Source organism: Sciurus carolinensis, chromosome 9 (genome assembly GCF_902686445.1).
Source record: "Sciurus carolinensis chromosome 9, mSciCar1.2, whole genome shotgun sequence".
Classification (NCBI taxonomy): domain Eukaryota; kingdom Metazoa; phylum Chordata; class Mammalia; order Rodentia; family Sciuridae; genus Sciurus; species Sciurus carolinensis.
Window position 1 is genome coordinate 15,122,212 of NC_062221.1, and position 72,089 is coordinate 15,194,300.

General features: G+C 43.3%; 1 protein-coding gene and 1 long non-coding RNA gene across 7 annotated transcripts; both read right to left on the reverse strand.

Annotated features, from left to right (window-relative positions):
• Positions 1–8,596: 8,596 nt before the first annotated feature.
• On the reverse strand, positions 8,597–46,132 carry Atp1b3 (ATPase Na+/K+ transporting subunit beta 3). 6 transcript variants are annotated; one of them, XM_047563415.1, is made up of 8 exons: positions 45,795–46,132; positions 28,196–28,283; positions 26,701–26,829; positions 24,042–24,149; positions 18,214–18,398; positions 15,573–15,623; positions 11,381–11,467; positions 8,597–9,271 (listed from the first exon to the last, which is right to left on the reverse strand). In XM_047563415.1, exons 1-8 carry the CDS (start codon positions 45,891–45,893, stop codon positions 9,101–9,103), a joined length of 918 nt encoding a protein of 305 aa, XP_047419371.1. In that variant the 5' UTR covers positions 45,894–46,132; the 3' UTR covers positions 8,597–9,100. The 6 variants fall into 6 exon arrangements, with proteins under 6 accessions (XP_047419371.1, XP_047419374.1, XP_047419378.1 ...); XM_047563418.1 differs by lacking the exons at positions 28,196–28,283; positions 45,795–46,132 and adding exons at positions 32,444–32,501; positions 36,087–36,185; XM_047563422.1 differs by lacking the exons at positions 28,196–28,283; positions 45,795–46,132 and adding exons at positions 32,444–32,501; positions 34,128–34,214.
• Positions 46,133–54,241: 8,109 nt separating this feature from the next.
• On the reverse strand, positions 54,242–57,889 carry LOC124992538 (uncharacterized). Its single transcript, XR_007110146.1, has 3 exons — positions 57,835–57,889; positions 55,902–56,109; positions 54,242–55,558 (listed from the first exon to the last, which is right to left on the reverse strand). It is a non-coding gene; the product is annotated as an uncharacterized LOC124992538 (long non-coding RNA).
• Between the last annotated feature and the right edge of the window lie 14,200 nt (positions 57,890–72,089).

Sequence of the window (72,089 nt, forward strand, 5' to 3'; positions counted from 1 at the left end):
TTTTACCAGGGATTGACCGGGGGTGCTTAATCACCGAGCCACATCCACAACCCTTTTTTATGTTTTATTTAGAGACAAGGACTTGCTAAGTTACTTAGGGCCTCGCTAAGCTGGTGAGGCTGGCTTAGAGCTCTCCATCCTCCTGCCTCAGCCTCCTGAGCCACTGGGATTACAGGCGTGCACCACTGCACACGACTCTAAGAGTCACAAATGCAAGGGCATCCATCGCCTCCCTGTTGGGCCTGCGCCAGGAGATGTCTGTGCATTGACCGTGCAGGCTGAAGAAGGCTGGCCAGAGAAACAGGCCTGCCAGCGCAGGGGAGTCTCCGCTCACTTCCTGCACACCCCAATCCTTTCTGAACAGCTCCACCAAGCCCCAAGGGCAAAAGCAGAGTGCAGGGTTGGGCCTTGGCCAGAGGCAGGTGCCTGCCGGGCGTGGCACTCCCAGTCATCACCACAAGCAGACCCCGAGGGGATGGGGGGAGACCGGGAGAAACACTGTGGGCAGAGTAAACAGGGAAAGGACAGGTGGCCACACCCAGGCAGGGCCAACCCGGGCCACTGAGGCTGCAGCTTCAGCCAGCTCTGCTCCCTGGGGGCCGGGAGGGTGGGGGCTCCCCAGCGGCTGCAGCAGTTGGTCAAGAAAGCAGTCTCCTGCCTGTTTTGTTTTAGGTTTTTGTTTTCAAGACTCAACAAACACCAACTGCTGCTGAGGGTGCTGGATCGGGCTAGACCAGGCTGTGCACCACGGGACTGGGATGCACTCAAGAATCTGCTCATCTGAGGACCTTAGATGAGCGGCCCTTTGAGAAATTTTGGTTGACGTCCAACTACATTACTTTCTATTTTGCAAATCCCATAAAATACTTCCCATGTATACTACAATTCCAGCTTTTCTCCAGGACTGTCATGGTCCTTAACAGTAGAAAGCACTCTGCCAGGACAGTCTGAGTTTTCTTGGCTTTTTCCTTCACGATGAGCATGGAAGCAGGGGTCCTGGGTGCCAGGCAGTGCTGCCGCTGAGTGACAGCCCGCCCTGTTCTCCAGACGGGGAATTTACTGCCGTCCCACCCCCAGACACATCGCAGGCGTCCTAGGGTTTCTGAAGGGCTCTGGACCTCGGTGGCCGGGACACTCACTTGGAAGGCACAGCAGCAAGAGTCTCAGGCTCAACTCCCAGTACCAGGGAAGCAGGTGAGAATAATGTCTCAGCTACTAGAGTCTCTGGGCCTCTGATCAGGAACCTGTGCACCGGACCTGGCTCTCCGTTCTCATGAATGAATAAGTGAACGACACACTCCTTGGTACAAAGCGTGTGGCCTTGGACGGGGGTGTGCTCAGTGGTAGTGCTTGCCTAGCCCTGGCTTCAATCCCGGTACAAAAACACATGGCGGACCTTTTGTTCAGTCTCAGATGACCAAATCATGCCCTCGCCTTCGGTGTGGTGACCTGGGCAGCGTTGAAAATCTGGGCTTCTACGAGCCTCTGTCCTCGCTCCTGCCGGGTGAGTGCAGAGAGAGGGAGCTGGTTGGTGGTAGCAAGATAAGCTGACCCAAGCAGGAGCGGACTCGTGGGAAGAGGGGCGACAGGAGCCTGGCCAGCTCCCGCCCGTGGGGTGCCGGCATGGTTCGGCTTGTTTTCTCCAAGCCGAGAAACAGCAGAGCCCCGGCTCGGGCTCAGCCCCAGCCACGCGGCACTGGCCAGGCTCACCAGCAGCCCCCGGACCTCGGTCCTCGGGCGTGGCAGCCGTGAACACAGCGCTTGCCCAGGGAGGCCGATGGGCAGGGAGGAAATGGCCCCAGAAACCTAGAAGAGACGGTCAAAACCAGACGACTGGACTGGGTCAAGAGTCCTTAACAGCCTAGTCACCTGTGACACCGCCCCCGAGGCCTGAGCAGCAGAGAAGGTCAGCGACTACCCCAAGGGCACAGCCCCAGTCTCTGGCCAAGGGGATCCCCAGCCCGGTTCTAGCCAGCAGCCACCCGCCCCTGGTAGCAGGCTAGGGCAGGCAGAGACCGCGACAGCCCGTCTAGGCACTGCAGTCTCGCTGGAGAAGCTCTTAAGAGCAAATGCCTTTGTGGGCTGGCCAGGCGTGGGGCTGCACACCTGTACCCCAGTGACTCAGGAGGCTGAGACAGGAGGATCCCAAGTTCAAGGCCAGCCTCGGCAACTTAGTGAGACCCATGTCTCCAAAAAAAGGCAGGGGGTGTGTGTCAATGGTTAGGCGCCTGTTTTGTGACTCAGTGTCTTTGGGAGTTGCTGTGAAGTTAACTGCCCCAAAGGATCAGGCTGCTCCTACACACCCACTTCTCAACAGCAAGTGGGAAACAGGAACCGAGGGGACCGAGTGTCTGCTGCTGGCTCTGTTGGACGGCTGGAAGGTCCCCGAGCTGTGGCGCCTGGCTGGACTCGGGATGGTCGTGTGGGTGGAGTCGGGTGCTCAGCCCTGTGTGCATGGCAGGTTCTAGAGCAAGCTAGTCAGCCATCGCCCATCACAGCGGCCAGCACACGCTACCAGTGCCTTAACAGGCCCTCCTGGTGACAGAGGAGTCCCAGGTCACCAGAGTCCAGGTGCCTGCCCTCAAGGAGCTGACAATCCACAGCTGAGATGGACAGCATCACGAACAGCATGTGATCAGGTCTAAACCCGACAGACACGTGACCTGTGAACCCGGGAGCTCCCAACGGCACTTCCGGGTGGCGGGCATGGGCAGGGTGCAGAGGGCCTTGCTGGCAGGCGGCGGCCGGTCAGAGACAGCAGGCCACCTCGAGAGGACCGCTTGCTTCAGAGGCCAGGGGCTCACTTACCTAGGAAGGAGGTGCAGGGCAGGTCTGGGGGTGGGTGCCGTGCTCTGCCCCAAGGACGAGGCCATCCAGGGAAGAGACCCGCCTCCGGAGGGCCCGAGGGCTGGGGCAGCTGGCTGGCGGAAGGTCCTGGGCTCCATCCTCAGTGCAGCAACAACACAGGACCAACAAAACCAAGGCATCCAAGAAAAACCGGCACCCTTTGAAGAGGACTGGGCGACTGTCAGCCAGGCAGACGGACGGTCAGGGAGCCACCGCTGCGCCGCCTCTACTGCACCGGGCCTCCCTGCCTCTGGCCAGCCTGGGGTTGTTCCTGGAGTGACCTCACACACCGCCCTGCGGACGGATCCAGACCACGTCAGGGCACGTGAGGCTTCCTAGGAGCTCTGGAGCTCAGCCCTGGGGACAGGCGTGTGACCACAGCTCCGTGGGTCTCAGCAAGAGGCGCTGCAGGCTGCCGAGGGCTGCCCCACCCACCAGTGCCACCGGGGACCAGGAAGGCGCGGGTGAGAAGCTTGCTATGGGACTGACTCAGAACTTGGTTTCCCAAGGTTGTCAACTTCCCTAGAGGGGAGGACAGAAAAGAGTCACTGCCCAGAGGGCTACACGGCAGTGGTCACAGCCCAGGTGCCCATCTTAAGCGTCTTGCTTTGACCAATGTACCCCAACTCTCAGCACAGCACCTGCCACATGGGGTGCAAAAAAATTGAACTGAGGGTTGAAGCCAGGGACACAGTACTGAGCTATGTCCCCAGCCCTTTTTGAGTCTCCAGAAGTTACTGAGGGTCCCACAAAAACACTGAGGTTGGCCTGACTTATGATCCTCCTGCCTCAGCCTCCAAAATTGCTGGGATTACAGGCCTGGGCCCCGGCATACTTTATTTTTTTATATATTTTAAGAGACATAACAGCAAGTTGGCAGTCTCCCTGGAGATGAGGCGAGTTCCCTCTCTCTCAAGCCTCTGGCCTCCGGAAGCTTACCCCATTCCCTCAAGAACAAGGGTGCACTGACAGACCTACTGAAGGTCGGGCCTGAAGCACGCTGTCCTCAGGTGGCTGAACCCACAGCTGCAGGCCCCGCCGCCCAGGACTACAGAAGAAAGCAAGCGAGGTGGAAATGGCCTGGGCACACCCAGCTCTGCCTGCCACGCAGGGCAGCCTGGTTCAGCAGCAGGCCAGAAACCGGCACCTGCAAAGCCAAGGGGCCGAAGACCAGGGGCCACCAACACCACGCCGCTGCTTGGTCTTCTTGGGGGTCGCGCCCTTCGTGGGCCTCGCTCTGATCCTCCTTCACCCTGGCTCTGCACTGCCAGCGCCTTGGGTTCCCTGTGGTCCCCGGAGCAGCCGCAGGGAAGCAGGCACTGAGGAGCCAGCACCCCCTCTAACCCGGACAAGCAGCCACGACTGAGCAGCACAGGCTGGTACTGAGTCTGTTGAGACGATTCACTGCAGCGACAAGGACCACACGGGTGGCTCAACAGTCCTCCCATCTCCTATTCCTGTAGGTCAGCAGTCTGGACACGATGTGGCTCAGCCGGGACTTCTGGTCAGGCTTCAGGGCCAAGCTGGGCTTCCAAACCCGCTGGTGGCAGGCAGCGTGCATGTCCTTCTCCAGATTTCCACATGTCCCGTCACAGAGCAGCTCCGTGGGCACACCTTCCCGCGCTGAGCCTCGCTTCCGCTTCGGCTTCCATGGTTACCCAGGAACCCCCCAAACCAAAATCATCGACTGTAAGGTTGATTAGCCACCTTAATTCCATCTGCAAAGTCCCTTTGCCATGTGACGTAACCTTGGGCCTGACACCAGCAGGTGCGGGCCATGCAGCCCTGAACTTCCTTTTGACCGCAGCCGCAGGCCACGCCAGGACGCGCCTCTTCAGAAGGGCGCTCTGCGTACTCCAGCTGGACGCTGGTTCTTCTTTCTTCCTCTCTTGGTTCCGTTTCTCCCCCTCCGGCTACTGCCACCTTCCACCATGCCACACGGCGTCTCTCAGGACATCCCGACTCCCTGCACCGGACAGGAAACCACAACCCTTTGCACATCCATCCCAGCTGCTCTCAGCCACCCCGGGGAGAAGCCCAGAACCAGCGCATCTTAAGAATGCGCCGCACGCTGGCTCTCCAGCTGGCCCTCCTCTGCCCCTCCGGAGCCCCCAGGGCTGTGCCTGCAGGCGGGAAGCACAGCCACAGTCCCACTCCAGCGTCTCGCCCTCCTGGGACACTCGGCACCATCTTGCTGAGGCAGGAGCCCCACAGCAGGACTGCACGCTCTGCGGTCCCAGCCATTTCTATTTGAGTTGACAGATGGGCCACGTCTCCAAGCCTAGGACAGCGTGTCACCAGCCGGTGGGTGACCAGTCAGTGCAATTTGTTCACGAAGGCCCTTCAGAGTCATGCTAAGGGCCCACAGGTAATCTCAGAAGACTGGCACACAGTCCTTCATCAGTTCCAGTGCTGGGATCTTCAGGCGGAAAGTACCAGACCTTACCAGTCTTAGGGCCCCAGTGACTTCTGGTTGTTTTCAGATGCAAATCCATCCTCAATGGAGGACCAATCCTACCTGTTCTGATAATGGTCAAAAACTGTGCTACAGTTTACTGAAAGCAGATCCAAAAACCATTTGTAGAATGTTCTGAAAGCTGAAACACAAGACCATAGTTGGTATAAAAAGGCTTAGTTGAAGGACAACAATCACTGGAACGTGAGGAAATTTTTTGTTCAAAAATCAGCCACTGCTGGGTGCAGTGGTGCATGTCTGTGATCTCAGCAACTCAGCAAAATCAAAAGGGCTGGGGATGTGGCCCAGGGTTCACCCTCTGGGTTCAACACCTGGCATCAAAAATTAATTAATTCAGGGAAACTCGGGGACCAACTTTAAGTTTCAAAGACAACTTTTCCTTAGTGTGGGAATTAACAGACCTGGAAAACAGGCCCCCTTAGCACACTCTGTTCAGTTTTAATTAAACTCCAACTTGACTTTATTGAAGCAAGAGATGACAAATGAAAAGAAAAATTCTATATGGACTGTTTTAAATTCACAGACATGGCCCCCTCTCATGCAGGGCTGTCCACAGAAGAGATTTCACCCTGTACCCTATTTTCTACTACCTCCATCGCTTGGGGTGACAGAAAATTGCTCAAACAGCACTGCTGCAAACACTCCTGACTAATCAGTAACCTCAAAAGAGAGCATTGAAAACTGGCCTCTATTAAACATCTACTCTATCTTCATTTTATGCAGATTCTTACAAGGCTGAAGCCTCATTTTGCAGATAATTCCAGCTGAGAAGTTAAGTAATATGCTGAAGATTTCTAAGCAGTCAAATGTAAATGGAGATGGAAAGCCAGTTCTACCTCGTCCATCCAAAACAAGGACCGACTAATTCCACCTGAACGTGATGTCTGCCAGCAGACGGTAGAAGCCGAGTCCTCTTCCTCTCAGGCTGCAACTTCAGTGATGACAAGCCTACTACACTTAGAGCTTGCAGAGGGCAAACTGGTCCTTCTTAGCTCACCACTGTGTGTGTGTGGGGGGGGAATTAATAAAGTACAGCAAAGCTTAAACATGCAAGTGCCAGTCTACAGAAAATGCCACTATGAGACACGGAAGCCCGTATGTTCAGAGGGACAGACTGAGCAATCCAGCAATGTCTACAAGTGACCAAAATGAGACATTCGGCCTTCGATGTAAGAGTCCAACGTGAAACAGCTTAGAGATCTAAGAAAACCAGTCCACCATTTTCCTTCAGCTAGGAATACAACGTGCTGGTTTTAAATACCTCACACCGGCCAAAGTAACCGACGGCGGGATCTGTCTGCTCGCTCCACTGCCGCGGGCGGGAGCTGGTTTTCCGTAGCCCCGCAGTCGGCTCTTGTTCAGGCTGTGGTCTAAGGGGCAGCACGGAGGATGCTGAGTGCACAGATCAGAATCCACACGCCAGGGAGGCATCTGGGCAGTGCGCGCACATCCTGAGGTTCTGACAAAACCTGAAACGCAGCAGAAACGCTGCCAAAGTGCTTTTTTTTATACTGGGGATTGAGCCCGGGCTGTTTAACCACTGAGCCACGTCCCGAGCCCTTTTTACTTTATGACATGGTCTTACTAAGTAGCTTAGGGCCTTGCTAAGTTGCTGAGGCTGGCTTTGAACTTGTGATCCTCCTGCCTCAGCCTCCTGGTGGCTGGGATCACAGGCATGAGCCACCTCACTGGGCTCTAGTCCAACCCTGAACCCATCCCACAGACCCAGCTCCAGCTTCCCTCCCCATCCACAGAACACTTCGGTCTCCCGGGTCCTTATAATGAATAAAACGAATTTTTAGAGTAGGGGAGGAAATTAGGAATAATCTAGTCCTATCCCAACTTCCGTGGCCCCTCCCACGTCCCTGCTGTTACTGTCCTCAGAGCGTACCCTGAGTCTGTCTGTTCCGCCTCCTTTAAAGCCTCTTAGGGACCACGTCTTCCCATCTCCGTATGCTCCAGAAGTCTGGCGTGTCATCCCCTGGTACATGGGCCTATGAACAGATCGAACCCCAACTTCATCGAATGAAGGGAACAGAGTCACTAAGGGCACCTGAGGTCACGCAGCAGCCAGGGCACAAGTCGAGTCCAGACTGCTGAACCAGGGAGGCACCGAGATGATTCTGTAACTTCTCACTTCTCTTTGAAACCTGCCGCCCATTTTGGATGACATCTCCCTCCTTCTTTCATGTTAGGGATCTAGTCTGCTTTTGTCTAAGGCTTATTAAAACAAATCCTATCTACATCATATTTCAAAAAAATCCAAAGTACAAACTGAACCCAACAGTAGCATGAAGTGCACAGGAGTCAAGTGGACAGCGCTGAGGATCTGCTCGCACTGGGCCACTGGAAGGCAGGCAACCTCGCCGCGGCCCCTCCTGTGGCCTCGAAGGCCTGAGAACAGCACCCAGGACAATCAGAACCTAGGAAGGACTCCAACCTCTACAAGAATCATTTTCTTCAATTGCAATGAATTCTGAAGTAAGTGAAAGCCACTGCCACCGTGACCTGACTGAGCGACCAGCACAGTGACCAGCAGTGCTGCCGCAGGCCACCGAGGCCCATCTGGCCAGGTCCGGCCACCCTGGGCCCCCTGGATTATTCCACAATGGCACTCGTGAGCCAGCTGGGCTGTGTCCAGATGGTCCCAACCGCAGCCACACAGAAAACCTCAAGGAATACATTCTGGTTTTGTTGTTTTGTTTTAAGCAGGAGCAAAGTAAAAATAAGAAGACGGCTTCTTTAAAAACCCACAGATCATGTGGGAAGCACACCTTTCTCAAACAGAGGAAAAAGTAGCTCGACTTATGATAGTGACACCAAGAAGGCACCTAACGCCAGCAGAGGAAACACCCGACACTAACCAAAAACGTGCCGTGAAATTCTGCCTTGGTTTCAAGCTTCGTCTGAGTTCCAGGTTTTTATATCTCACAATTTGTATCTTTTATTAGTGTCCATAGTCTGCTAAATAAAAGCAATAATAAGATATTTTACAAACTATTGTACAATTTAAGTCTTATGGATTTAATTTCATAAAAAATTAGCTTCATGTTCGTCCTGGCTAACCTGAAGGTGCCGTGTCTTCTATGGTCTGAAATACATTCATCCATAGAGACTCAGTTCCAGCACGAAAAATAATCCCATCCGTATTTCTTTTCTTTTCTTTTTTTTTTTTTTAAAACATGGTTTACAACAAACATTTGTGCTCTTAATCATTTTTGATCCACAGACCAGCTCAGAATGTAAAAAATAATTTTTCAAAAAAATCCAAGATATAACACTTTTAGATCCACTTTTATTTTCTTTTTTTTCCTCCTCACATACAGAATTTCTCCACACACATTGCTTGTAGCTATAAAGTCACTTGATGTTGGCCAGGTACCATTTTATCCCTAAAAACTTTGTTGGCATCAAAATATGACAGTTAACCAGTGTTAAATCCATAAAATATTTACATAGCACAGCACATTAAGCTTTAGACACTTGGCAATTAAACCACATAAAAAGAGGGCAAGACCCCATCCTACGTGTTCGGAATCGGTGTTCACTGGTCCCTATCAGGCGACTGTACACTGGTTCAAGGGCAGCAGAGGCAACAGGCAGTTACTTCAGAGGACACTGAACACTATGATCTGGAATCACGTTACGACGTTACCCAGTGTCATGTACCACACACCTTCTCCAAGGCGGTCTCGTAATTCTAGAATGGCAGGTCCAGCTGATGCAAAATGAAGACAGACAACACAACATTTATTCTGTGGAGACATCCTACGCATACTATGCACGTGCTGTAATTTTGAACACAACTCGTCCCAAAAACTTGTCACGATCATTCTCGTTTTTTAGGTTGGGTGATCCATCAATTTTGCACTCAACTGTTACTTCATTCCTGGTATTATTAGATCCAAAGATGACCTGGACAGCAACTAATGGCTGCAGATATCCCACCTGGCAAATAAAGGAAAACACGTGAATTCAAATTCTACAGCAGCTTCATCTAACCTTTTTAGGAATTGGTTCCTCTGCAAATTTAAAAAAATCTATTAACTAGACCTGTCATCATATGTTCTTTGCCTTATTTACTTTTTTAATTGATGAAGTGTTTAAGATCATGAATTTTCCTGAGTACTGTTTTGAATGTATCCCATAGGTAATTATTTGTCCAGATATTCCCTAATATTCATTTGCATATACCTTTTCATTCAAGAGTTGTTTAACAGAGGCTTCTACTGCCTCCACGGGTGGGTCTTTTTATTTTAGTAATTTCCAGTTTTATTTTGGGTTCAGAAAGTGTTAATACATTTCTATAATATGAAACTTAAAAAATGTATTTTTATGACAACTTTTCGGACTGCTCCATGTGTGTGCTGTACACTGGTCCAAAAAGCAGCAGAGGCCACACGAGGATCTAAAAGCACGCTATGTCGCTGCCCCAGGAGGTAAAATCCACTTGGGAAGAGATGTATTCCCTACGGCCTCATATACTATGTTTGGTAAGCAGCCATGAGCTCTGCTTACTGATTTTACTGAGGTCTATACCCTATCTGTAGTGCAACTTGGTGCAAACATACTCCTAATTATTTTAGCTTCATTGTGGCTTTTAAAGACAATTCTTCCCGAAGAGGAACCAGAGCTGATCCCAGGGCTGGGGCAGGAGAAGCACACGATGAATCTGGAGCACCTCGTGAAGCCAGAACATGAAGAAGTGCTCAGCAGATCATGGGAGCACGTCAGAAGGACACAGCTGACCGCAAGATCTGCCGCCAAACCTGGGATGATCTTAGCCACAGAACAGTGATCATATAGGTTATAACCCCGAATCAAATAGGAACCCACGAGTCTATAGTGATAGAAATAAATAAATGGAGAAGGAAAGGCTCTTGCTTACAGCAGAATGACAACTATCAAATGGAAAAGGATGAAACTAAAAAAAACTGGCATAATTTTAGGAATAATCCTGCTAATAACCAACTTAGACAAGAATCAACAAATACTAAGGTTCTGGCCAAAACAGTAATTTACAGACTCTCAAAGTATATCCCCCCACATGATACTCATTGATGAAAATGTAGAAGAATAATTTTACAGTGTAGACTCCAACTAAAGAAGTAAACACATCAACATCACCATCCATGGGATCAACGACACCATGTCCCTTCTGATGTCACCTGCTGAGGACACATTTCTTCCCAGGCACCACTGATTAAAGTGCCCGGGAGGGAGGGAGGGAGGGAGGGAGGAGGCAGGAAAAACGACGGGTGAACTCAAACTGAAGAACATGAAGTCGCCCCAAAAGGCCTGCACTGCCGTGAGGGCGCGAGATGTGGAGCAGGGTCGGAGGAGCCCCCGTGTCAGTCGACAGGCTGCTCAGGAGGCACTTAGTGCGACTTAGTCCCAAAGGGCTCAGATGGGGCAAATGTACACACATAAAAAAGGGCGACGCACAGACAAGTGAGGAAAAATATTAAAATGTGATAAAGGGCTCACAGAAAACTCTGTGCCATGTACTATGTTAAGCACTTCAAGGAAGGAATGATTTCAAAATACAAAGTTAAAAGGGGCTGGGGGGTTGGCTCAGTGGCAGAGCACTTATCTAACAGGCATGAGGGCCCTGGGTTCAATTCCCGCACTTGAAAAAGCAAATTAAATAAACAAAAATAGTATATACACAGCATGGTCCAGATTTTATAAATGATTCTATGTATATGCATATATATTTCTAGAAAAATATGGAAGAAATTGTACAATACTGTTATATCTGGATACTGAGCTTTTTTATTTCTTTAGTACTCTCCTACAATAAGTATATGCTGAAATATACTGAATAAGCATATAATGAAAGAGAAAATCATATTTTGAAAATAATTGCCCTTTAACTTGTCTGCTTGGTTTTGTGCTCTTACCTGTAGAATGGGGGTTCCACTTGTCCTTCCTGTTTGTTTTTTAAAACCCAAAGAGCTGAGGCAAAAATTTCACAGAACATGTGTCTACTACCCACAGGGAATACTTCAATTTCCAAAAACAGTAAGTACAACAAAAGAACATCTAAATACTTACGTGCAGTTTTTTCCCATAATATGGAAAGTACTTTAAGTCTATAACTCCAAGATTAGGATACGTTTCTACAGTTGCTATGTTTTTATCCTAGAGTCAAAAGCAAAAAAGAAACCCATTTAGGTCACAAAAAGAATTTTAAAATGTGTTTACAGTTAAAGCAGAATCAATTGGGAACACTACAGAGAAACTACAATGCTACTCCAACTATATTAATTACAAGTCTATTTTTGAGAAGATACTTGCTTGTCTTGATTACAAATATTATGTAACTAAAACCCTTTGACACAGACTATCCTGGTTCTTCAAAAATGACCTGAATAACCTGTACTCTTTCATCAGGGTCCCTTCTAACTTACAGCTAGTTCTACCCATGCACCAACTGTGAAATCGTAGCTACGCTCTAACTGTTCAAATGCCAGCAGGAACACATGGCCAGGTTTGGTACTTGTAAGTTTTCCTGAGATGAATAAAATTATTGTGCTTTCAAATGGAAAGCAGTGGTCACTGCAAGCTGCCAGTCTAGAAAGCACTCAGGACTGAAGTTATGGTTAGTAGCCATGATGACCACAACCAGGTGAAACCACGATGCGACTGAGAGAAATTTATCCACATTTCCCATGAATAAATTTTTGAGCACATGACAATCATTACGTATTTTGAGCCTACTAGTATTCCAGGCATTTAAAATCTTCATAAATCTTACTAAACATTTGGATTTTAATTTGAGTAAACCAACTGTGTTTGGCGTGGTCTTGGGATTGAACCCAGGGCCTCGTGAGTGCTAAGCATGCACTCCACCACTCACTCCAGTCTCCACTTTCTTCTTCATTTTTTTTCCTTTGGTGGTACTGGGGACTGAACCCAGAGGTGCTCCACCCCTGAGCCATGTCCCCACCCCCTTGTTTTTTTTTTTTTTGAGACAGTGTCTCGATAAGTTGTCCAGTTGGCCTCACACTTGTGATCCTCCTGCCTCAGCCTCCCGAATAGCTGAGATTACAGGCATGCACCACCACACCAGGTTCATGATTTCTACTTTTGAAAGCATACATGAAATACTATAGCAAAACTAAGAACCAAACCATGAGTTCTACTCTGCTTACATCATCTCATGATCACGGAGGACACGTGTCAGGGGAACGGGAGTAAGAAATACACAGACAGGAGGCATGAGCAAGAGAGCATAAGCAAGAGTAATGGCCTCGCCGTCCAGGAAGGACAAGTTCTAACAGGCCACATCAAGAATTCGTGGAAAGAACAGGAGAGAGCAAGATGACGGAAAGCAAACTGTGGAGGCCATTTTTAAATCAGTATACACTGCACACTGGTACTCCTTAAATTAAAAAACAAACAAACAAACAAACAACAACAAAAAAAACATCTGGGGCTGGGCGTAGCTCAGTGGGGTGGCGCTTGTGGTTGCCAGCCTAAGGGAAGCCCTGGGCTCAGCACACAGCACCCACACACAAAGTAACATTTTACACTGAAGGGGTAAAGTCACAACTATATTGGTGAGTAGCTTTTCTGCACTGTGTTTTTGTTGAATATGAGCTTCCTTCACAGAAAGAGATACTCCCCACAATGAAGAGAGGTCCTTTCAATTGTATTTTACCTCGGTTTCCTGACAGAGGTCACACTTAACTCAAATTCACCTCATTTAGACCCAACCACCCTGAAGTGGGCAGGGTCAATTACAGAAGGGAGCGAAGGCTCAGAACTGCAGCCACGTGCTTAAAACCATCCAGGGGCTACAGACCACTAACTGTCCCCTGGGTTTGGGTCTAAGCCATCATCTTGGCACACTTTTTGTCACCCTATTACGCTTGTATGTTATTCCTTTTGTGAAAGTAAACATGTTAGAAATCATGAAATACTGAAATAGATTATCCAAATCAGCCAGTTTAGGGTGAAGCAAACATGGCAGAGCTTTCTTTCTTTCTTTCTTTCTTTTTTTTTTTGTGTGGGGGGGTAGGGGATTGAACCGGGGCACTTAACCACTGAGTCACATTCTCACCCCTTTTTGTATTTTATTTAGAGGTAGGGTCTTGCTAAGTTGATAAGGCTTTGAACTCGGGATCCTCCTGCCTCAACCTCCTGAGCGGCTGGGATTAGAGGTGTGTGCATGTCATAGTTTTGTCTGTATATGAATGGCATTTACTATCTTGGAAACCATGAGCAACTAACCCTAGGAATGTATTAATGGTCAGCAAATTCCAATGAAAACAAAACAGAGTTAAAAAATCAGTGTATTTTGTTTCTTTCATAAATCATCTGTCCTTGAAGCACAGAAGTGCTTGAAGTACATACATTTTTCTTAACTGAACTTGAAATATTGAAAAAATTGAGGCCATAATACAAACATTACATCCTTTGCAGGAATTATCCTTTAAATTAATGTAAATTAAAAGTTTGACTCTAGTATGTTCTGTCATAGATGTTTCTGGGTTTCTGTACAAACACTTGTACAAAAGCAACTAAAGGACACAACACAAAATAAAAGACACAGACACTGCATAAAAGATATGTTAATGACTGAAGAACACTCGATATAGACAATTCTAACAGAAAACAGTAGTTATGATATCCCTACCCGACCACACCTCTAAAATTCCTGGGCTCTACCTGGCTCCTACTGAACTAGCCTAGGAATCAAAGTTTTATAAGAATTTCTTCCAATCTTGTTTTTTTAAGAACAACAGTTAGAGTTAGATTTTTTTTAATAACATGATTCCCATCTATTCTAGAAGCAAAGGGTACATAATAGGAAGGAGAAAATTGCCTTTAAAGCCTTAAGGGCAGGTTTACATGGACTTATTTATGACAGCCAGAGACTTACAAAATGAAAACCCTGGGGAAGAGTGTAAGGCTTCTGCCCTGCGGCCTGTGCGTGTTTGCTTCTTAGGTGGCACTGGCTCCGCGGACCCGCCATTCCTCGCTCATCTACAGAGCCAGTTCATGTGTGAGGACAAACGCTCCGTGTATACCCGTGTACCCACACTGCACGAAACCAGCACTGCCACCTGGATCAAGCCCAGTCCCCAAACCTCAGAAACTTTCTCCTGCAAAGATGTATAAGCAAATCCTGAGAATCAGAAAGTCACATAATGCTTTTTCTCCGTGTATCTTATAAGCCTTACTGTTCTTTTGTCTTAAGAACTGACAGTACATGCTCGTGAGATTTTTACACAAATTTACCACAGAAAGCTCAGTTTCGATGTGGCATGTGGTTTTAAGTGAAATCCTGGCATTTTAAATGGTTTCTGGTGCTGGGGACTGAACCAGGGTCTTCAGTATGAGATTCTGGCTTTGGAAGTAACCGGGAGAAGGAGGTCAAGTGACTTGCTGACAGTCACACATGCAGACTCCTACCCAGATCAGAGGACGCAAACTTCCTAGCTTACTGTCCACTCTCAACACTGACTAAGTACTCACAAAATTTCAAAGGATACTCTAAAGCAGGGTTCCCAAGTGTGAGCTCCAGACTGCTGAGTCAGAAACTGTGGGGATGGAACCCAACAGACCCAAGTGATTCTGACCGACAGATGAGCAAGCAGTTTCTTCCCAAATAAGAAAACCACTGGGGATTGAAAGGATTACATTTCTCCCCCCACAATTTTAGAAGCGATTTTAATGGTACATTTTAGGTAAAACACTTCTGACAAACAATTGGGGTTGAATGCTAAAATATTAGCACAATAACAAAATTAAGTTTACCAATTCACAGTTTCTCCTCAGAACTCTTACCCATCTTTTACATATTTGTCTTAGTTGGATTCGCAGCATGGAGAGAAAACAAAAGAAGTTATGAAATGAAAACTGCACGGCACCCTGGAAAATAATGTAGGGACGGGGAGACATCGCCAAGGTTGGCACACCAACTTACACACCAAAACAGAACAACGTGACACAGAAGGACCATCTAAGATGAAAACGCGTGACCCTCCAAACTGGGGAAACACGGTGTGCCCGAGGGCAGGGAGATCAATCACATAGAACCCCTCACCCAGCCGTCACCCAGGAGAGACAAGGGATACGGCCCAAGGGTGGGGACTTTAAGAATGCATTAGAAAGGACTTCTATAATGTGGTGAGGAAGAAAAAAGATGGCTAAACTCACTAGAGTGAGTTTACTTAAAACACTAAGGTATTTTAAGAAACATCGAAGCTTTAAAAGTTGAGACTTAAAAAATACTAACCTTTGGAACACATTCTATCCTTGGATCTCCTTCAGGCTTTAATCCAATTATCTAAGGTTAAGAAACATTGGTTAACGTAAATACCACACAAGTGCAATGGAACCACCTCCTCTATGGCTGGGGACAGGGGTTCAGGGATGAGGGACCAAAAAGTTGAGATTAATTCTACTCTGTATTAAACTCAATTACATCTACCTTTTACTTTAATTCGATCTTAGGGCATTAAAATGAACTTGCCAATATAATAAGTGCCTTGCCAATTAGCCATCTTACTGCTGTACTGAAGCGACTCAGAAAATGTTCTATCAAAGAACTAACCAAAACACAGTTGTGCACTTCGCTAACCTTAAAACAAGAAAACAAACAAACCCCCCAGAAAACCTCAAATATAATTATTTAGCTGAACAAATCATTTAATGTAAAGATTAAGATCTGCATCCGGGTAAGGTGGTGTAACCTGTAATCCCAGTGGCTCAGGAGGCCCAGGCAGGAGGACTGCCAGTTCAAATCCAGCCTCAGCAACTTAGCAAGACTCTGTCTCAAAATGAATAAAAAGGCTGAGGATACAAACCAGTAGTGAAGCACTCCAGGGTTAAATCTCCAGTATCAAAAACAAAAGAAACGAACTCCAGAGGCAGAACAAACTGTCAACCTGTGTGCTGGACCCAGAGCCTTGCACGCACGGGCCAGGGTTCCACCTCTGAGCTACTCTCCAGCTCCCCTTCTTTTTAAATCTTGAGACAGGTTTCTCTAAATTGCCCAGGCTGGCCTTGAACTTTCAATCCTCCTGCCTCAGCCTCCTGAGTAGCTGGGATTACAGGCGTGAACGAATATCCTTTACGAGAGTAAATTATGTCACCAAATGTCACATTTGTATCTGGTTCCACAAACACACACAGGGGAGAATCTACCTAAGACGCTCCTAGCACAATTTTGTACTGTACACCAAAGTACTTCACGTCTGCCATGTCATGACCATATGAATGGTAACAGGTATTTATCCATCGATTTTTAAGAGGACTTTTTGGCATTCTGAATATATATGCAGAATATATATATTACATGTCAATGCTTCTAACATGCAAATATTCCTCTTAAAAAACAAATATCATTGGAACCTACATAAAATAATACCAAAAGCTATAACCAACCTTGCCCAGGCAATGACTGTGGGACTATACAAGTAAAATTGCTACATTAGGTATGCACATGCTAATACAGATCCCTGTCTGCTGCCTTCCTGTCAAGTTCTGCAGAGCCACAACCCCATAAGTGTGTGGTCCCAGACCCATTATTCAGAGAGACCATCCTAAGGAAATAAAGCCAGAAGGTTGGTCCTGTCAGACAGAGGCTCCTCCTGCTGACTTTACATTGGGAAGAGATTTTCAGCGGGCTGGGATTATAAAAGGCATCTATGTGAAAACAAATTTAATTCCTCTGACAAACACATCATCTAGTTTCACCTTACTTTTGGCTAATTTTATTCACCTTAATTCTTGTTGAAACATCTCACTCATCATTTACTAGCTATCTGCCATGTTGTCAGGCAATTTTTCAGAAGATCTCCAGAATGCTATAGACAAAATGGAAACTGTCATCCATGGTCTCTCAAAGGCACAGGTGGCAAGGCTGCAGAAGGAGCAGTCTGGGCACTTCAAGGTCTTGCTGGTTCTCCACAGGAGGAAGCTCCTTATTTAGTAGTGCCAACTTCAGAAGCCTCAAATTTTACTTTCACTAGGAATGGTAGCAATTTGCTTACCAATGGTGACTTCAGTGATACATGAACTTAGGATCTTGCGAGGTCTACATCTGTTTAAGAAACTGCCCTTTCCTGAGTAAAGGACCAGGAATATTCCACTTTTTAAGGGAGACTTTGAAAGGTTTCAAAAGGACAACTCTATCAGAGTATCTCTGCAGCATGCCAATTAAAGAGCAGTAGGGGTCACCTCACTATAGAGGGACAGCAGCTTCCTTTACACAATGACCCTAATCCATTACTGCTCTCACATAATGAACATTATTAGTTCCTTAGTTTGCTAAGGACTGTGTGATTCAGGCACCCCTTCTGTTAAGAATAGAAGGCTGATACCACTGCAATATCCCAGGGAGTCATCTGCATCTGATTTTATTCCTATTTCCACCATTTCATCACATTTGCATATAATACCAAATTATGCTTTACTATTAAATATTTATAAAAACTAAATATAATCCATGAATGACCTATGAACCAATCTTTTTTTGCTGGTGTGTTTTTCTTTTTTTATTCGGTACTGGGGATTGAACCCAGGGGTGCTTAACCTCTGATCCACATCCCCAGCCCTTTTTATTTTTTGAGAGTGTCTTGATAAAGTACCTAGGGCCTCGCTAAGTTGCTGAAGCTGGCTTTGAACTTGGAATCTTCCTGCCTCAGCCTCTGGAGCTGCTGGGATTACAGGTGTGCGCCACTGTGGCCAGCCCTGCTATATTTTTTTCAAAAAGAATAAATATCACTGCTAGGTTTTTAAGCAAATTACTCCCCAATAAGATAACATTTAATAAGAAGGCATTAACTCAAATCAAAATGATCTAAAAATAGCTGTCAGTTTCTTAACAGATGATATTAGAAATAAGCACCAACAGAGGTAAATTATGTACGTACTCTGTTCATTTTTACAAGAATACAAGGTTTTCCTTTGGAATAGCCAAAATCAGGATCATCTATACCATTGCATTCCTGAAGTAAGGCAAGAGGAAACTGACATGCAGCATAAACTGGACCCTTCTGTTCAAAAAGTACTCCATCAGGACAGGCTCTGAGGTTATTCTGTTCTTCTACAGAATATGCTAAAAAAGAAACAGTCAAAATAAGATTAGATAAATCAGGAATACACATCTTTTGGACAATGTTTTTCAAAGATAAAAATGGCAAAGCTAATTACTAGATAACATTAGGGGAAGAGTGCTAACTTTATTGCATTCCAACAACTGTACAAACTGGATTACAGATCAATCCCTTTTGTCACCATTAGGTGGCACCAGCCACGGCTACCGCATTACCTGAAAGTCTTTTATGTACTTGTACAAAAAAAATAACCCAACGGTGAGGACTTAAGAACGGCACTGCCTCTCCGGTTTACAATCCTCTGGGGAAGATAAAGGTCAAGTATAAAATCCTGACTGCAGTGGTATGAAGACACGCAGCCTCAGGCCTGTCCATATTGAGGGGAGGGCGACTGAGCTGAGGAGAAGGGCATGCGCAAACTAAGAAGGCCAAGAAGGTCCTTCAGAAACAGAAAGGCAGGAGCCAGGTCGCGTAAATTCTCATAAGCGACCTTAAAGAATTAGGAATTGGGGGGTATTTAACGAAAGAGCCCAAGACAATCTACTAAATGTTTTAACCAAGGGAAGTGGGAAAGATGACATGACCATTTTTATGTCATGAAAATATTTATGTTATGGTTGGCTATGATGTGGGGATCCAACCAGAAGGAGAAATAACAAGGACCCCCAAAACTAGACAGAAGTCTGTTAAAGCAGCCCAAGTAAGACATAATATTAGTTTAGAGAAGGGTGTTTTTAGTCAAGACCGAGGTAGCTAGGTGGATTCAAAAGTACAAAAGAATAAAATGGTTAGAACTTGGGAATGGGAAGGAGAGGAGAGGGAGATCAGGATGCACAGTGAGATGCTCCCTCTGAGCAGGAGCACTCAGGCAGCCAGTGGCAGGACAGTGAGCAAGTCGGATCTGGTCCTGGCCCTCAAAGAACTTAGTCTAGTGAAAGATACTAATAATTAATATATGGTGTAATAATGCCTCAGTAAGAATGACTGGTGTGTGGACATAACCAGTACCAAAAAAAAAAATCACCTAAAATGAGTTCAACAAAAACAGAAACCAAAATTTCAAAGGAACTGCTTTTAAAAGAAACACAGATCTTTTTATTAAATATGTTGTTGTCAAAATTTTGGCTTCATCATGTAAAAAACTGGATTATTGTGAGAACTATGTACACACAGGAGGAAGGGGAGTTTGCTGGTGACTGAACCTGCAGATTTGCACAAGTTAAGCACAGGCTTGACTGCTGGGTCACACCCCAGTCCTGTGCACTCATTTAAAAGCAAAGGCGCTTCCAGGTATTTGGAATCAGAGGTGAACACTGACCAAGAGCAGCACCCCAGCCCCCACCACCTCCTGCTTGTAGCAAACACTCCAGACCTTCCGCAGTTCCCCCAGGGGCTGCTGCTGTCCACACCGGCACAGTCAGCTCGTCAGTGACTGTGTTCTGCTATGGGGACTTCTAATGCCACACAAAACCACTGCAAATGTAAGGAGATGGATGGGAAGTGGTGAGACTGTAAAGTCCCTGCAGAGGTCATGAGGGAGAGCTTTAGAAGGTCACTTATCTCAGGGTAACAGAATAGGCCCCTGTACATCTAAGGAAAGCTTCCGATAATTAGTGAAAAACAAATGAACCTAAAGGAAGGAGAGAACCCTCATCAAGTTCTGGAAAATGACATTTAAGAAAGTGAAATTCAGAAAAATTTAAGAACTCTAAAAAAAGAAACTGAAAAACAAAACAAAAACCTTTCAGAAAAGAAAAAAGGCAAACACAAAAGGAACTCGGCATGCTCGAGACCCTGGATTCGACCCCAGCACATCTCTCACACACTCTTTAAAACAAAACACAGCAAAGGAGTCACTTAAGTCACAGCAAAACACTTAAGAATAAGAAAAAGAATGCAAGAGCAAAGAAAAAGTGCATCCAACTTAAAACAAGTCCCTCAAGGAAGCTAACCTCAACTGTAAAGGCAGAATTAGGTCACTGTCAGAAATAAAGGGCTCAAGGTTTACATTTCATGTATCCTTTCTTACAAAGTTCCTTGAATATATACTCCATCAAAACTGGGAGGGGGCCAGAAATGTAGCTCAGAGGTTAAGCACCTGCTTTTAGCATGCTCGAGGCCTTGGGTTCGATACCCAGCATCACGATAACAAAAAACAAACAAAACTAGGGAGCAAATTAACAATAAAGGAAGAGTGGGGCACAGTGGTGCATGCCTACAATCCCCGCAGCTTGGGAGGCTGAGGCAGGAGGATCTCAAGTTCAAAGCCAGCCTCAGCAAAAGTGAGGCACTAAGCAACTCAGTGAGACACTGTCTCTAAATAAAATACAAAATAGGGCTGGGGATGTGGCTCAGTGGTCAAGCACCCAAGTTCAATCCCTGGTGCCGAAAAAAGGGAAAAACGATTAAAAAAAAAAAAAAAAAAGGAAAAGGGAAAGAAGGCAGAAGCAAAGAAACAATAGATTCAACTAAGCAAGTGATGAAATGAAGTCCCCAAAGATGCCAGAGTGAAAGGCCTACACGGCACTAGTACATGGACGGCAGAAGTGGGGGAGAATACAGGTTTCCCAGCAAAGGGTGAAGTGTGAAAGAGCGACCTAAGATGAACCAGACGGTAATCAGTAACTACGGAATCAAGAAGGGGGAAGGTCAAGGTATGGGAGGCAAGTGAAGATAACGTATAAGTGAAACTCATAATTAACAATGATAAATAATACACCAATAAAGGAACATGACTAATCAAGAACCAGCAGAGAGAAAGTATATTCAGAGATGCATTAGAAAAGCACCACAAGAGCAAGGTCAAAAGCAAGGAGGTATTTCTTACTGAAAATGTTTCCAGAGTCAGACCATTTCTCCTGTGGCCTCCAGGGCTCCCTCCCAGCCACCATCTCCACTTACTTCCCCGTTTTCACACTACAGTCTTTCAAAAGGCTGCCTATGTGATCCTTTAAAAATCTGAGTTACCATGTAGACCCTGCTTGAAACCCCCCATCTTGGCCACCACAGAAGCCAAAGGACTTCTACACACCTATACAATCAGATCCTCCTTTACTCCCTGACATAGATCTCCTACCACTTTTCCCTTCGTTCACTCTATCCAGCCCCTTTCCTTCCTTGATGAACCTGAATCACATCAGACACAAACCCTTAGGGCCTGTGCAGCTATGGCTTCCTCTCTGGACATTTCCACTGCTAGCTCCCTCTCCTCCTTCAACCCTGCGGGGGTCCTTTCACTGAGGCCTCCCCAAGCCGCCCTCTTTAAGCCTCTCTCCCTGCTTTATCTTTCTCTGTAGCACTTATTAGTGTCTAATACACTCCGGACTATGCGCTCCCTGAAGATAGGATTTTTCTTTTGTTCGTTGATGGAACCCAGATGAGTGCTTGCCACAAAACATTTGTTGAATAAAAAACCATGTTTATCACTTGAGGTACATGTTTACCATTTGATTTTGTTGTTGTTACTGAACCCAAGGCGTCATGCATGCTAGTACCATCTGATTTTTAAGCCACAGACAACAATTTCACAAAAATGTCTTTAACTTAAATAATAAAACATATTTGACTGGCAAGGCAAAGATAGGAAGATAGCTGGCAGACAAGGTGGGATCAAAAGCAGTTTCTGAGGCAGGGATGTGGCTCAGTGTAGCATGTTACCTGGCATGTGTGAAGTCTGGGGTTTGAGCCCCAGCACCGAAAAAAAGTTTTGGTTTAGGCAGGAGGGAACTGAAGATTTACGCCAGTGGAGAGGAAGAATCCAATAGAGAGACGCCACACACTCAAGTGAAGGGAGAGGAATAGTATCCTGTGTGGGAGACAGTAAAGGATGACAGCTAAAGCAGCAGTGGCACAAGTGGCCTCAGAGGAGAGGAAGAGTAACTCCCCATCAGAGCAGGAAATGTCTCCAAACATGGCCACAGCCATTCGTGTGTTTACTGGTAATAGGGAAACTCCATTTCCCATCTGAATTATATTACCTTTTTTTTTGGTACCAAGGATTGAACCCAGAGGCGCTTTACCACTTAAGTCACATCCCAGCACTTTTAAATTTTTTTATTTTGAGATAGGGTGTCACTAAGTTGCTGAGGATGGCTTTGAACTTGTGATTCTCTTCCTCAGCCTTCTGAGTCACTGGAATTACAGGTATGCATCACTGTGCCCAGGCTATTATCTCTTGAATTAAGAAACCAGGTTGTATAAAGAAGGTGAGGCACAGAGAAAAGGTAAGGAGTGAGAAATTTAAGTAGAGCTTGGCAATGAGCCCTTCAGAGAATCAGAGAAAGCCAGGGTGGTCACCAGGCAGGCAAGCGTGTCCATCTGAGGGAAGTGACCAGACTCAGCTGCTCAGGGCAGGCTGCGAGGAGGAGCTCCAGGAAGGGATTATAAGGTTCTACCCAGCAGAGCTCTGCCACAAAGCTCCACAGACAGACTGGCAACGCACAGAGAGGCAGGGATTTCAGAGTACCAGCAAAAGTAAAAATGAAATGAAAATCCAAAGAATTAATGAGCTAGGTAGGAAAGGACGGTGGGGATGGGAGCTGACATACAGAACCAGCTAACTAAAGTCCCACTGATGCAGAATAAACTGGAAGTTGAGCAAACAAGGGAGACAGGAGGTGGTAGCAGGAAAGCTTGCTCCATCAGTGCTTTTACCAAAGAAGTCCTCCCATGTTCCAGGGAGCATTGTGCGTGTGCGTGCGTGCACCTGTCTGTCTGAGGAGAAGATGAGGTAAGCGATCAGCAGCCCACAGGCCAGGGCTTTGATGATTACTCATACCAATGGGTAAGGCAAGCAAAACGGGAGAAAAAAGTGGGCCAGGGTGGCTATTAAAGAGCACTGTGAACTGGTAACTGAAGAATTCACAACTGATACATAAAAATCTGACATAGGCTGATTTTCTTTAAACGATAAATATGCTTGTCTTTCACACAAGTACTACACTAGATGAAAAGACTCAAACACTGGGCTGGGGTGTAGCTCAGTGGTAGAACACTTGATTAGTAGGCAGAAGGCCCTGGGTTCATCCCTAGCACCATGAAAAAACTCATGGGCAAAATTTCATATAACACAGGTTTGTTCTCTTAATAATTTTTAATGCATTAAAAATGTTAAAATGTTAAATATTTAATTTTTTTTTTTTTTTTTTTTTTAGTTTTTAATGTTTCAACAAACTTAGTATCGTTATTATAGGATAGATAAAAGAATCAAATCAACTGTTCACCAGGCTTAGGCCCCTATGTCTTTCCATAGATTAGAATATTCTTACAACTGACTATAAATCTGACTTGCAAGTCCTCTCAGTTGGTTTAAAAAGGGGAAAGCATTACTGGGCATGGGTAATCTCAGCAGCTCGGAAGGCTGAGGAAGGAGGATCAGAAGTTCAAAGCCAGTCTCAGTAATTTAGCAAGGCCCTGGCTCAAAACAAAAATTAAAAAGGGCTGGGGATATGGCTCAGTGGTTAAAGGTCCCTGGGTTCAATCCCTGGTACTCTGAAAAAAAGAAAAAAAGAAAAAAAAAAAAAAAAAAAAAGGAGGGTGAGGAGGCAAAACAAACTCTCTAAGAGTGATACTTCTAAAATCATCATGATTTGGTGAGAGGTTCTATGACTTAAAATCTTTACCTTACTCTAAGAAAAGATACTTACATTTTAGAAACTTCGTAAGGTCTTTAACGTACCCTTCATAGGAACTTGGATCTGATACACTAAATGTATATTCCAATGCAGTCACTGGTTTTGGAAAAACCATAAGTCCTAAAAAGAGATTAAAGAAAAAGGTGGGAAATAAACTATGAAATTCCCCTCTCTCCTTCTACTAAAAATATCCATAAAAAACAGATCTCAGTAAGTAACATGGAAAATTGTATCCACAGGTATGCTAAAATGATCAACTTCCTACTTCTCTTCAGTTATCAAAGTCACCTAAAATTAAAAGAAAATTTAAATTTTCAAACCATCCCAGATGATACCAATTAGAAATGTCCCCTAAATTTGATTATTTTTCAGTTAACTATATTCTCTTTCTTACTTTAAAAAAATGCAATTTTACTTTGATTTTTCATATTCACTTTCCTTTTTTTAAAAAAGCTTTAGTTATAGATGAACATAATACTTTTATTTTATTTATTTATTTTTACGTGGTGCCAAGGAGCAAACCCAGTGTCTCTCACATGCTAGGCAAGCGCTCCACCACTGAGCTACAACTACAGCCCTCATACTCATTTTCTAGCAAATATCTTTTTAGGTTGTGCCAACTTGCCATTAATATACAAAGAAAATTCTTAGCAAATCAGTCTAAGCATTTTTGTCATTAAATTATAAACTTTAAGGAAACAATTCATAAAGATAGCTTATCTTTTTCAGTTAAAGAAGGCTATTTATTTTAAACTCTATGGTAAATATTCTTTCTTTGATAATAAACATTGTTCTACTATTAAAATGTGAAGTATACATACTGAGTTTGAAGTATAACCACCAACAATTTCATATCAGGAACTAACTCCCATGTACACAGAACATGTTAACAATCATGAGCTTAGAAAATGCAAACACATTTATCTGTAAGAAATAATCAGCCTTCTAACTTTAATATAAATATTCCACATATCTAATCACATTGTACTTTATATATACCTATGTGTATATACATATGGACTTATCTGCCTGCACCACATATGAACTACAATACACTGGATAAAAAACTTTACGGAGCTCATTTAAAAACACTAAACACATTTTAATGCTTACACACTTTGTTCAATTAACAGTTGAGTATTTCTAAAGTAGTCTAGGAAGAAAGAAAAGGGCAACAATCGGAGATAAAGAAAAAAGTGTGGAGCTAGTCTCATATATGATCAAATAATCTAAGAGTTAAGAGAAATTTATTCAGAACACTTAGACAAATAGTAGCTATAAGCAAAGGAAACCGCTAAATTGTTCTAGAAAAAATGGTTGGGGCACGAGGCATGGTGGCACACGCCTATAATCCCAGGCTGAGGCAGAGGATCATGAGTTCAAAGCCAGCTTCAAAAAAGCAAAGCACTAAGCAACTCAGTGAGACCCTGTTTCTAAATAAAAAACAAAATAGGGCTGAGACGTGGCTCAGTGGTCGGGTGCCCCTGAGTTCAATCCCTGGTACCAAAAAAAAGTTAGGGAAATTGGTTCAGTTTGGCTGCTAACATGCTCAGAAGTCCACGCAGCGAGTGGGGATCCAGATGGGGCTCCTGGACCTTAGCACCAGCACACCTGGGATGGACAGTCTTTGCTATGGGCTGGCCTTGCATTGTGGGTGCTTGGCAGGACCCCAGGCCTCTACTTGCAATTGGACCTCTTTTCTTCAAACAACCAAAAATATCTCCAGACATCACCGACTGGCTCCTGGAGGACAAATGACCACTGGTTAAAAACCAATGCTCCAGTGAGAAGCCCCCACTGGGCTCCCACCTTGCTGGCCTGCCAGCACCCCTCTCCCCTAGCTATCCAAATCCCACTCCTCTGGGCAGAACCCTTTCTTCCAGTCCCTGTCTCTAACTATCATTTACATTGTGGGGAATTAGGTACACTGGAATTCTACACATAATTGTTTCCTACTCTAAAAGTTGCCAGCACCAGGGTGAGGGTGCTTCCCAGTAGCAGAGCACTTGCCTGGCATGTGCCAGGTGTCCTGAGCCCCAGCTCCAGCACTCTAGTCAGAAAATACCACGAGTACCTTGAGGACTAGGGCCATGGCCAATGACCAGGAGAGCTGGCATTCAAGGCTATTTCAAAAGAATAACATCAGAATAAAACAGGTGTTTCAGGTATGTTTTTACTAGAGTATCTCTGTCATACGGAGAATTTTTTTCTTAAGACAACAGAGAAGAATCAAATATATAAAATGTATATTTACTCTCTAATGATATCACCATTTAACCTTTTTTGCCACTTTCAAAGTAGCCAACTAGAACCATAAAGCATGAATTTTATGAGACTAATGGTCTAGCCCAGGCCAGAGCTGAATAAGCACTTTACATGTAAGTTACTCAAGGTAAAATGACACTGTCACACAACATTCATATATCATGCATAACCGTGACTTCACTAAAATTCTCAATAGTCACTTCTGTTCATTCTTGACAAAGGACTCAAGAGCTATCAGGGAAAAAAATTATCAGAAAATGAATGTGAAGGTCTTTAAATCAGTATGTAAACAACGAAAATAAAACTCTTCACATTACCCTATTATCTCCTATCTGCTACAATATAGAAGAGATTTATGGTGAAAATAAACCATTTTTGTTAAAAATTGTAACTGCAACATAATTACCTGGACTAGGAATCTGGTCACGATATTTTGGAACCTCATCGTTCAGAGTCTGAAGCATAACCCACATTGTGAATGTGAAGAGTGCAGCCAAGAACCCATAAAAAACTAGGTAGAAGAGCAAGATCAATCCTGCAAAAGAAATTAAAACCTATGAAATGTGAAGACAGACATGTGCACACACATTTGGCCAATTAAAAAAAAAACAAAACCAACAGTTATTGCGAGGCAAAGAGCCCAAGCACTGCCCAAGCACTGCCATGCACACAGCCAAATACCCTCAAGTTCAGGCTGCGGGAGTTTGCCCAAGCAAGGGGAACTTTAGCAGCCAGCACCCACTCATCCCACGAGCCCTCCTTCCCTCTGTCCTTCCAAATTTAAGTAGCTTCCGCCACTCCTATTCTGGTTCAAAGTCAGAGTTTTATAATTTGCACATGGGGAGTGTTTCCCAAAATGAACCTCAATGCCCTCTAAAAACAGAAGAAATTGATTTTAGCTGGGACAACCCTCCCCTCCAATGTAATCACATGTTTAAGTAACAAGCAGAAAAGAATTAGTAAATTAAACCTGTATTTCAGACAGTATGTGTATAAATTTGTTTTAAAAACAGTGGATTTAAAGAACAATAACCAGGAAATGGGCAGAGGAGGCAAGATCATGAAGATGGTACTCAACGAATACAGTTCAGGAAACCCTGGTGGAAGGAAGGGCTCATGCAAAAGTGAAAGGAGGACCAGACCAGAGAAGGCACACCAGCGGAGGGACCTTCTCAGCTCCACTATTAGGCACAAAGCGAGATCTGGCAGATACACCTCAACATCAACGGCCTGATCCCTTCCTTCACAATTTGAAAATGCTCAAATATATCCCAAACCAGTACTTTATTTTGGGAACTCCTAAAATCAATAATTTTTCTTATTATGCATACCCAAAATTCTAACATCAGAGGTGATCATCAATTGTATCAGAATGTAGTTATGTCACTCATTTACATTTAAATGTTTAAAAATAAGTTGATCAAAGATATTAAACTAGATTCAGCAACAGTGAACACTGAACTTTACAGAGCTGAAATTGTGTCAGCTTTAGTTCCCAGTCTTACAATCTATTTTTTTGTTTGCCAGACTATATTCCTCAGAGGGGCTAGAGCAAGGCCTTGAAATGGACCCCACTAGCTCATGAGGAGTAACTTTAGAGGGTCTCTAAAATTTCTATGACAGATTTCTGAGTAGATTAATTTTCCCCTATGGGAAAGTGCTACCCAACTTTCTTCTGATTCCCAAAAGACCCCAGGACCCCAAAACAGATTAAGTCAAAAGTTATAGATGACTTTCTCAAATGTAGGTTAGGCAACTACTCCTAACCCACCTTTTTCAAGTGAAGGGCAAAAAACAATTTCATCTTAATTTAGACTAGCATTCCACCCCTCCCTCCAATTACCAGGAGGCCAAGACAGTGAGGGAGAGAACACAAGGAAGAGAGGAGGACAGGATGTCACCTTCAGGCAGCATCACCCCCCACCACACACTGCGATCCTGCTGCAGAATAAGAGGAGGAAGACCCATCTCAAAGGAGTGATCCATCTGCTGCAGAGGGAAATGAAACAGAGACCACAGGCCATTTCAATGAGACACAGGTAACAGCGCTTCTTTCAGATCCAGGTGAGTGTAGGAAACATGGGCGAAACCCTGTGCCCAGCAGAACAGGGTCGACAAACACTGGACACAGTGAGTGTAGCTGTGATCCAGAAAAACTTCACTTGTCAAACAGGCAGTTTGTCGACGCATGCAGTACAAATTAAACTCGAGGAATTTGAAACAAAATTGCTAACAAAGAGTTTGATTATTTAGCAGTGTTTTTAAGTCATCTCAAAATTTTCTTAAACCACTTTCAAACTTTTAATTTTAAATTTACAGGAAAAATTATGTAAAAGAAACTCATAAGTTACAAAATAACTAAATATAAAGCAGACACAAATAAGCTGTATCCAAATCTGTTTTCCAAAGAATCATTATGGGATGAAAAAAATGACTTTTAAAGCTTCCTAAAATGAGTTTAAATTCATAAAACATACACAAGTCGACAACAGCCATGTGAAAATCTGATGCCATACACTAGTGTCCACCAGTAGTTACTTTAAGCATTCGTTGCCTTAAGCCAGTTCTCCCTATTTGACTGAAAAGATTCATAAACCTAATACTTAAAAATTAGAACTAACCTCCCGTAAATATATGAAAGACCATTCATAAGCATAGTGATACTCTGTCAACTTAAACTCCTCCTCTTCCCTATGAAGAGAAAAATATAACAGCAAATAAATAAAAAAGAAGTTGCAAATTGCTGCTCTGAACCTCAGGACAAACTTGTAGCGGGTGAGCGACTCAGTCGCACGGGCTCCCGTGGGGCTGTGAAGGTAGTGAACATGGGCCTGTTCAGTGGGCCAGCATGTCTGCTCTGGTGCCACTTGAGGTAAGTGGGAAACAGTAAACAGCAGGCACTGTATTACTTACCAACGCTCCCTAGTTTAAAATCCTCCAAACGTCCTTAAGTCATTACCCAACAAAAGAAACAAATTCTGAAGAAACACTAGCAGTTCAAGTAGTCTAAGGTCAACAAGAATCACAACCAAAGATGTCCCCAATACTGCAGATGAATGCTGTTACCAACATTTTTCTACCGTCACACTGTCATTTCTAAATGCTACTTCTTCATTTTCACTTTGAGATCAAGAGCTCACAACAGACGAACAGTTGTCCAACCACTAAAAACGTCTTCTCTTTCATAAGCACAGACCTCCTCCCTCTCTTCACTGCTGTTCTTGAGAAGTCCTAGTTTTTCCAAGTCCCTTTCTGCTCTCAGGCCAAGGTTTACCCTGTGTCATCCAGGAAAAGGAGAAAAAGGACCTGTCCTGCTATCACCCCACCTGCCTGTACAGTTCGATGTTGGCACTGACCACCATGAAAGCCCAGGGCTCGTCCTTCACCACACAGGTGCCCCGCTGCCAGCCACCAATCTAGGAGGGGCCTCCTGCCCCCTCGGGTTGTATCAGTCACTAGAAAAACAAGAGAATTCAGCAAAGAGCTGGATTTAGGATTCTGATTTCATTACAAGGGAAACATAGGAGGTGAGGTCTGCAAGACAAGACAACTCTGTCCTCTCCTCATGAAATCAGGACAAGTCAACCTCCCAGCACAAGTGTCCCAACCTGGTGGCTCCGCTGAAGCATCACTGGGCCTGGGGTCTCACTGTGTAGGTGTGATAGACTAACTTGAGGGCTACACAACTACACTCAATTTCCAGTCCCCTCTCTTGCCCTCCCTGGCGGTCTGGCTGGCTCAAAGACCCAACCCTACTGGGACATGGTTGGTCTTTCTGGGGACCAGCCTCCATCCTGCAGTAAGCGAGGGGCCCACCAAGAGTCAACTCCTTAGCAAAACAAAGACACGCTGATTACTCAGGAAATTCTGGTTTTAGAAGTGTGTGTTTTACCTCCCTACCAGCAGGGTTCCAATTTCTCCACATCCTATCAACACTGCTAAAGGCCGATTATGTTGAACATCTTTTAAGGAACTTATTGATGTTTGCATACCTTTTTTTGAGAAGTGTCTATTCAGACCCTTTGACCATTTTTAAATTGGGTTATTTATTTTTCTATTGTTGAACTCTTTATATATATATTATAGATGGGAGTCTCTTATCAGATATATAATGGGCAATTGTTTTTTTTCCTTGGGTGTTGGGGATCAAACCCAGGGCCTGACATGTGCCAAGCAGGCACTCTGCCAATGAGTTACCCTATGTCCCCATCCCTTTTTAAATTTTTATTTTGAGACAGGGTCTTGCTAACTGGCTGAGGCTGGCCTTGAACTTGAAATCCTCCTGCCTCAGCCTCCCACGTAGCTGGTAGCTGGGCCACCCAAATCATTTTCTCTTATTTTGTGAGCTGTCTTTTCATTTTCATGATAGTCTCTCTTAAAGTAGAAAAGTTCTTAGTTTTAATGAAGCCCATTTACCTATTCTTCCTTTAAATTCCTTGCGCTTCTGTTGTCACAGCTATTACAACACTAGCTAATCCAACACCAGGGAGACTTGCATTTATGTTTATTTCTAAGAATTTTATGGTTTTAACTCTTAACTTCCTAGCTGATCTATTATTTTTGTATGTGGTTTGTGGTAGGGGTCCACCTTCATTGTTTCACATGTGAATACCCAGTTGTGACATCTCTCTTTGTTTAAAAAAATGTATTCTCGGGGCTGGGGTTGTGGCTCAGTGGTAGAGCACTTGCCTAGCATGTTCGAGGCACTGGGTTCAATCCTCAGCACCACATAAAAATAAACAAATAAAACAAAGGCATTCTGTCCATCCAAAAAAAAAAAAAAAGTATTCTCCATTGAAAGAAAGCATGCTTTACTAATGTACATGTACTATTCTTATAATAAAACATATGTAGATACGTAGATGTATGCACACACATTTTATACATTATAATCACTGTAATGTGGAAAAACTAAAAAAAGATTACTTGTCTAAAATTAACCTACCAGTAAGAGAAATACCTAAGCCACTACTTCTACATGGTACCTCACATGGCCTGCTCTCCTAGGAAGCTCAAGCTGCGTTTTCTTTTTTACTCAAGAACTCTCATATTGTGTTATTCTTTGGTGGCAGGTATTTACATGAATAAGATGTTTCATCTCTCCAAAAGCTCAGGTGTCACAACTGACAGAGAAACAGAGAATTATAGAATAAGTGAAAGTTGGGGGCAGAGGAACTGCCTCTAGCAGGGAGAGGACCTCCCAGAAGAAAGTAAGTTGGCTGGGCTGTGGCTGGGGCTCAGTGGCAGAGCGCTCGCCTAGCATGCGTGAGGCACTGGGTTCGATCCTCAGCACCACATAAAAATCAATAAATAAAATAAAGGTACTGTGTTTATCTACAACCAAAAAAAAAAATATTAAAAAAAAAAAGAAGGTTGGTTCAACAAAGATGGAAAGTACAGGGAGCTCTGGGTAACACTTGGTGAGCAGCTGAAGGACAGCAGGAGCAGCCAGGTGAGAATTCTGCTCCTCCCGCAGTCCTCCCGCGCCAAGCAAGTGGCACAGAAGCAGAAGCTGTGTATGAAGCAGGAACAGGGTAACGTCCTGGATGAGCTGGGAAAAAGTCAGCAGAGGACCTCCACATCGAAACCAGCTCGGGCTACACTGCCCCGTCCATCACCGAATGCTGCCAGGAGAGGCCAAAGTGAAGGACGATAGAACGAACCAACAGAGAAAAACGACCAAACTCAGTACAGAGCAACACCTCAAAAGACTGGGTGACAGGGATGTAGCTCAGTGGTTAAGGCCTGCTTGGCATGCACGAGGCCCTGGGTTCCATCCCAAGCACGTGGTGAGGGAGGATACCAGCAAACAGAACAAGGAAAAACAAACAATTAAAATGTAGACTAAAAAGTACAAGGTTCAGATATCATGTTCTGATTATTAAACCTAATGGATAAGCTAAGCTGCAGAAGGGTCGAACTAACACTAACATATAATCAAAGGACTTTCTTGCATCTAGAATATATAAAGAAATTTCATCAAGAAAGAGAAAAAGAAAAAGAAAGAATTTTTAAAAATAGGTCAAAGATTTGAATAGAAACTTTACCAAAAAGGATTGCGAATATAAGTTCATAAAAAGGCGCTCAACATCTTAGTCACCAGAGAAGGGGGCATACAAAAATCACAATGAACTATCACAAACACTTACCAGAACGACCATACCAAGCACCAGCCCAGAAGTGGAGCAACTTTAACTCTGTACCTTGCTGGTAGGAATGTAAAAACAAAACAAACCCATTTTGGGAAAACCTGACAATCTTTTGAAAAGTTAACAACATATACCTACCACAGAATACAGTCAATATCCTAGTTATTTATCCAAGAAAAATGAAGGCAAATTTTCACATAAGGAGGATACATAAATGTTCAGATACTGTGTATAATCACTACAAACTGCAAACCACCCAAATGCCCATCAACAGTTGAATAAATTAATACATAAAATCAAGTATATCCATACAATGGAGTATTGAGAAATAAAAAAGAATGAACTATGACACACATAAAAACATGGATAAATCTAAAAATAATTATGCTAAGTCAGCACCTTCCCCCTAAAGAGTACATATTATATGATTCCACGTATTTCAAATGCTAGAAAATACAAATTAAGGCGTCCAAAAAACCTAGATATTTTTGCCTATAGCTGGAGGTGGAGGGAGACAGATTACAAAGGAGCAAGAAAAGTTTGGGGGGGGGGTGATGGATATGTTTATTATCTTGATTACAGTGATAATTTCATGGGTATGGTCATATTCCTGGGTGTTTGTCAAGATCAAAATAAGTATACTTTATTGTTTTGAGATGGTGTCTATGTTGCCTAAGCTAGTCTTGAATTCCTAGATTCAAGTGATCCTTGCATCTCAGACTCCTGAGGAGGGGACTATAGGTGAGTGTCACAGTGCCCAATTAGGTACAATTTATTATATGCTAATTGTACCTCAGTAAAGCTGTTAAAAATTCACTGAGCTGAAAGATCAAGCCAAAGTATTTTACAGCACTGGGCAGAAAGACAGAAAGGAAATAAATGGAAAGCTGTTCAGACACGGAGCGGGGAGACACAAACCAGAAGCAGCGACAGACCCAATAGGAATTCCACAAGAAAACGGGGGAGAGAGGATGCTCAAAAAACAAAAAACAGACACATCTTGTGTCTGGATTGAAAAGTCTGAAAAATATAGGTCAACATCCTATACCCAAGTACAAACATAAAAATTTCAGAAAACCCAAAAGTAAAAAAAAAAGAGAAAATCGTTAAAAGCTTCTAGAAAGATAAAACAGGTTTTCTAAGGTCAAGAAATACAAATGACATCAGATATAACACTGGTCAAAATTCAAACATATTCCAATTTGGAGGGAAATGATTATAAACTAAATGTCAATCAACTAAGAAAACAAAGGCATTCATGCAAGAAAACTCAGAAAATGAGTTATCCTCAAATTCTACCTGAATTAGTTAGAAGAGCAGCAGCAACAAATTGCTAACAACCTAAGCATCCACAAATAAGACAGACAAAATACCATACATAATGAAAAACTATAAACAGCAATTTTAAAAAGAATGAAATAGGTTTCAAAGACCCCAAGAGGGGGCTGGAGATACAGCTCAGTTGGTGGAGTGCTTGCCTTGCATGCACAAGGCCCTGGGTTCAATCCCCAGCACCACCAAATCTAAAAAAAAAACCAAGATGAATAAAGTAACCTCAGACTGATACACGGCCACATGCTAAGGTGTGAAATACTCAAGAGAGTTGCAGAATTCTATAAATATATTATATATAAAGTCTTGATGGAACAGAAACTTACTAATAAAATTCATACACAGTGGTTACCTCTAAATAAGGGAGACAAAGGATTATGTTCCAGGACATGGTCAAAGACTTGAGTTTTAGCTACACTGTCTTCATATCCTTTTATTGTTGTTGAAGAAAAACATGGTATTTGCTGAGAAAAAAAAAAAAAGACCAAATTCATGGAACAAATTCCAGAAAAGTTAATGTAACTGTGTATTTTTCATTTTTAAAAAGTTTTCTTGACAAATCTAAGACAAAGCTAGATGCAGTGGCACTCACCTGTAATCACCTGTAATCCTAGCTACTACTCAGAAGGCTGAGGTAGGAGGATCACAAATTCCAGGCCAGTATGGACCCTGTTTCAAGATAAAAAATAAAAAGGGCTGGGATGCAGCTTAGAGCATCCTGGGTCATGATATGAGAGAACAGAATGATGAGCAAGGAACTGTAAAGAACATTCAGAAGAAAGATAAACATCCAAGGCATATCGAAATGTCCTTTGACCCATGAGAACATAATGCAAAAGAAAAACAAGCAAAAGACTGCAGGCATTTCAAAGAAATGGAAACTGAGCAAACATAAAAATATGCTTAGTTGTAGATATCAGAGATATTGCAAATTAAAAGTCAGATACCAGCATCCCATCAAAATGGAAAAAATGTTAAAGAGTGATCATATCTACTATTCAAAAAGTTGAAGGGAAAACAGATACTCTTATCCACTGTTGGTGGGAGTTTAAGTTTATACAGCTTTTTGGAGTACAATCTACTACTAATAAAAATAAGCATATACTATAAAATGGAGATCCCATTTCTCAGTTTATTTACCATAGCAAAAGTTAAAAAAAAAAATATATATATATATTATACACACAGACATAATAGTGTTTAAGATAAAAATTGGAAATAATATCCATCAAAAAGAAATATATAGGTATAATGGCACATTCCTGAAATTCCAGCTATTCAGCAGGCTGAGGCAAGAGGACTGCAAGTTTGAGGCCAGCCTGGGCAACATAATGAGACCCTGTCTCAAAATAAGAAATAAAAAGGACACAGGATGTAGCTTAGTGGTAAAGTGCCCCTGCATTCAACTCTCAGTACCATATGAGAAAAAAAAGGAAATATCTAAATATACATGTGTGTAAAGTCTCCATACTATGAAATATTATGTAATTATTCAAAGGAATGAGACAAATCAATATATAATGACACAAAAACACAGCCAAGACATATCAAATGAAAAAAAAAAAGTTCCAGAACATGAAATTTTCCTATTACTGATGTAAAGTGGGGAAAAATAAAACTACTTATTCCTACATATTCCATATATACCCATTTATAAACATTTATATGAATGCACTGAAAAGGGACTGATGGAAAAACTGATAAACTTATCTGTAGAAGGACTGAGATTGGTAAGACAATCAAAAGAAACATGAATGTGTTCATACATTCTTTCTCAATTAGCAATATTTACAAAGGCACAAAAAAGCATCTGAATGAAATGTAACAGTGAACACCCATAGAAGCACCTAGATTCTAGAAACATTTTACTATACTTGGGTCATTTTTTGGATGCATTTCAAGTTGCAGATGTCAGTATACTTTACCCCCAAAACAGTTCAACATGCATACTAACTAAAATTGAGGAATAAACTTACATTCAGTAAAATACACAAATCTCCAATGTATCATTCAATGGGTTTTGACAAATGTATTCATTTATATGATCAAAACCCCTCTTCAAGATACAGAACATTATCACCTGAAATTTCCCTCGCACCCCTTCCAGGCAGTCCCAATGCCCATCACCCTAGAAGTGACCATCATTCTGAACTTTTTCCAGTACAGGTTAAGTGTAGTCTGTTTTACAATTTCACAGAAATGAAATCATCTCTTCAGTAAAGCTTCTTTCCATCCAGATTGTGCGATTCAGACATTGTTCTGCCTAGCTTTTCTTTTTACAAGTGAGTAGCATTCCATTATTTAGACATACCGGTTTGTTTATCCATTTTCCTGCTGATGGAAACCTGGGCTGTTTCCAGTTTGGGGCTATTATGAATAGAGCCACTATGAACATTCTTGTAGAAGTGTTTTTGAGGACCTGTGTTTTCATTTCTCTTGGATAAACACCTAGGAGTAGAAATGCTTGCTCAGGGAGTAGGTGTATATTTGCTTTTACAAGAATCTGCCAGACTTCTATCTAAAGTAGATACACCATGTATTGCTTAAAAAGCACTATGCAGTTAACAATGGTTACCCAGGAAAGAAGTTGAGGATGACAGTGAATTTAATGGCTATCCACATCTGTATTTGTAAAACTTCAAACACTGGTGTTATTTCTGTTCCATGATATTAAAATGCTGAAAGTCCGCATCCCATTCAGACCAGTTCAGATTTCTTCAATCTATAGTTACTCCAATAGAGGAGTTAAGGTGCTGCAGCAGGCACCGTGTGGCCAATGAACCTAAGATACTTATCTGGTCCTTTAAAGTCTGCTGCCTCCTTTTTATAGGCCTTGTTTGTAATTCTGAAGTGACATTTGAAACTACATACAACTTTTCTCTTTTATAGAGGAAACCAAGACCAACAGATTTTAAGTGACTTATCTGAACTTAGACGCACATGTAGAACTAAATTTTAGGTCTATATTCTGAGCCCTGGTCTGGTCATCATCTTAATATTTTAGTGTACTTCGAAGATGCATCAAGTAAAAATATGTATACCAACAGGCTCACTTTTACTACTGTGTTCTATCTGGAAACTTCAAAATGAATTAGAAATCAAAGGAAACATTTCATGATGATCTGAGTGACAGAATTATGCCTTCCTGTATAACAAACTCCACAAATAAAATTTAACAGTTAAGTCAATCAACCCAAAGCTCTCCAGCTTAACCCAAGGACTAGATGAATCACAAGTTGAAAAAAATCCTGCTGAGAACATCTAGTTCTCAATTTATGTATGCCTGTACACACACACCCATGCCCATTGCGATCTAAGATACAAAGATCTGGGAGTGCTGGACATGGCACATGATTATAATCCCAGCACCTGAGAAGGCTGAGACAGGAGGATCGAGTCTTGGCAACCTAGGAAGGCCTGTTCTCAAAATAAAAAATAAGAAGAGCTGAACATGAATGGAGTGAATCTACACTGTGTACAACCATAGAAATGAAGAGTTGTACCCCATTTGTGTACAATGAATCGAAATGCAGTCTGTAAAAATAAAAAAATTAAATTGGGGGGAAAAAATTTACAAAAAAAAAAAAGAAGAGCTGGAGGCATAGCTCAGTGGTAATACAGCCCTGGGTTCAATCCTTAGTACTGGGTGTGGGGGGATATTACAGAAATAAATGATATTATTGTCACTTATCAGAGAAGACTTATGGCAGAGCTGACATTCAAACCAGGCCTGTGAAGAAACAGAGAAGAATTAATGTGCAGAGAAGGAAGGGAATAAGGTCACTTCAGACCCAGGGCATCAGATACACCTATGTGGCTGCTATAGAGGGTGTGTGATGGGGAGGGAGTGAGGTGGGAAATGACAGGTTATAAGGCTGAAACCTTGTCTCCAAGCCAATATAGAAGTCTTAAATGTCACGCTGTCTGGAACTTATTTACACTTAGAAAAAGCAATGGGGACCCAAACAATTTTGGGGTGTAGGGAGTAGCACGATTAAAGTTTGAGCTTTAATTTCAGGAACAATCTGACAGCAGCAAGGTTACACTGATTCCACCTGATTGCTTGGATTTTACACTTACACACACACACACACACACACACACACACACACACACACATTTTTAGTTGTAGGTGGACACAATATCTTTATTTACTTATTTTTTATGTGGTGCTGAGGATTGAACCCAGTACCTCACACATGTGAGGTAAGCACTCTACCACTAAGCTACAGTCCCACTGCTGCTTGGATCTTTGGAGATGCATCAGGAGTTAGGAGTTCTCCTTTCCCAGAGTCACCAACACCATGGTTTTTTAACAAGCAGAAAATAAAAGTCAGGAAGTCAATTATCTATTTGAATTGAAACAACTTTGAAAAAAGATCTTCATCTTATGTTTTAAATTTTTTTTTTTTTTTTTTTTTTTTTTTTGGTACTGGTGATTGAACCCAGGGGCACTTAACTACTGAGTCATGCTCCCAGATTTTATTTGGAGACAGGGTCTCACTGAGTTGCTCAGGGCTTTGTTAGTTGTTTAGGTTGGCTTTGAAATATTTTAAGATTTTTAAGGAAAGAATTTACAAGAAAATGCACTATCAGATCCTGGTAAAGTGGGGACAGGGTTAATGGGAGTGTTACCCTAAAGGGTTGATCTGAGACAGGTACTAGGGTCATGAAGCTAGGGGAAAAAATAAGCATCCCAAGCATTCTCTGAATATATGCTTTCCCAACATGGGAAAAAGGAGGATGGTGAAAAGATCAGGGAAAATTAATTCTCGAATTAACTGTAGTAAAAGTAATAGGGGTATTGGTCACAGACTGAAGAGATGTTATGGATACAGAACTGGCACAATTTACCCAGGTTTAGAACCCAAATGACAGAAAGGATGGTGAAGCTATTATTTAAATTGCAAATACAGGAGCAAGACAGAATTTCAGTGGAAGAAAGGGAATGAGCTCTGATTATCAGGTGACGTATATGGTACTGGAGCTGCAGTGAGTGAAGTCATCTAAGTCTCCCTCCCTCACAATTGGGAGGTATAGAGGAAGCAAACTAAATAATTAGGGGCCCAGAATCTGAGAGAGATGTCAACCAAGAGGCAAAAATTTGGGAACTGTGTTGGCAAATGTTTCATGAGATGGCCAGGAGAGATGAAAACAAGACCCATGTTAACACCTGAGAAACAGGTACTCAGGAAACAGAAGCGCAGACAAGGGAGTGGGAAGGAGTGGCTAGAGCAGTAGTAGGGAGGCGTACAAGTATATAGGGCGTCACTTTTCATGGGCCACGTACTGCCAACAGACTAAAACCATGACAAGCAAAGTACCTCATGCCTTGGAGGAAGGTCAGCTACCATGGCGCCAACGAAATACTAAGAGGAAGTCACAAATAAGCTAGCTCCACAGATGACTCGGTAACAAAGTCTGAACAGGTATATAGGAGCTATTAAGCTAGAGACGGCTTTTCAGAATGATTAGTAATAGCGCCCTGTAGGGGAGAGAAGGACACTATTAAATAAACCCCTATTAAATTTGAATTTAACTTAAGGGAAAAAAAGTAAAAATAACTATGAGGTTCTCATAAAAGCAGAAGCTGAAGAAAACAATAAAGGAGCAAGAAGGAGACCCAGATAAGGACCCTGCTTCTGTTACTTTTACCAGATGTACAACCCAGACATGTCTCAAACTCAGCTGAGTCTCCCCTTAATGAGCGCAGTAGAGTAACTCTCAGCTCCTGATCCCTGCACCCCAAGTGCTGGGGATAGAACCAGAGCTCTTTAACACTCAAACTTCTATGAAAAAGAGCACGATTATACCATGGGACACACTAAGAACATTAAGAACTACATGGAGGGCTGGGGAGATAGCTCAGCTGGTAGAGTGCTTGCCTCCCAAGCACAAGGCCCTGAGTTCGATCCCCAATACCGCAAAAAAAAAAAAAAAAAGAACTACATGGAATGGTAGAGAGAGGTGACAGTTTTTATGTCATGCTAAGGAGCCTTGAGGACAATGGAGATTTACAATGAAGAGGTACCTATGAAACATCCACTGAAGATTTCTGATAGGCAGTTGGTTTCAGTAATATAAAAAAGCAATATGACTAGACATGCAGATTTGGGGTCTCAACAGATAGTAACCAGTCACCAAAACAGGTAACTTTATACAGGAAGTCTGGAAAGTCAGCACAAAGGTTATGAAAAAAACCTAATATGTCAACCTCTAAGCCAAATGCAAAAGGAAACAACTCTCCTTAAACATTAAGTGATAAAGCCAGCTGTCTAAATGTATATTTTTAAACTATATAGTGTTAAAAGACCGTTAAAATGTTAACAGTGACTTAAGATTATACGTGATTTTACTTCAAAAATCAACATAATGGATACATAATTAGAAAATAACAAATTTATCCTTCAAAAGTAAATGTTTTTCTCCTATTACACTGTCATTGTTAAATGATGGTCCTTAATAACGATGATAAATTATGGAAAAGTTGTTACTAAAGATAGCAAATTTTAAAAACTCCTTTTAGCAGAACTAGTTTAATTCTATGCATATACATTAAAAGGTCAATTTTTAAAAACTGAACTTTGGGGGTGGGATGAAGTTTTAATATCAAAGGTACATACTCACTCTAATTACAATGGTATCTATAACACAACACAACACACAACTTACCCCTCTCCCTCCCCCTTCCACTACAGGACTACTTCCTGTACAATCCAGGAAGTACTGTCTTGTTCCTGCTGGGTGATGGCTCAGGACATGCCCCACCTTGCTCTGCTGCCACTATACCCACCATTGGCCTGCATTTATAACCTGTGCACAAGGTAAGACAAGTCCTATTACTTTCCAAACATTGCATATTTTTGTAAAGTTTCATTAATGTCACTTTTAAAGGACAAAGAATACCACCTGATAAAACAAGGTGATATAGGGAGAATAAACATATTTGTTTTCTCTACTACAGTTAGATACCCAAGATAGGATGGAGTCTGATCCTCAGAGCAGAGTATTACTGAGGCATGACCCAGAGTGGGAGCAGATGACTGAAAAAATGGCACTTCGTGGACCTACAATAAAAGAAGAGGCACATAAACAAAATATAGGTGCTAAGTTTTGGTCCAGAATCCTAATTATACTTGGAAATCACTCCCTCAAGTTTTAAGTTAATGTTAATCTAAAGCATTTATTGAAAACCTTAATTAAGATAACTCCAAAGAACCCTCCTACAAGCAGATATCATTAAATGCTATCACCTCATGGCACAGTTAAAAAAGAGACAAAGAAAAAGGTCTGTGCTGGAGTCTGAAGGTCCTAGGATCCTATTCTATCACTAACTCTCTGGATGAATTTTGGCAAATCTGTAGCCTCGATTTTCTTACCCCTGTTGTACAGACAAATACCCCCATGTAAATAAATGTGTTTCTTAGCTGTGGCTCACATGAGGGCACTGGCAAGACCAATGGCTTTCAAGCTTTTTTGACTGGGAGCCACAGTAAGAAATGCACCTTACATTAGGATTCCTGCATATAAAAAATATACAAACATTTCAAGAAACAACACTTCCCCTTGGAAAATTATTAGATAATAAACTGATTTTTTACTCTTCTTTTCATAATTTACAAAAATGTTAACTGCAACACATGGCCCCCTACCTAGTTCAAGTAACACTAGATGATCTCTAAACTTCTTTCACTACTTTGATTATGACTGTATTTCATATACCAAAGTTATTTAACATTTGCAACATCAGCCACTAAGTGCTAAATTTTCTTTGTCCTATGTTGTCATAAATAGCAACACTTTATTCCTGATGTGTACTAATAAGTACACAATACTTCAGCTTGAAAAAACAGTTCTAAGTATATTTCCATCACCCACCCAGTCTGCTTTAGAGGGCTATTGTGGAAATCAAGGTGACACATGTGCGCATAAGTATTTTGCAACTAATGTAACCAAGTATAATTTATCAGCCAAATATAGAAGTACTCAAAACCTGTATATAGTTGTTTTAAATAAGGGAATGTGATGTAACATGCAATATTTTTCACTTTACCCAAAATGTTTACAGCAAAATTGATTTTTCATATGTGCTTTTTAATGTATCTAATGTATTTGAAGGGAAGATCTAAGATTATAAATGAACATATTTATAAAATTGTGGGGATAGAAGACCTTTCTCTATATACCAGCGGACCTGGCAATTTTACATGGTTTAAAAAAAAAAAAAAAAAAAAAAAAACAATTTTCAGAAGGGCCAATGACTGGGGATGTAACTCAGTGATGAAACAACTGCTAAGGATGCACTTTAAAAAAAAGATGAGCATAAAGGCAATGCCAGCATTATCCAATTTATAGTTTATCAAATGTCTAATTTAGCATTTTTTGGAAGACCAAATCAGCATTTTTTAAAATGTCAATAAATTGTAACATTTTGATAAGAAAAATACAGATAAATGCAAAGTCCTATCAAAAAAGATTAAAGATTCAGGAAAGCATGACTTTTAAAACTGGAGGACCAGGCACGGTGGCCCATGGCTGTAATCCCAGCGGCTCCAGAGGCTGAGGCAGGAGGAGTGCCAAGTTCAAAGCCAGCCTCAGCAAAAGCGAGGCACTAAGCAACTCAGTGAGATGCTGTCTCTAAATAAAATACAAAATAGGGCTGGGGATGTGGCTCAGTGGTCGAGTGCCCCTGAGTTCAATTCCTGGTACCGCCCCCTCCCAAAAACATAAAACAAAAAACAAAACAAACAAACAAAAAAAAACGAAAAAAAAAACTGGGAGAGGTGCTAGAGTAGTTCAATGGAAGAGAAATTGCCTAGCATGTGCAAGGTCCAGAGTTTGATCCCCTGCCCTGAAAATACATACATGAGCCAAAACACAACTAGAATAAAACACTGATGCAAATGAAAAAGAAAGCTTTCTTCGAAGTTTTTCTGTTTTCATTTTTGGTACCAAGGATTGAAGGGGTGTTTAACCACTGAGTCACATTCCCAACCCTTTATTTTTTATTTTGAGACAGGGTCTCACAAGCTTGTTTACAGTCACACTATGTTGCTGAGGCTGGCTTTGAACCTGCACTACTCCTGCCTCAGCCTTCTGAGCCATTGCGATCACAGGCGTGCACCACCACGCCCAGCTTTCTTGTAAGTTTTCTGAAGTAATAACAGATAAGAATACCTTCCTTGCTGATGAAGATATAAGACACCACTATATATTCAGTGGGAGTATAAACTGACAGAGGCTTCCAGGAAGGCACTATGACAACAGGTATGCAAAATATGAAAGGTACACATGAAGAGCCTACCCCTGCAAACATATCCAAGGACACAAATGTGCAAAAATGAATAGGCCAGGAGGAAATGGAAGGCAGGAGGACCAGCACATACAATAATGAAAGAAAAAAAAATCACAGCATATCTAACTATGCAACAGGACAGTGATCAGCTAAATTTTTTTAAATTATCAATAAAAATGGTGATATACAGTGAAGCATGGTGGTGTACACCTGTCACCCCAACAACTTAGGAAGTTGAGGCAGGAGGATCACAAGTTTCAGGCCAGCCTGGTCAACTCAGCAAGGCCCTAAGAAACTTAATTAGACCCGGTCTCAAAATAAAAAATGAGGGGATGTAGCTGGGGATGTAGCTCAATGGTAAAGTAAAGCACCCCTGGGCTTGATTCCCAGTACTCCCCCAAAAAAGTGATATAGATCTTTAATAACATGGGAAGATGCTCATGTTATATTCAGAAGACTGTACTAATGATCTCTTTTGATTAAAAAAAAAAATGAAATGTTATATGCATTTCAGAAAGATATATGCCATCAGGCATCTGGGTTGTATTATACAGGACCAAGAAGAGAATTAGAAAAGGGCACCTATTCTGACAGGCAATACCACAGATGCTTCGGTCTTCCAAGTGACCTTGCCTTTGCCTGGCAGACTGAGGATGGATTTCGGTCTCCTCATCATTGGCAAACACATCCTTTGAGGGATGTCTTTGTGCTGGGAATGGATTATGAATCACTTTCACCTTGTATGCCATTCTACAGTAGTTTAAAATTACTGTTACAAGCATATTTACTATTTGTAATTTTTGCCAAATGAGATGGTACACACCTGCAATTCCAGCAACTAGAGAGGCTGAGGCAGGAGGATCACAAATTCAAGACAATTTGGTCTTGTCTCAAAATAAAAAAGATAAAAAAGGGCTGGTGGGTATACAGGATGTAGCTCAGTGGCAGAGCATCCCTGGGTTCAATCCCCAGAACTGCAAAACAAACAAATATCAACTCTGAAAAGAGAGCTTGCCTTAATCCTTCTAAAAGGAATCCCAACTTCACTTGTATGTACTACTACAGCCCTTACACCCTGCCCTATACTTTGAAATTTGTACGTTATCTATTTAAATGCATATTCCCAATGAAATCTCTATCCCAAGATCATACATTACAAAGGTTAAAGAGCACTATCTGAAATTTTTTTTTTTTTTTTTTTTTTTAGAAAAGGTCATTCTAACAAAGTGAAAATACTCAGTACTAGAAAATAAGGAGCTGAGGTAGAGCGAAAAAACAAAGGTAGCCTATAAAAATCAATCTGTCTCCATCACTCACAATTTCTTCAGGACAAAGTTCATACTCTAGAAACAATTAAGCTTCGGAAGGGTTCATCATTTTTTTCCCATTTAACTCCAGATGCAAGATTTATTGCATCACATGAGTGTGTTTCCAAACGAAGATAGCAATTTAAATAAAAATCGTGAGTGATTACCATGCAGTTAGGCAAGGCATCTGTAAAATAATACAACCGCTGGACTAGGATTAAAGGAGAACTGGGTTCTTTTCTTGGCTCTGTAGAATATGTAATTTTGCACAGTCAAAAATCACTACCTCGCTGGGTCTCAGTTTTCTCATCTCTATAGTGAAGGTTGGGCTAGAAAACCTCCAAGGCCCCTTTCAGCTTCTGATAGAACTTCAAGTCGCCTTCCTACCCTGGAGGAGGTCATTTCAGTCGGCAGCCAGTTTATTTTCTGAGTCATAGCTCATTTACTGTCTTCATGCTTCTCTTAAAAATGTGCAACAGTTTTCAACTCTGCAACGTAAAGGTCTGTCCAGATCCGCTAGCCAAATATTTTTCAAAGGGATTTAAAAGGTAAAATGAGTTACTTCAGTGTAAGACCGCCCCCCCCAAAGCACTTGTCCATCTTCACACAATAATACTTTTACAAACAAAAAGGCACCCTACAGCAGCACTTCCCTAGTAGATGGACTAAATGTGTCTTTTAAAACAAAGAGCTCACTCAGAACAAGCTCACATACGACATCACTCACATATTTTGAAAGCCCAGGAAAAAAAAAAAAAAAGTGCTGCTCAGACAAGATTTACTTTTCCCCCAAAGAGGTAGATGTACAAGAAATCCGCAGTAACGGGAGAGGAGGAGGAACCAAGCCCGTTAGGGGCCCTTTCTCCTTTTCACGTTCGTGCACCGCGTCCGGGAGCGATCGGCCGGCCGCCACATGTCCCTGCAGCCCACACACACTCGCACTCACTCGCGCTCTTCCGACCCGTCGGGGTGGCGGCGTGGACGAGTCACGAGATAGCGGCGGGAGTGGAAATTTCCTCTCCCCGGGCGTGGGGCCGCTCGGGCTTCCCCGAGCCGCGCGCGCGCCGGGCGCCTCGGCCTGGCCCCCGCGGCCGGCGGCTCCGTACAAAGGAGGACCGGCTCGGCCCCGCACGCCCGCGGCCCGGCCCGGCGGGGGTCCGCGGCTTCCGGCGCCGCTCGCGGCGGGAAGCCGGGCCGCACGTGCGCCCCGCTCCGGCAGGCGGAGGAGACGGCGGCGGTCTGGCCGGGGCAGCCGCGGACGCCGCGCCCCGCCGGCAGCCGCTCCGGCCCGGCCGACCCCGCGAGAAATGAATGGGGCCGCGCTCCGCCGCCGCCCAGGCCGGGGACGCCCGAGGGGCCGAGCGGCCGCGGGCCGCAGGGCCGCCCGCCCGCCCGCCGGTCCCGCCCGCCCGCTCACCCCAGCTCTTGGCGGTGCGCCCCAGGAACTCTCTGGTGGTCGGGTTGTAGATGAAGAGCTTCCACTCGGCCAGGCTCTGGTTGAAGGACTTCTTCTCATTCTTCGTCATGGTGGGTGTGCGGACTGCGAGGGGAGCGGCGGCCGCGGGGGTGCAGGCGGCGAGGAGCGCGGAGGCGCGTCCCGGCTCTAGCGGCGCAGCCCGGCGACGGCGGCGGAGGGCGGCACAGCCGAGGACAGCTCCTCCTCACCGGGAGCACTCGAGCCGACTGCGCCGCGCCGGGCCGGGCGGCCGCTCGGGCCGCGGGAGCCTGACGTCTCCGCGCGCCGCAGCCAATCCCCGCGCCGCTCGCCCGCGCCGCCGCCGCCGCCGCCGCCTCCCGCCCGCCCGCGGCTGGGCGCAGCCCGCGGCGGCAGCACGCCCCGCCCCCGGCCCGCCCGGCTGGCGGAGCTCGGCTCCCGCGGCCCCGGCGCGAGGAAGCGGGAGCCCGGCGCAGCAAGCTTCAGAAAGCAGCAGGGCTTAGTGACAAGCACATTCATAACACGCGCAAGGTGGGCGTCCCGGTCCCGCAGCTTCCTCGGGTGGACGGCGGGTGTCCTGGGCGCTCCCAGGTGCCGGGCTCTGGGAGATGCTGCCTGCGGCGGCGCGGGACCCTGAGAGCACGGAAACGACTCCCGCACGCCCGGGCCGTCCTCGCCGAGCAGGGACAGCACCTCCCCGCCGTCCCCGTGCGTTCTCCCTCCGGCTCTGTGACGTCACTGCAGGGTACGGTGCGGCGGGAGCTCCCGAGGCGGCTGTCGTGCGCCGTTGTGCTGCGGCGCCGCGAGTGCCCGCGCTGGGCTCGTTTCCAGGGTTAGCCGGGAGTCGGGGTCAGTGGGGACTTCGTGCTTCGTGTGCCAGTCCTAATGAAACCGAGTGCAGCCGGTTTTTTCCTCCAGAACTAATTGAATGTCTCAGGGAAACCAATATACATGCTTTCCTGAGGTTCCTCTTACCTAAAAGACCCCCTGCTTTTGCTCGGACCCTCGGGTTTTTATCCTACAGGAAATCGATATTTGGTTTAGTGTCAAATTCCAAAATAACGTAAGTGGCACTGCTGCTTTTTTACTGTAGTGGACGCTGCCCTAGGGCGGAGCCGAGGGTGTAATCGCGTTTGCTTACGGGAGATGGAGCTGGAGAGTACACTGCTGTAGGGCTGTAACTGCAGGATAAACTTCAAACAGGAGTGGGGCAGAAGGTGCGGGGTTTTTGGGAAAAGACCCCTGTTTTATTAAATAAATTCAGAAATACAACACGAGGTTTGGATTTTTTTTTTTTTTTTGCACGTAGGGAAACTATAATTATGACCTTGGGAAAGACAACCAAAGTCCAGTTACTTTCCAAACTAATAACAGAAGATTTGCAGAAGCATTTTGTAGAGTTTGATATCAAATTGGTATTAGAAATAGCAAAACACTGTGCAAGTAGACTAGAATGCATTTTTTTATAGGCAAAGTTGAAACAACTAAGAAATGGAAATAATTCACTATTATCTCAAAAAAATCTAACTACAAATTAAAGGCAAGCTAACATACTGGTAGCGTTGATTGAAGGGTTTTTAGTTTAGGTAAGAGGAAGATAGAGTCTGCAATGAAATAGAAAATCTATCTTATTGTGTGGTGTGTGTTAAAAATAAACAACTCTTTGAAAAATAATTACCTGGCATGCACAAAGAAAGCATGGTAAACAAGAACATTATGGAACAGTATTTCAAAGCTATGGCTAAGGTTTTCAGTTTTAATGTTTTTAAGAAGTTATTAATATAACTTTCATATGTAGTGCTTTGTGATTTTCCGAATAAGGATTTAAACACAAATATAATCAGTAAGCAGTTTCAAAACCCATGACTAGTCCAGTATAGTAATGAAAAAACCAACAGATTTCAATTTGGTAAAAATTTTACATTCTGCTGCAATAACATGAGAACTAGTTACTTGAGTATTACCTGGAAGAGAAAATACTAACTGTATTGGGGACTACTGGCCTACCAAATAAGAGCAGATGAAATATCAAATTTAATTATAATTATATTTTCCCATAGGTTTATTTTACTAAACCTGTTTCCTCTTTAAAAGAGAAGTTACTTGGCCAGATAAAACATAGGATGCTCACTTAAATTTGAATTTCAGATTGATATTTTTTAGTATAAGTATGTTGTGGGCTATATTTGGGACATAGTTACTCCAAAAATTTATTTGTGTCTGTTTGAAATTCAAACTGAACTGACTATCCTGTATTTTTTATTTGCTAAATCTGACAGAGTTCCTGTAGAGAATACTTATGAATCCCACAGTAATAATAACAACCATTTATAAATAACTAAGGCCCAGGCCCTGTACTACTTGCTTAGTGTGATTTATTTCATAATCTTCACAAAAACCCTAATCTAGAGATGTTGTTTCCTTAGTTTTGTAAACGAGGAAGCAGGTATTGGGAAAAAATGAAGTGATTCACCTGGGGTGAGAGAGCTACGAAGGGGCAGTACCCACATTCAAGCCCACCTCTCCTCCACCCAGCACTGCCCTGTGCAGAGCTGGGGAAGCTTCGGGAAGCCGCAAAAGGCAGGAGAGACAGCTGTGGGCCACTGGCTGAGCATGCTGTCTCTAAGAGCAGCGTCCACTCTCTGCCTTCTATGGGCATGCATAAGACAGTGTGGCTGTTAAGTAAAACCCTTATTTTTGTTCCTGGATTTTAGAAGCATGTATACAGAAAAAGGGTTTCAGTTCTTACAGTAGTACTCCATAACTGGGTGTAAGAACAGTCGCTATCCTGTCGTTTTGCTGGCGTGGTGACCTGTAATCCCAGCAGCTCAGGAGGCTGAGGCAGGAGGATCTCGAGTTCAAAGCCAGACTCAGCAAAAGTGGGACAATAAGCAACTCAGTGAGACCCTGACTCTAAACAAAATACAAAGTAGGATTGGGGACGTGGCTCAGTGGTTGAGTGCCCCTGAGTCCAATCCCCGGTACCAAAAAAAGAGAACAGATGTGACAGGGTGTGGAACTGCTGAGAGGCCATTACTTGTCCCTGAGAGTACAGGTATTAAGATTGCCTTTGAAATGGCCCAGCCCCAGAAACAGCAGCTCTGATAGCGTTGGCCTTTTACCCTATCTGAGAAATAGTCATGAATACATACTCTTTTTCACAGAGCAATGTCATTTTCCACACAATTGGCTTTAATACTGAATGTTTTTAATAATCCACTAACAAATGGCATCTCTACCTCCTTTGCAGATTAGACACTTGCATTTATTGATCCTCTTAAATCAAATGAACCAGTGTTTGTAAAGCATGAACATGGTATCTGGCACGTAAAGCGCCTTAGAACTGGTAGTAGTTGTAACTTTGTTATTATAATTTTATGTGATCTGAAGATAAACTTGAGCATATTGTTATTATTATTTTATTTTTTTGTGGTACTGAGGATTGAATGCAGGGGTGCTTTTTATTTTGAGGCAGGGTCTCAAGTTGCTTGAGGATCTTGCTAAGTTGCCTAGGCTGACCTTGAACTTGTGATCCTCTGGCCATATTCTCTAGAGTCACTGGGATTACAGATGTGCACCACCATGCCCAGGTGTTACTGTAATTTTAAACAATGCCAACCAGTGCTATGAATTGGATATGATTTGAGTGTGTCTCCCAAAGGTGCATGTGCTAGAAGCTTCGTCCCTAGTAGGGCAGTGTTGAGGTGAAAACTGGTCCTGGTGGTGCATGCCTATAATCCCAAAGACTCAGAGGATGAGGCAGAGGATCACAAGTTCGAGGCCAGCCTCAGCAACTTAGTGAGGCCCTGTCTCAAAATAAAAGTATAAAAAAGGGCAGAGGATGTGGCTCAGTGAGTTCAATCCCTACACACACACAAAGTAGGGCCTAGGCCTAGGGATGTAGCTCAAAAGTAGAGTGTTTGCCTATCCAAGCATGTGTGAGATTTGCTCTCCAGTACCACAGGAAAAAAAAAAAAGAAAGAAAGAAAGAATAAAAGGTAGGGCTTAGTAGAAGGTAATTAGGTCATGGGGTCATTGTCCTTGGAAGGGATTAATATAGTTCTCATAATTACTCCAACTGATTGTTATAAAATGAGGCTACTCCATGTGCTTAGCCCTTTTCACTTGCAGCCTGTTCCCTTTCTGGTTCTCTACTGTCTTGTGACACAGCCAGGGTACCCTCACAAGAACCAAGAAAATGATGGTGCCGTATTCTCAAACCACCAGAACTGTGAGCTAAATAAACCCCTTTTCTTTTTAAAGTATCCATCCTCATGGATTTTGTCATAGCACTACAAAGACTTAATACAACCACTGTGTTAGGTGTTTCACAAAAAAAAAGTTTATATTGTGATCTAACATGATAATTTAACAGATGGATGGACCAGTAAAAAGAGAAAGGAACCTAAGAATGAGGAAAATTTGGTATCTAAGAAGCACTAGTGCTAACTCAAGGGTACTTTGAGCAGCAAGCCTAGGATGATAGCTATACAGCAGGCTGTGTCTGGTTTCCAACAGAGAAGAATATCTACAAGCAGACTGTATTCCATGACACTGAAGAATGGGATTAAGATGCAGATAAATTTAGGCATACCGTGAAGTCATGCGCTTCTTTCATTAAGAAGGAAAAAGGAAAACAAAAGGGTAAAACTGTGTTCCAAATGTAAAGCAAACTAAAATGTGGTATTGTTTTAAGTAACAATTGGCATGTTTGAAAATGTAGTTATTTTGATCCCAATGTTTGGAGCACCCTCATTCTCATGGCACAGATTTACCTCGTGATAGAGATTTACCTTTTCTATTCCAGCTGATACATTTTATCCCACAGTGAATACTAGTTATGTAATTAAAATAGTACACAGTAGATGCAGTTTATTGATTTTCAATACTTAGGAGCCAACTGCATGACCAATTATAGAACAAAGTATAAGTGTTATAAACTATAACAATACAAAAGTAATGGAGGAAAAAATTAATGGTGGAGCTGAATGAAGTCAAGAGGTCTGTAGAAGAAAAGGACAAATTGGAGAAAGAGAGAGATGTTAGCCAGTTTTCTGTCACTGTGACAAAATACCTGAGATAATCAACTTAAAACTTAAAATATTTATTTTGGCTCATTGTTTCCAACAGGTGTCAGCCCATGGTTGGCCCTGTTGGTTTTGGGCCTGCAGTGAGGTAATACATCATGGCAGGGGAAGCATGTGACAGAGGAGGATGTTCACTTCATGGCAGCCAGGAAACAAAAAGGGGGAGAGAAAGTGCGAGGAAGAGATGGGGTCCCAATACCCACTTGGAGAGCATGCTCCCAATGACCTAACTTCCTTCCTCTGGGCCTTGCTTCTTAAAGGTGCCACTGCCTCCCAGTAGCACCACAGGCTGGCAACCAGGCCTTTTGTGCAGAGTTGTTGGGGGACCTTTAAGATCCAAGTTGTAACGGGAAGTGTAGAGGTGTTCACTTCTTTAACGTGTAATACAGAGTTAAGACATAATATTAAAGATGGCAGAACTGGGAGTAGGAATTTATGGGGTTTTTTTGTTGTTGTTTGTTTGGTTTCTGTGCTGGGGATCAGACCCGGGTCTTGCTCCTGCTACTGCCATGGAGCTGTATCCCCAGCCCCTGAACTTACCTTCTTTAGTAGCAAATAGTTCTAGAATAGAAAAATGAATACTGTGACTAACAAAATATGAAGTGAAAGATGAAGGGGTCGTAGAAATGAATAGTTTGTTCATCAAGACAGGGAGCGAGTGGTGTTTAGAGAAGACAAGGAGAAAATACGTATATGAACATGTTATTTAAAACTAAAGAGAGTGAACGGATGAAAGAAAGTTAGAAACAATCAAAGGATCCTGGATGTTTTTCCAGGGTGATAGAAGCAGGATCCATGTTCTTTTCATTGATAGTCCTTTTATACTGATTTAAATATATATATATTCACACACATACACGTGTGCAAGTTGTACTACTTTGGTAGTTTAAGTGGTTGGGAACAAATGCACTTTAGCATACCTGGCTCTCCCATTACAAACTTTGAACCCCATGATTTCTTTTTTCTTTTTTGGTACCAGGGATTGAACCCAGGGGCATTTATATCCCAGCCCTTTTTTATATTTTATTTAGAGACAGGGTCTTGCTGAGTTGCTTAGGGCCTTGCTTTTGCTGAGGCTGGCTTTGAACTCACAGTCCTCCTGCCTCAGCCCCAAGAGCCACTGGGATTGCAGGCTTGTGTCACCGAGCTTGGCCTGAACCCCATAATTTCTAACTGCAACTTTTCTTCTTTCTTAAAGAACTTAAGTTCTTAAGTTATACGGTGTCAACATTTAAATAAATTGAGTTACAAGGAAGTAGATGAAACCCAATGACATGTTTTTGGTGGTGCTGAAGATCAAATCTGGGGCCTCACACGTGCGAGGCAAGTATTCTGCCACCAAGCTGCATCCCCAGCCCCGAATCAAGCATGGACCTATGAAGACAGTAATTTCACATGGTTCAACTTAATATATGCTCTTTTCACTAAAATAATAACAACAATAACAGACTGAACAAATGAAGCCAAAAACTGCAGTTATGACCTGTTTCACACCATGCATTTAGTTTAGGTTTTTTTTTTGTTTTTTTTTTCTTTTTAGTACCTAGGGATACTTCATCACTGAGCTTGTCCCCAGTTCTTTTTATTTTTTATTTTGAGACAGGGTCCTGCTAAGGTGCTGAGGCTGGCCTCAAACTTGCATGCCTCCCCAGTTACTGGGATTACAGGCATGTTCCACCTCATGGGACCATGCATTTAATCTTTTCTATTGGTTTTTCCACTTAATTAAAAAATATTTTTTAAACCCCACAGAGCTTGACCAAACAAAACTATTTTGACTCCTAGAAGGAGTAGTCAGTCTCTGATTTTGATTTACTTTTGTTTAATATGTCAGTTACAAAACAACTGGCAAATTTAACTTGAATTTGAAATTAAAAGGATGTCACATGAAGCTATCTATCCATCACACCCCTTGGACATGTAACATCCTGAAATAATACATGTTACAATTTCTTCTGTTTCTTTTTTTGTGATGAAAACTGATTAAAAAGGGTCCAGGAAGAATTTTCTTGTACAAGGGCAAAGCAGACAGAAGAATAACGTCTTCTACTTTATCACTGTTTTCACAACAACCTAGAAAATATTGGAATCTCGAAAGTCAGCCCTAGGTCTTTTTTTTTTTTTTTTTTTTTTGGATAAAACTAAAATATTCCAGCCAAATTTGAGGCATTTGATTCCCTACTCATGAATCCTTCATAAATATTTCCATTCTAAACTTACAGAGGATTTATAGTTACAAATTATGAGTTTTGGCATTGTAGTAAGACAAACGTGTAGGGCTCATAGACTCAGAGATCTTCAGGGAAGGGACCCACCAGAGCAGCTGGTCTAAGCCCTTTAATTCACAAAGGAGGAAACTGAGGCCCAGAGAGACTGAGGAATGTGCTATACAGAGTTAGTGAGAGCAGGCAGAGCGGGGGACATCTGTAGTCCCAGCTACTCTGGAGGCTGAGGCAGGAGGATTGCCTGAGCCAGGAGTTCCAGGTCAGCTGGGCAGCATAGCGAGACCATCTCTTAAAATCAAAATAAATAAATATTAATAATTGTAAAAATTAATAATAGGGCTGGGTGGCTCAGTGGTAGAGTGATTGCCTAGCATGCAGGAGACCCTGGGTTTGATCCCCAGCACCAATAAACAAATAAATTAAAATTAATAAAAGACATAAAGTGAGACCATAGTGTTCACCTTCTAGAGAGGTCTCCTTTCTATTTTTTTGTGTGCTGTTTCCTTAACTCAGAACTCACCATCGAAAATATCAGTGTTTAAAAAAATCTATCTATCTATCTATATATATATTATCAGCATTTTTTAGAAAGAAAGCTTAAAATGTACTTTTGTAAGCCTGGAAAATCATGATTTGTCACACATTCTGTAATTTTAAAAAAATGTTGCCCCAGAGGTCAGAGGTCAGGAATAACGAAAGTGTTTTTTCTCCGTGTCCTGAAGTCAAGGGCATCCTTCTGTGAGTAAGGAAACGTGGGGGGAAGAAGAGCAGGGCCTATCTCTTTGTATTTTGTCTGTATTTGAACAAAGATAGCTCTCAAATGGTGATAAGGGTTCCTTTTCTTTTATTCAAATAAGCCATGGGCTTCTGGTGTGTTTTCTAGACAAATCCTTGAGCAAAGTTGGAGCAATTCAGATGTCGAATCCAATTTCCTAGTTACCAGGATTGTGTTGCCTGATTTTATTAGTAAATAATGGACCTGATATTATTTAAACAGTACCTTTTCCTTTCAGTTTGATGTTCTGTTTAGTGAGAAATAATTGTGTAAGAGACGTGACCGTGTCCTTTTAAACAGGAACTATCTGTCACAATCTCACTAAGAGGAACATGAGGGAAGATCTAAATGTCACTTTAGGCAACATGTCAACATTATTTCCTAAGAGACTTGATGATGTCTCCAGGGATGTGGGAATTCGAGTTCCTTGATTTTAATTATTGTGTTACAGCTGACTCACTGTAAGATCGTGGTCCAATTACTTTTACACAAATCTGTCTTCAATGCACAGTGATAAGTACATAACTTTACCATACTGAGAATATTAGAGAAATTGGTTTTGGCTAAATGTTGGTTTGGGAGTTAGGAAATCTTCATAAATACACATTGGGTTTTACATAAGCTTATATTGGTTAATGATTTTTTTCCCAGCAAGAATCAGAAAACAAAATTAAGTTGACTTAAACAGTGAGGGGAATTTGCTGAAAAGTGCAAAGCTTACTGGCTTCAGGAAAGGTTTGGTCCAGGGCCCAAATGATATAAACAAATCCTGGAGTCTTACTTTCCATTCATTGGTTCTGTAACCTCAGGTTTGCTTCTAGAAACCTCAGCGTTTGTTTCTAGAGGCACACACACACACACACACACACACACACACGTCTTCAAAAACTATTTCAGCCAGGTGTGGAAGTGCACACCTGTAATTCCAGTTATTCAGGGGGCCAAGGCAGGAGAATTGCAAGTTTGAGGCCAACCTGAGCACCTCAGCAAGACTCTGTCTCAAAATAAGAACAACAACAAAAATAAGAAAATCTCGTGTTTCAACCTGTAGTCATCCATGCATTGCTGATTCCTTCAGCAAACCTTCTTCAGGGCTCGCTATGTGCAAGGTCTCAAGTCCATTCTTTCCTACTCCATTTACAGGTTCCTTCTTAAGAGCAAGCAGTTAGAACTGGACCTTAGTCCAGGAATAGTACGACAAGAAACTGGAGAAAAAAGTTTCCCAAGCATGACCATCTTTTCAGGCTGGTTCTTTACACTTTTCCAGGTTTCTGGGAAAGGAAGGGAAAGAGCCATCCAGTCACCTGACACCACACCGAGGCAAGTCTCCATGCTGTGTCCTCCACGTGGGGGCTTGATAGGTCCGTCAAACCTACGTTCAGCTTAAGACCTCTTGGGTTACATGTTCTTAAAGATCCTTTCCAGATACAATGATGTTTTGATGTGAGTTGACATTCAAAAACAGTCCTGCTTTTCAAAGGGTCAAGGACAGATAAGCACAGATAAGCACACTCTCTAGAGGGGAGGTAGGAAGAGCATTTGGTAGTTGTAAGGAGTTAGATCAGACAACTTGATCTCTCTAACACGTGGGTCATACAAAATAAGAAGGGGCAGGAAGCGTTCCTATATTCTGGAGGTTCCCACTGACTGAACAGGAAGCTGTAAGAGAGATGACAGATGATTAAGGTTTCTCCCCAGGGTCCCTTTGGGAAAGCACTGCCAGTCATGAGAGAGAAGTACCACTGGCTGTTCTCAGCCAGGCCTTGACTGTCCCGACTGTCCACACCATGTTCTGAAAGAACCAGGTTGTGAAGTAGCTGTCCCTCCAGGACACCACGAGAGGAGGGGTACTGGGGACAGACCCACGACTGGCCTGAGCACACTCTTGTTGACTTTAGCTTGCTCGCTCCGTGGACTCTGAAATCCTTGTACCTCTCTTGCTCTTTCCTTCCTTGTTTCTTACTCTTTTGAGATGGGGTCTCATCAACTTGCCCAGACTGACCTGGAACTCCTGGACTCGAGGGATCCTCCTGCCTCAACCTCCTGAGCAGTCAGGATGACAGGCACGCGCCACTGGATCCGGCTAATATTTTCTTGTCTTGAACGAAGAAACGTTTTGTTTTTCAACAGGATGCTCTGATCCTCACAGTGTGGGCTTCCATACTTGTCCCAGGATCCTTGCTTGAGGGCAGGCATGCCTCAGGTAAAGTCTGAAGGTGGGAGAGGAAATGGCAAAGGGAAGACACGTTGGAAACACAGAAGGACCATGGCAGGCCTCAGGACCCAATGTGGCAAAAAGGTAAGAAGTAAACTCTCCTTCAATTCTTACCAAGATTCTGTTTTCTGGTCTCTAGCAAACACTTTAACGGAAGTCCTTTGGGTGAGAATGAGGGAGAAAATGACTAGGTAGAACAGTTCAACCTTATTTCCAAGACAAATACAAATTGGCCAAGAAGAAACTCCAATGCATTCTTTAACCTCCTTCTTGACCTCCTGTCCCTGCTCTGAAGGACATATCCCAAGAGCTGACATGTCCCCCACCGCCCATGGCCTTTAGGGAAACTCCCCAACAGGCCAGTAGCAGCAGAGATGAACTTCCTTTTGTGTTCCCTGGATTTGCAAACAGAGCTGATCCCCAGTTACTTTGGAAGTTAGAGCAAAGCGTTCACTTGCCAAGTCTTTGGAAGAGGGGCCTAGTTAGGTGGATGTCCTTCAGGCACTTTGGGCTGGTTTTGATTTCTACTGTTCACTTGGAGGTTGGAAAGGGACACACACACCAAACACTAGACCTGTTGTCTTCATGATTTCCCCCCCCCAGGGTCAGCTCCTTTTAGACCCAGGAAATAAAAGGGTCTTCTTTTTATAGCAAGAGTCCGTCAGCCTTCTGTGATGGCAATTCAGATACTGAGGAAGAGGTCATGTGTCCTGTGGAGTGAAACGGTATTGGGGCCTTTGCCTGGCTCTTAACTAACCCCGTTTCCTGCCTGCAGGCTCAGCTCTGTCTCTGATGCTCAGGATAGCTTTGCTCTTCCTCTGTCCTGCCCCTGCCTTGGCCTTGGCTTCAGGGTTTATTGGCATTGGGCACCCGCCTTACCTTCCTGTCCCCAACTTACTAGGTCCCTAGTAGTTACATTCCCTTCCCAGTTCCTCAGTGGGGTGATGCTGTCTTCTAGCCTCTTGGTGCTGGGTCTGCCTGACCTCCAGTGCTGACCTCCTGTGCCTGAGTCATCCCCACAGATTTCATGCCTTGTTGGCAGGGAAACACTGGGCCACTCACCTGCCAAAAGTGTGAGGGTGTTAATATTTTCATTTTGGAGCATAAATTTCACTGAACTTTAGTTTTAAGTTTTTTAGTAAGCAGAAAAAATTCACACCTGAGTTATTAATTTATTGAATAACCCCAAAACAGCTCATTAACTTGCTAACAGCAAATTACATCAGCTGACAGGAACAGAAACAGTCTGAGCTAAATAAACTGCCTCGTCACTTAACATGTAACTGAAGTAGGAGAAAGCTTAATTACGATGATACAGGCAACAACCTGCACAAACATTTCAATAAAATGCAAATCTGTCCTAGCCAAGAATCCTATTTTAGTTTTTATGAGATCAAAAGTTGAAGAACTAGGAGCCAGGGGTGGTGGCAGGCACCTGTAGTCCCAGCTACTGAGGAGGCCAAGACGAGAGGTTTCCTTGAGCCCAGCAGTTTGAGACCCTCCTGCGCAGCATAGTGAGACTTCACCTCTTAACCACAACAACAGTGTATCAAACTTAAGAATCCTAGCGAAGACCCTTGTGATACAGTAGTGCATGCCTATCATCCCAGCAGTCAGGAGGCCAAATCAGGAGGACTGCAAGTTCAAGGCCAGCCTTGGCAACTTAGCAAGATCCCATCTCAAAATAAAAATTTTTTAAAATGACTGGATTGGTACATACCTGTAATCCCAGTGGCTCAGGAGCCTGAGGCAGGAAGGTCGAGAGTTCAGAGTCAGCCTCAGCAACTTAGTGAGGACCTATTTATTTTACACCCTGTGTCTAACTAAAATACAAAAAAGGGCTAGGGGTGTGGCTCAGTGGTTAAGTGGCCCTGGCTTTAATCCCAGTACAAAAAAAAAAAAAAAAAAAAAGGATTCTAGCTCAGTAATAAAGTGCCCTAGGTTCAAACTCCAGTCCTGCCTCCCCACCCAGCAAAAAAAAAAAAAAAAAAAGACTCATAGTGAAACATGGTAGTACACACCTGAAATCCCAGCTACTCAGGAAGCTGAGGATAGTAGAATGGTTGCTTAGCAAGTCTGAAGCTCTGGGTTCAATCTCCAGCACATACAAGTGCACATGTGCGCGCGCACACAAACACACACACACACACACACACACACACACACACACAAGATCTTGCTGTTCAAAACAAGACTAGGGACTTGGAGTATTGCTCAGTGGTACAGTGCTTGCCTAGCATACTTGAGACTCTCGGTTCAAACCCCAGTACTGCAAAAAGACAAAGAAAAAAATAGCATTGCTAGATTCTGTTTGTTTCTAGGTTATTTTAACAGACAAAACTCAATTACACTTTAACTTCTCAGCTAACAACTTTTTTGGAGCATCTTTTCTTAAAGACAGAGGTCTCAGTCTGTTTCATCACTGAAGTCCTTCAGTGATTGCAGCATAGGACTTAAAATAAAATTTATTTTATTTTATTTTTTTGGTGTTGAGGATAGAACTCAGAGTCTTGTGCAGACTGAATATAGGCTTTACCACTTAACACACCCCTAGCCTGAACGATGTCTTTTAGAAAGAATGTATGAGAGCGTGCAGTTGTGCTATCAGGATTATGCAAGACCAACCCAAGTTGGAAGGTCTTGAACTTTTCCTGGGCTCTGAAACCATTGGTATTATCTGGGGTATAGTTAAACCATAAAAGGTTGGTAGAGCTCACATATTTCAGTTAGTATGCATTCAGCTGCCAGCAACAAAAACCCAAAGCAAAGTGGTTTATGTAACAGGAACGTATTTTCTTATGTAGGAGGTCCCAGGGTTGGTTCAGCCCTTAGGGACACCATGGAGAATCCAGATTCTTCCCAGGTCACTCTGGCCATGTGTACCTCAGGTCACAAGATGGCTGCAGCACATCCACAGGCAACATCCCAAAGCAGGGATGGAGGAGTGACTCCTTTTACTCCTTTCCTTTGTCACTGGAGAGGAAACCTTTTCCAGAAGCACACACCCCTGTCTTCTTTCATCTCATCACTTGGACCCTGAAGAGCTACCATCTGCCCTTGGTAAGGTCCCAACTTTTATTTACTCATTTATTTATGTAGTGGCACTGGGGATTGAATCCAGGGGTGGTGCTCCTACGGCTGAACTAGATCTTTAGTAAGCTCAAGATCTCATGAAATCACCCACGCTGGCCTCAAGCTTTCAATCCTTCTGCCTCAGCCTCCCAAGTTGCTGGGATCACAGGCAAGCGCTCCCAAACCTGGCAATGCCTCCATCTTTTACTAAGTCATGAAGATTTTTCCCATCAAATGGAGTCTATGTCCTCCTCCAAGTCTTTGTGGAGCAACCTTACCTTATGGACCAAGGGAACTTCCTTTTTTGAAGATAAACCTTTGACCACCAATTTCTTCTATTATCAGTGGTAAATTCAGACTTTCTGATTCTTGAGTTAATTTTGGTAATTTATATTTTTTCCCATGGTCTGGATTTTCAAATTCATTGGAATAAAGTTGTTCACAGTAATTAAAGGAACTTAAGATCTTTCTGTGTCTGGTGACACCGGCCCCAAATCCCAGAGAATAGGGAAGCTGAGGGAGGAGGATTACAAATTTGAAGCCAGCAACTTAAGAAGACTCTGTCTCAAAACAGAACACAAAGGAAAAAATTTTTCAAAATTAAATTCAACTGGGTATGGTGGCACATGCCTGTAATCCCAGCAGCTCAGGAGAATGAGGCAGGAGGATCGAGAGTTCAAAGCCAGCCTCAGCAACTTAGCCAGACCCTAAGCAACTCAGTGAGACCCTGTCTCTAAATAAAATATAAAAAGGGCAGGGGATGTGGTCAGTGGTAATGCGCCTCTGGGTTTAATCCTGAGTACCAAAACAACAACAATAATGATGATGATGATAATAAATGAAAGGCAAAGGGTTAGGGATGTGGCTCAGTGGTACAGGTCTCTGGGTTCAATCCCCAGTACTGGGGGGAAATTCTTTTTTTCTTTTTTTTCTTTTTTTTTTTTTTTGTTTGGTGATGCTGGGGATTGAACCCAGGACCTTGCACAGGACGCCAGGCAAGCACGCTACCAACTGAGCTATATCCCCAGTTCCCTGGGGAAATTTTTTTTTTAAATAGATAAAAATCTCTGCATCCTGTTTTCATTCCTCATGTTATTATATCTTTTCTCTTTCTTTCTTTTCTGGTTTGTACATACCAAAGGTTTTCTATGTTCTGATTTTCTCAAAACAAAGAACTTAACTTTATTGTTCTTGGTTTTCTATTTCATGTTATCTATTTTATCTTTATTAATTCCTTCCGTCTACCTTTTCTTGTTTATTTTTTTTTTTTTTTAGAATCGAAAGCCAAGTTCATTTATTTTCAACCTTCCTCACTAACATCTGGATTTAACATTCAAATTTTCTCCCTGAGAAGCCATTGTTGTTAGGTCCTGGAGTTTGAGATGCTTTGCACTCCTCGTCATTGATTTCTGAATGATTCTATTACCCTGCCTTGTGGGAAAATGAGGCCTCCTTACCCCCTTGACCTTAGACTTGACCGTGAGACTCGCTTTAGCCAATACAACGTGAGTGGAAGTGAAGCCCTGTGACGGAGTCCCAGGCAGTTTGCATTCCACTATCTCTCTTTTCCTTCTGCCAGGAGACCAGCAATGTCCCAGAGAGGAACTGCTCCTTCAGCCTGCACACCAGGGCAGATGACGAGGAGCGCGGCCCGACCTGTGACGGGACCTGGCGAGTGAGGAAGAAATCCTCCTTGTTGCTCACTCCTGATACAGCCTGAAGCACTCCGGTGTGCATTTCTTTCTTTTTCTTTTTTTCCACCAGGAATTGAATCCAGGGGCACTTAACCACTGAGCCACATCTCCAGCCCTTTTTATTTTATTTTATTTTTTAAATTTTGAGTCAGGGTCTTGCTAAGTTGTGTAAGGTCTTGCTAAATTGATGAGGCTGACCTTGAACTTGCGATCCTCCTGACCTAGCCTGCTGAGCCACTGGGATTACAAGCAGGCATCACTGTGCCCTGCTCCAACATGCATTTCTAAAGAATAAGAATATCTTTCTGTATAATTAAAATGGCATTTTTATTTCTCATATAATTAAGATTCCTGAAAATTATAATACTTAATATGTATTTGAATTTCCTCATTTGGACCTTAAAATTTATAGATCATTTGTACCAACCACGAACCAGTCCAAAATTAAATGTTTTTTTACATTGTCTTTAAACTGCCTTTGAACCTAGAATAGTATCTTTTCTTAACCTAGGACAGTGTCTTTTCTTAACTTAGGACAGTATCTTTTCTTTTAGAGTTTTCAAAGAGCCCAGGTCAATCATCCTAAAGAATGTGCTATCTTTCCTATTTGTGTGTTTCCCCACATAGATGTTCAGCTAGTTTCTCTATCCCTTTATATTTCATATAAATAATTATAAGCATTTGGTTAGATTCAAGTTAAACATTCTGGCTAGAATTCGATGGGTGTCATGTCTGCATTTCCCATTATTTTCCCATCAGAAGGTACACAATAGCTGGTTATCTCCCCAGCAGTGATACTAACGGCATAAATGACCACTCGGTTAAGGTGGCAAAGCGTGATGTCACCATTGTACTATGTACTTTTCGATGGTGTTGGTGTCGGGGTTTCATGCACACTGGGCGCCCACTCCACCGCCGAGTTATACCCACGGCGTTCATAGTTAGGCTTTTATCTCTTGTGACCAGAAAGTAATCTGAGTGCTACAACTTTGGTGCCATATGAATAATCAGCTCCCCACCCACAGAGGTTTTTAACCTCAATTGATAATCCTTGTCTGACTCAATAATTTCATTAGGGACTAGAAAATGATTCCTCCATAAAGCAGAGCTGTCCCTGCGCAGCCAAGGCTTTTTGGTTGTTGCAACAGAGTCGTGCCCAGAAACCCAGCATAAATGCTTAATTTCCGCCTTTAGCTTATCCACTTTCAAAGTAAAGAGTTGGGTTCAGATGGTGACAGTTGTGTTTTTTCTTGAATTTCCCCTGTTACCATGGACTTCTGGACTTCAGAGATTTGATGTGCTTCAATCAGCCACCAGAGTTTCTTTTCCGAGGTTGCATCCCTAGTGCAATGACTGGTTGTAGTACCGCCCTGCCTGTCGGGGAACAAAAAGCACAGGAACCCAAGTCACTGGACTCAGCAAGTCAATGGAAAAGTCGAGGCCCTGGGTGGTAGGGCATGCCTGTTGTCTCAGCGCCTCGTCTGAAGCGGGAGGGTTGCGAGTTTGAGGCCAGCCTCAAGAACTTTCCAAGACCCTGTCTTGAAATAAAAATAAAAAGGGCTGGGGATGTAGGTCAGTGGCGGAGTGCCCCTGGGTTCAACTCCCAGTACCGGAAAAGAAAAGTTAAAAGGGAAGGAACACAAAAGAGATGACCAAGACAAGGCTGCAGGTGTCCATGTGCCGGACAGAGGTACACAGCGCGTTACTGTTGACAGGGAGGACCTGGCAACGTGAGCTCTCAGAAAGCAGCACCCTTGGGCTGGGGATATAGCTCAGTTGGTAGAGTGCCTGCCTCGCAAGCACAAGGCCCTGGGTTTGAATCCCCAGCACCACAAAAACAAACAAAAAAAACATCACCCCAGGAGACCACTGTTTATCAAGCTACCAAAGTGGCCAAACTGTTCTCTCCAGATCATGCCCCTGCACCAGGATGACAGGTTCATCTCTTAAATAGAAAGGGAAGCCAGTCAGACAGCCATAGATAATATCCCTTCCAGCAGACACACTTGGCAGGTGAAATAAAGAGCTAGTTTCACACTTCCAGTGGTTTACAATCCGTTTGGGAATAGTCATTCAGTTAACATTATTTACCGTTAATATGATGGGGGTAATAAATGTTAATTGTGAAGCCATCAGAACCCCTGACACTTGTAAGGATCTAGCTCTCCTGGGCGGTACATGGTGGCCTGCGTCTATAATCCCAGCAGCTCGGGAGGCTGAGGCAAGAGGATCACAAGTTCAAGGCCAGCCTCAGCAAGTTAGCAAGGTCCTCAGCAACTCAGCAAGACCCTGTCTCAAAATGAAACATTCAAAAGGGGGTGGGGTGGGGATGTGGCTCAGTGGTCAAGTGCCCCTGAGTTCAATCCTTGGTTTAAAAAAAAAAAAAAAATGCAGTTGGAATGAGACCCTGTAGGACACAGGGATAGAGACTTAGGGTAGGACACGTGGGCCCTTGACTTCCTGCTAAACATGTAGGTGGGCTTTTGGAAATAACAGGGAACTACTGTGTGGTTCTGAGCAGGAGAAGGAACTGATTGCTGGGTTCTTGAACTTACCAACCAGGCTCAGGAAACCACTCGCTGCCCAGTGAGTCACTGACTAATAGGCAAGGATCATCGAGAAACTCTCAAGCGGAAACACTGCCTGCAGAGCAGTTTGATGCCACCTGCATCAGACACGCACGCCTGGGATTTCACAGTCCAGGACTCACCGCCAGGAGAAGGCAGGAGGCCCTGGCGGCCCTGGAGGAGCTGGGCATGCTGTGCTCTGGATCACCCGCCACAGTGCTTTACGATAAAACGAGGCAGCAGAGAGACAGTCTTTCACTTCATCTTCGCTGAGTTTAGTTTTTAATCACAGGAGAGGGTGGACATTGTGCAAGAGCACAGGATGTGACATCAGGGGACCAGTGCCACCCGGCCTCTGTACCACCTCCTAACCCTGTGACTACAGGACACCCCTGCTCAAAGAGTCCACTCCCTGTCTCTAAAATTAGGACAAGAACACCTTCCTGACATCAAAATGGGAACTTACAGCACCACGTCGATGAAACTTGTTAAAAATTGACTCGTTAAAAAGTTTCATGTTCCAAAAATGACTTGAATTCTTTTTTTTTTTTTTTTTTTTCTGGTACCAGGAATTAAACCCAGGGGCACTTAAGCACTGAGTCACATCCTGAGCCCTTTTTATTCTTTTTATTTTGAGACAGGTTCTCATTAAGCTGCTTAGAGCCTCGCTAAATTGCTGAGGCTGGCTTTGAACTCATGATCCTCCTGCCTCAGCTTCCTAAGCTGCTGGGATTATAGGCGTGCTCCACCCCACAGGCATGCCTTGAATTCTTTCGACTGGGTTCTGATTCTTTTTTTTTTTTTTATTTAATTTTTTAATTTGTTTTAATTAGTTGTACATGACAGTAAAATGCATTTATGCATTTTGATAAATCATACATAAATGGAGTATAATTTCTCATTTTTCTGATTGTAGGATAACATCAGTCATGTAGCCATATAGGTACATGAGGTAATAATGTCTGTTTCACCCTACTATCCTTCCTACACCCATACCCCTTCCCGTCCCTTCACTCCCCTCTACCTAATCTAAATAACTCTATTCTTCCCTAGCGCCCCCGCACCCTATTGTGAATTAGCATCCACATATCAGAGAAAACATTTGGCCTTTGGTTTTTTGGGTTTGACTTATTTTGCTTAGCATGATATTCTCCAACTCCATCCATTTACCAGCAAATGCCATAATTTCATTCTTCTTTAAAGCTGAGTAATATACCACATTTTCTTTCTTTTTTTTTTTAAATTAAAATTTTTTTTTATTTTTACAGACAACCACGTTTTCTTTACCCAGTTATCTGTTGAAGGACACCTAGGTTGGTTCGATAGTTTAGCTATTGTGAGTTGAGCTGCTATAAACATTGATGTGGCTGCGTCACTGTAGTATGCTGATTTTAAGTGCTTTGAGTATAAACTGAGAAGTGGGATAACTGGGTCAAATGGTGGGTTCCATTCCAAGTTTTCTGAGGAATCTCCATACTGCTTTCCATAATGGTTGCGCCATTTTGTATTCCCACCAGCAATGTGTGAGTGTACCTTTTTCCCCACTCCCTCGCCAACATTTATTGTTGCTTGTATTCTTGATAATTGCCATTCTGAATGGAGTGAGATGAAATCTTAGTAGTTGTGATTTGCATTTCTCTAATTGCTAGAGATGTTGAACTTTTTAAAATATATATTTATTGATTGATTGTATATCTTCTTTTTGTGAAGTGTCTGTTCAGTTCCTTAGCCCATTTTCTGATTGGGTTATTTGTTTTTTTGGTGTTAAGTTTTTTGAGTTCTTTATATATCCTGGAGATTAATGCTTTATCTGAGGTGTGCATGGTAAAGATTTTCTCCCAGTCTGTAGGCTCTCTCTTCTCATTATTGATTGTTTCTTTTGCTGAGAAGAAGCTTTTTAGTTTAAATCCATCCCATTTATTGATTCTTGATTTAACTTTTTGCACTTTGGCGGTCTTGTTAAGGAAGTTAGATCCTAGGCCGACATGGTGAAGAGCTGGGCCTGGGTTTTAATTCTTTAAACTGGGATCTTCAGGGCTCGTGAAGTTGAACAGGCAGCCCTGACAGTCCTCCACCCCCGGAGCTCCTCAGCATGCCAGATTTGGTGGATGGAAACTCACAAACCATCACAGAGAGTCAGAGGCCCCCCTCCAGGGCCAACCGACCATGAGAGCTGGAAAAAAAAAACAACAAAAAACAAAAAACAACCAGACCACAGGATGATGCTTTTTACTAGGCTGGGGTTTTTGTTTTGTTCCATCCAGGGCTGGGGATGAAACCAGGGCCACATGCATGCCTAGCACTTGCTTTGCCACTCCGTTACATCCCAGCCCCTTGCTGTTCCCATCAAGCCCCGGGGGGTGAAGAATCCCCTACTTCCTCTGCTAGCCTGGACTTGGCCCAGTACCTCTTGGTGGAGGACGGTCCCATGTCAAAGGAGGTCCTGACGAGCTCTTGAGCGTTGGTGTGATCTGAAGAGTGGTTTGGGGATGCCCACTCAGGAAAACACAGGGCAATACAGAGCCCTCGCTGAACCGTTATGTCCTGAAGGTCCTGTTTTGCCCCTGACTATGGACAATATTCACAGAAGCGGTGGATTCGCTGGGTGCTGCTCTGGACGTGGAATAAAGAATGGGACACGGGAGGACTGCCCGGCCTCCAGCCTCCTTTGCCGTTTGTATTCCAGCCCTCGTTAGGCAATAGAAAAAAGGCTGTGCGTTTTCATCTGTAATCTGGAAAGTAGCCACAGCCTCCTCCAGGACTTCCCTTTTCTCACACGAAGCTTTTTCCTTTTGAAAAATGAGATTTTTATTCTACATGTAGAAGAAATGTGTGTTCCTTTCTCAAAATAGAGTCAAAAATTCAATTGATTCTACATCATGTCAAAGCTGACCTTTCCTTCTGAATGGCCACATAAATGTACACAGAGCTGGTGAATTTTGCTAGTGAATCATGTTCTAGAACCAGGGCAAAGCTGACTAATGACTTTCATTTATCTCAGGGCAAGGGCAGATGAAGGCCGGTACAGAGGAGAGGAAATAGATGAACGAAGAAGAATCTAGTGTACTTTGAATACAACGCTAGGAAATTATTTTATGTAGCCATTTCTACAAGTTAAATACTTTGCAGGTATTCTGTATTTAATATGAGAATCTTGTAAGTATTACTATTATCCCTATTTTAAGACAAGTAAACCTCACAGAGAATATTTAAATAACTTGCTGAAGGTCTGCACTGAAGCCCCTCCTCTGGTCAGGCCCCTGTAGGCAGGGCCTTTTCTCTCTCCCCACCCACCTTGGACCCACCTCATTTGAAGGTGGCGTCCTCGTTTCTTCTGTGCTTCAAGACCATCACCCCAAGGCTGGGCACTGTGGTACAGGCCTATAATTCCAGGGACTCAGGGGGCTGAGGCAGGAGGATCACAAGTTCCAGGTCAGGCTGGGCAATTTAGCAAGCAAGACACTGTCTCAAAATAAAATTAAAAGGGCTGGGGATGTAGCTCAGTGCTAGAGGGCATCTGGGTTCAATCCTCAGTCCTACCAAGAAAAAAAAAGACCATTGTCCCCGTCTCCTCAAAAGCTCTCAGTTTTGAAGCACATGTCATCTGACTCTATTTACTAAATACTCCTCTTTGTTGAATAACCGTAGGCTCTGGGGTCACATCTCTGAATTTCTTGAAGAGCTTCATTCCCTGTCACTCTGCAAATTCATGGGAATTTCACAACCCACGTAGGTGGTCTCGCCAACGCCCAGAGGCTTGAGTGCATCTCCTCCAGTGATCTAGACTTTCCACCCTACCTGTGCCAGAGCCAGCTCATTGCTCACCAAATCTGTTTCCTCTCCTTCCTGGGAAGACTTCATTTCCCCTCCTGGTCTGCAGTTAGGTGTGGCTTGATGACTGAGCTCTGGACAAAGGAACATGGGCTGCTCTCATTATCTGCCTGCAGATGGAAAGGACCCAAGGAGGGTTCTGACTCGTGATTTTAAGAAGTTTTCAATAGCTACATTTTTTTGTCTTGTTTTGTTTAATGGTGGTCTTTGCATCTCAAAGGCTGGTCTCAACCTCCTGGACCCAAAATCGTCCCAGGCCTCAGACTCCTGATGCTGGGATGACAGATGCACACCTTCCAGAAGCTACATTAAAAATGCAAAAAGAAACAAGTGAAATTAATTTTAATGATACATTTCCTTTAACTCAATATATCAAAAATAACATTTTTATACTGTTTTTGAAATCTGATGCGTAATTGACATTGATAGCCCCTCTCAATTCAGATGCTAAATTTCCAGCGAAAATACTTGGTCTGTAATCTTATAAAGTGGTTGTACCCTAAGCAAATGGCTCCGAACGTATTTTCCAGAACTTAAATTCAATATAAATAAAATTTAAAATTCAGTTTCTTAGTTGCACAAGTCATATTTTGGGTGCTCAGCAATCACAGTGACCGGTGGCTACCCTATGAGACAGCAGAGCCCTGTAGTCTGAGCGGCCATGAAAACAGCCTAGGACACTGAGTCACTGCAGGAAGCAGGTCCTCACCCCCAACCCATCAACAAGGGTTGGGCTGTGAAATGAATAAACCTCTGGGCCCTGAGCCCCTAAGGTTGAGGGATTATTTGTTCCAGCAGTTAGCTTATACCAGTACGCAACCTCAGCCATGCACCTGCTGGACGACTGTAATTCCACAGCTCTCCCTCCACTGAAACCTGCAGGAACCCTCCTCCTCTACCCACCTGCTCCCTTTTTCTAACACTGCGCCTCTGGCGATCCGGCAGCCCAAATCTCCTCTTTGCCCCTGGGCTCTCATCCCCCCATTTTTACTTGACGGCGCACATGTTCATCGCCTGGACCTGCTTCCTTCCAGTGTATCTCCCGCAAAGCCAAGTGTGGGGTGAAGTCCGCCTCTGGCTGTGCTCAGCTGAATGTGGACCCCAAAGTCATGCTGACCTGTTTCACTTGAAATTGACGACCAGATCGTCCTTTGGGCAGCCTTCCTCCAGCACTGCTGGAAATCCTCCCACGTCTCCAGGCGAGCCTGCCGGGTCCACTTTCTTCTCTCTGGTCTCCGTATCAGCTTCTGGCTGGGCTGCCTGCTTCCAGTGAGAGAAAAGCATCAATCAAAAGGGCAATTCCATGCTCTCTTGCTGCCACATGACCCGCCTCTGCTGGGGATCCCTCACCCCTCGCTCCGCCCCTCGCCTCTCACGCATCCCTCCAGCAAGGGACTCCTCTCTTTTCTTGCAAAGTTTTGTTTTGTTTTTGATTTTTTAAAAAATGCAAGTGCACTGTTCCCCCCTTTATTTATTTTTTTGATGCTGAGGATTGAACCCAGGGCTTTGCACAAGCTAGGCAGGCCTCTACCACCGAGCCACCACTGATGTGTGGACTCTAAATACAAGAACGCCAATCGTCAGTGTATCATTGATGAACTTTTTGCATATGTTTACATTTGAGTTCCTGACATCCAGAGCAAAGTGTAGATAATTTCCAACACTCCCAAGGTCCCCCAAGTACTATCCAAGTAAGCAGCTCCTCAGGGCCATCTAGCCATCTGGCCTCTACCACCCTGGAATGATTATGCAAACAAAACTTCACATGAATACACTATTTCAGAATTCATTCTTTTGACCAGGCACGATGGTGCACACCTATAATCCCAGCGGCTCAGGAGGCTGAGGCAGGAAGATTCCAAGTTCAAAGCCACTCTCAGCAACTCAACGAGGCCCTAAGCAATTTAGTGAGACCCTATTTCAAAATAAAAAAGTACCAAAAAAAAAAAAAGAATACATTCTTTAGTATGACATTTCATTTAGCATTATGCTTTGATATTCACTCATCACAAATAGCAGTTCATTCTTTTTTACTGCTGTGCAGTATTCCATCGTATGCGTGTACAATGATTTACCTGCTTTACTAATTGCGCCATATTTGAAATGGCCACGCGTTCTCTGACATTCCTCCCCTTAAGAGTGGGATCTGTGTGCTCTTGAACTGGGCTGGCAGAAACGATCCTGTGCTACTTCCTTGTCTAGCTTTTAAGAGAATGGGTGATTTTGCTTCCTTCCTCCTGGAGCCTTGAACCACTATGGAAGGAATCCGATGGTCTTGAAGGCACATGCTGCAAGTTAGCCAGGGGAAGAAGCTGAGAGTAGAAAAATACGTGTCGCCTTGAACCCCCAGCTGTTTAAGTGATCCCAGCCAAGGCCCAGAGATCAGAGCAAAAGGACCTCTCTGCACCCTCTCTGATCAGACCAAAAGGACCTGTCTCTCTGTACCCTCTCTGATCAGAGCAAAAGGACCTGTCTCTCTGCACCCTGTCTGACTACGAAATCATGAGGTGTGATGTTATTGTTTTAACTTCTAAGTTTGGAAATTGTTCATTGCACAGCAACGCATACTCAGAACCTTTGGAAGAATAGTTGGGTTCTAGTTTTTGCTATTGAGAATAAAAGTGGCCATGAATATTCTCACGTATCTTTTGGTAGATGTAGCCCTATTTCTCTTGGGTATGTACCCCATCACCAGATTTTCTCTCTCCATCATTCCCATCAGTATATACACATGCTGCTCTTTCTCCCATCTTAAAAAAGAAAAAAGAAAGGCAGGAATTGTGGCACGTGCCTATAATACCAGTGGCTTGGGAGGCTGAGGCAGGAGGATCGAAAGTTCAAAGCCAGCCTCAGCAATTTAGCGAGGTCCTAGGCAACTTATTGAGACCCTGCCTTAAAATAAAAAAAATAAAAAAGGGCTGGGGAGTGGCTCGGTGGTAAAGCACCCCTGGGTTTAATTCCTGGTACAAAGAAGAAAGGAAGAAAGGGTGGAAGGAAAGAAGGAAGGAATAAGGAAAGAGAGAGAGAGAGAGAGAGAGAGAGAGGCCCCACTTCAAGGCTTTGAACACATCTATTTCCTGGTGGCTTCCAGACTTGGCTGGACCTCCCCTGACCTTCAGGTGCTAGCTTTTACCTTTCCCCTCCACTTGTGACGTTGCAGTTTTCCAAATCTCTTGCTTTCTCAGGAATTTCCAACTCAATCCCACGCGGAAACTTTGGCCTTGCCAGGTACAGTGGACTTGCCTGAAATCCCAGGTACTTGGGGGCCAAGGCAGGAGGATGGAAAGTTCAAGGTCAGCCTGGGCAAGATGGTGAGACCCTGTCTCAAAACAAAAAAACCCACCAGAGCCTTTGCCTTGCTCTTTCCTCTCTCTGGAATGCTTTTCCCTAGTTTTGCATGTGGCTCTCTCATTCAGGACTGAATAAATAAATGGTAAATGAATGAATTACTTGAACTTTATGTGTTTCGTGTGTGTCTTGCAGTGGTGGGAATTGGACCCAGGACCTTGAGCATGCTGGGCAAGCCCTCTACCCCTGAGATGTATCCTCAGCCATGCAAATTATTAATTTGATAATAGTTACAGCATGTTATTAGCATATGACTTTTTTTAGTAGCATAAATCTTGAACGCAAAAATGAAAAAATTGACTTCAATCACATAACTCTGGGGGGAATTTTGGTCTTCAAAAAACCATGTAGGCCCAGGCACGGTGGCATAAGCCTATAAGCCCAGTGACTTGGGAGGCTGAGGCAGGAGGATCATGAATTCAAAGCCAGCCTCAGCAATCGTGAGGCACTAAGTAACTCAGTGAGACTCTGACTCAAAATAAAATACAAAATAGCACTGGGGATGTGGCTCAGTGGTCGAGTGCCCCTGAGTTCAATCCCTGGTACCCAACAAAACAAAAAAATAAAAACATGTAAGTTTCATATATAACAAGCCCCATCAGTATGTATAACTACAATACACCAATTAAAAAATGTGTGTGGGGGGGAAGAAACCAGATAAGTTTCAATCCCCAGCACCAAAAAAAAAAAAAAAAAAAAAAAAAAGAAAGAAAGAAAGCACAAAACTAGTTGAAGGTCATTTTCCATCTGCAGGGTGTTTTGCTTTAAGGCAGAAACCAGAATATTTAAACTGGACTTCATTAAATGTCATACGATTTTTTTCTCTTTTGTAAAAGGAACATAACTTGGAATTTTCTGTCTTGCTAAATTTCAACCTAAGACTCTGGGGTATTACCAATGAGATTCTATACATGCATGTATGGTGTGTATATGGAGGAGAAAGAAAAACTTGGGGTTCCGTGTAAAATATTTATCTTTTGGCATCATCAGCTGACCTAATAGTTATACTAAATCAGGGGAAGGCAGGCCAAGAGAGCCCAGTCCAAGAAAGACTTCAGGGTCAACCACCTGTCTGGTGAGAGGATGTTTGCTTTCCTTACGGGAGGAGGCCACCCAGACTTTAGGATGTGAGGTGTATTCCCGTGCGGCCCCAGGAAGATGGAAACTTCCCAGGCTGCCATTGAGCTAGCTTAGCATTTGTGCCGGAGTGGGAGCAACTGAGTTCCCATGCCCTCTCGGGAGTCTTGGGGCCTTTTGGATGAACTACCTAACGTAACCCCGACGAGTCAGGAATAATATAACAAACGTCCTGGAACTGACCATCCCTCCACCGGGGAGGTAAAAATCCCATGGGCCTCACCCCCAACCAAGGAAGTTTAGAATAGAACTTTTTTTCTGGTGATCAATGAACGTGGCTAATCACAATCGAGTGAATAGGGGAAAGAGTCAACTACACACCTGAT

What these genes read in the sequence shown, in the direction of transcription:
- Atp1b3 (XM_047563415.1), bottom strand. Translation starts at nt 45,893, where the DNA reads ATGAGAAGAAGTCCTTCAACCAGAGCCTGGCCGAGTGGAAGCTCTTCA. An exon ending in GCGCACCGCCAAGAGCTGGG is followed by an intron (nt 28,284 to 45,794) that starts GTGAGCGGGCGG and finishes TTCCCTCTGCAG; the next exon opens with CAGATGGATCACTCCTTTGA. An exon ending in TGACCAGATTCCTAGTCCAG is followed by an intron (nt 24,150 to 26,700) that starts GTAATTATGTTG and finishes ATCTCTTTTTAG; the next exon opens with GACTTATGGTTTTTCCAAAA.